Source organism: Petaurus breviceps, unplaced genomic scaffold (assembly GCF_028583685.1).
Source record: "Petaurus breviceps papuanus isolate PSGF00001 unplaced genomic scaffold, PetGlider_PUasm1.0 138, whole genome shotgun sequence".
Lineage (NCBI taxonomy): Eukaryota > Metazoa > Chordata > Mammalia > Diprotodontia > Petauridae > Petaurus > Petaurus breviceps.
In genome coordinates, this window is record NW_027185694.1 from 22,421,570 (window position 1) to 22,493,026 (window position 71,457).

Sequence of the window (71,457 nt, forward strand, 5' to 3'; positions counted from 1 at the left end):
AAATGATGCTTGTTATTATTAATTATTACATCACTGTTTGACCTTTTCTGATCCTGCTTCCCCAACTTTAAAAGAAGGAAGTAAAGCTAGACAATCACTAAGGTCCTTTCCAGCTCTGACATTTTTGATTTCAGAAGTGCAGAGCAAGGTAGAAGATGTCTGGGGAAAGAAAAAAAAGAGGATTAAAAAACAAGACTAAAAAGTATTTGAATCAATTCAACATGCATTAAGGTGCTAGTTACTTGCAAGGCACTGTGTTAGCCTCTAGGTGTTCAAGTACAAAAATGAAACAGTCCGTGTTCTTGAAAAGTTTACACTCTGTTGGTTCCATTCAGAACAAAGCTTGGCAGAACATCAGGTGAGCATTTGATATATATTCAGAACTCAGAAGGAAGATTGAGTTCAGGAGATTTTGAGCATAGGCTCCAAGGAAGAGGAAAAGACATCCAGCTATCCCATTTCAGGCAGCAGAATTACTTCAATTTGACATTAGGTTTGTCTTCCTAGAGTGCAGGCAGAAATGACCTTCCTTTATACAAGGACTAGGGTAAGAAAGAGTATCTGGTAGGCGTGGGTAAGAGGCGCAGTGGAGATCTCAAGATGTCTGATTTATGGGTAAAGTTGGACAAAGCTGAGTTTTAAACAAAATGTATTGCAATGACTTGCCCACCTGTATACATTTTGAACCTAAAGTGCTAGTCTAAACTGTAGGCTGTGCTTGAGATGGTCAAGAAGGGCATGAAGCTGTGGTCCCAAGGTCGCAGGGCACCCCTCTAGATCCTGGGGGAGTTGTGGTAGGTTACACTAGCAGTGGATTTTGTCGATCTTCTCTTCACTGATGTTCCTGAAGGTAAGGATGATCTCAGTAGAGTTCTTTAACTGTCTTTATGCATGACAGAGGTTCATACTTCATGATACTTACTGGTGGGGATAGGGATGATAGGGACAATAATACTAATCGCTGACATATGCACGGCATTTTAAGGTTTATAAAGTTTATGCATTATCTCATTTGAACTTTACCCAAAATCATATGAGTTTGGTATAGTCAGTAGGGGAAGTGGGAAGAGCCCTGTATTTGATGTTAGGAAACTTTGAATCTAGTCCCAGCATTCATCCCATGTGACCTCGGTCAAGCAAATTATTTTATCTCTCAGACCTCAATTTCTTCATTTTCAAAATAAAGGATTTGGACTACATCATTGCAAAGGTATCTTCAAACTCTAAATCCTATGATCTGTTATAACCCCCAATTTACAGATGAAGAAAAAGCAACAGAAATGTAAGTGATTTGGGTCATACAACCAGCAAGTAATCAGAGCTGGGTTTCCAGACTCAACATCCTTTTCCATACATTTTACAACTTCAGGGTGTCTCGTGGTGCTTATTGTGACTGTGGAGACAAGGAAGATCTGACTTGTTTGTGAATAAGAATTGGCCCCCTGTGGCTGTCTCTAGATGATGCCAATAAACCTGCAGGGAAAGTGAAAAAAATCTGCCAGTCATTCACAGCATGGCTCCACGCCCTCCTCAGCTGATTCTCTCCTGCTCAATTAGGAGAAATAACTGGTTGTTTGGGTGTCATAGAGATATGGCCTCTGGATTCAGAAACTTGGATTCAGGACAAGCTTGCAAGGGAAACTTAAGAAAGCCACTTGTCTCCTGTGGGCCTTTGTCTAAATAGGGCAAGGTTGGGGCCTTTTACCAAGCAAGGAAATCTATTTTCACATTCTTGATACCTGGGCCCCCTTCCAACAAGGAGGGGAGCAGGATCACATCCTGCTAAGCTGCTCACTTGGGGCCCTTTTCAAAAGGTGTCTCTATATAGATTGAAAGGGGGGGGTAGAAGGGGGAAGCTAGGCGGTACAGTTCATAGAGCACTGGCCCAGGAATCAGAAGGACCTGAGTTCAAATGCAGCTTCAGATACTTACTAGCTCTGTGACTCTGGGCAAGTCACTTAACCTCAAGTGCTAAAAAAAAAAAGTCTGGGGTAATAGAAAGTTGGCCTTAGTCAGGAAAACCTGGATTCATGTCTTGTCTCTACTACCTATATGACCATGAGTAAATCACTTAACTTTTTAGCTATCCCAGGCCACTCTCTGGGTAAATTGAAGATGGTAGCGATGCTGATCACTTTTGCAAAATTGGAGGGAATCACCACAGTGGAAATTCCCTAAAGATGTCATGGGTTAAGACCAAAAAAGAAAATGTAGGTTTAGTGGGACTGTCACATACTATTCCCTAGGTTATTAAAACAAACAAACAAAAAAAACCAACCTACTGAATCAGAACCACAAAGCCACTGGACTCTATGTCCAAAGTCTTGGGTTCAAGATCTAATACTGCCATTGACTTGCTATGTGACAGGTAGATAAGTTAATTCACCTTTCTGGGCTTCAGTTTCCTCATTCATTAAACAGAGATGGTGATAACTCTTCCGCCTACTTCCCAGGGTTAATGTGAGGATCAAATGTATAAGAGGCTTTAGAAAAAAGTACTACAAAATTGTAAGGTATTGATAACTCAAGACCTTGTGGCTTCACATATTAGCTCTTAAGGAGACCTTAGGTTTCCCTATGCCTCAGGTGCAGCAAGTGAGACTCTCTAGTCCCAACCTCAGGTACAGCAGACATCTTCTTTGGCTTCTCACTGACACATGAATTTCAAGCACATCCCAGTACCCTAAGGGTAAGAGAAAAGATATTGATTGTGTGTGTGTGTGTGTGTGTGTGTGTGTGTGTGTGTCCAAGCTCAAGGGATGTACCCTTCTGACAAGCTGTCATTTTGACTTTGAAGTTGTCTTGTTCCAAATGATTTTCTGTTGTCATGGAAACAACATCAGCATTGCCCAGTTCTCCTACTATAAATGGGGAAGCCTTACAGTCCAAGTCCACAGCCTGAGCTCAACTTAGGGATGCAATCCTTACAGCAGGTAGGGAAGATAATCCAGAAAGGAGTCAGGAATCAGGGCATAAGGATGGAGAAATGGAAAAGGGTTTGGGTTACTGGAAGGCCAAGACTGAGATAATCACCTCTCTATCCCTCTTTATTTTCAAAAGGCCTTGGGTTTAGCTTCCTATTAGCCTGGTCTGGACTCTATACAGAGAGAAATACTCTACACTGTTAGTGTCTGGAAGCTTCTAGTCAGGGTTCACTTGAAGAGAAAACCCATTAAGGCAGAAAAAAGTCCATAGAAGCAGGGGATTCTATAGAACCTTGAATGAAGTATTGAGTATTTCTTTTCCTTATGGAAAGGTAAATAGGTCAGGGAGTTTGAAGTCAGATAAGAGAGGGCTATAGAGGACAGAGAGAGAATTGATAATGAAAATCCCAGATGACATAAAAAACCCATTTCAGTGGGACTCTGCACCCAAAAGTTGATTCTTCAAATGCAGAAATGAAACAGTTCTTGCTTCTCTCCCAAACTATCCTGTTCAAAGGCATGTAGATTAGATGAATCAGGGTCCTTTCCTCTCTCCTAGCCTGACTCTAGGAATGGAGTATTCAAGAAGCTCTGTGAGGAAAATGCTCGGGATAATTCAAAGACTGGATTATAAATACTCAAAATCAGAAATCACCTTGCTCACCACTCACCCAGGAAAGTTCAAACACTGCCCAGACTACCCGGAGTTCCATGATTCATTGGGTGGAAATGAACCTGGGGTCTTGGATGATTCCAGGGCCTGGCCCGGGACACCCGTCAATCTTATTAGTATATAGGAAACTGCGGTGGGGGGACCCTAGTTCTCCCTCAGGACCCTGTGGAAGTCAGAGAGATCTCAGCCAAGGAGCTTTGGGTGGTGCTAACTTATTCCTTGCCCCATAGGAATCAGTTACAAGTTGTAATCAAGAAACATCTGTGGATGCTGCTTAGAGAATCCTGCATTCCTTCTCTACTGAAATCAGGAGGAAAGGGTCTACAGGGGTGGTAAAAGATCTAAGTAGACTACAACAGGGTTCTCTCTTAGGGACCTGAAGAGATCATCTGGTTCAGAACCCTGTTTCTGTTTCAATCCTATGAAATTAAACATGAGATAACATCAAGATGGTTGTGACTTACTTGCCCAGGGTTACAAAGTCAAGTGATGGAGCCCTAGCTCCAATCTTTTATCTGTTAGCTCAGAGCCCCGCTCGTTACACTAGGGCTTCTTCAAGAAGCTATGATCAAATGAGACTGTGCATCTGGGGACATTTCCAGTTGTCATGATCTGTATCTTGCCACTGGACCCAGATGATTTCAGAGGAGGAAGTGAGACTGGATTCATTTGCAAGTTCCTGATATCATGATCCTCTGTGAATGAAGGACAAACAACCCTGAGAATGTAGACAGACCAAGAAGGTAGTACATGTAATGTTAATTCTGAAATGGACCATAGAAACCATCAGACCCAATTCCCCCATTTTACATGGGAAAACCAGGGAGGAAACCTCAGACTTGGCCAAGTTCACTTCAGTCCCAGTTTCAGTAGCAGTCTGGGGCTCCAAGCTGTACATAACCTTGAGGGATTTTTCCTCTGTGATCTAGCTGGTCAGATCCATGAGCAGGCTTCTGTGGGCAGGAGTCAGGTCAGCCAAGCCAGGAATGGTCAGGGAGAGGGCTGTGGTTTTGAATGCTGAAGACAATGATGATGCAATGTTCTCAGGGAGTCTTGCATTACCTTCCCTGGAATCGGAGAACACTGCCAGTTCCTCCTACAGGGAACATCATTAGTTTACTGTGGGGCCAAGGGTCAGAGTCAGGAGCCTTCAGGCACCAGAGTTCAGGTCACCTGTCACCCTGCAGAGCACACAAAGCACAGGAAAACAGCCAGAGGCTGCCTGGGACACCTTTCTAGAGCAGGACCAGCTGTGCCTAAGAGTTACTAATTAGGGGCCCCTTTTCCTCTTGCCTTTAGGCAAGAGTTAATGAAGCTACCCGAAGGGAAAAAGCCCCAGACTTACAGGAAGGGATGGAAAGTACTTCTAACATCCTGACAGTCGGAAACCGTAAGAAAGCATGAAAAGAACTGTTCATCTTTCTATGATGTAGAGAGCTTTCTTAACATCCTGAGGTAGCGGTTGGAGCATTGTTATCTCCATTTTAGAAATGAGAAAACTGAGGCTGAGGCTATGTGGATGGAGCATTGTTATCTCCATTTTAGAGATGAGGAAACCGAGGCTGAGGCTATTGGAAGCCCTTTCCACCATACCACACTGCCTCTTGGATCTCTTTCCCAGCTTTGGGCCATTTCCAAATCAGATTAAGCTGCCTTTTATGTGTTAGCTGTTACTGATAAAATGTTTTAGAGGACAGGGTCAAAGACAGAGGCTGCACTGAATATAAAAACTTTGGGAACCATTTTCCTTGTACCAGCTGATTAATCCTGGGGCAGAACATGCTTTGATAGAAAAGGCACTAAGTAAATGTGAGTTGGTATTACCATGAGTTATAGTTTTCCAATTCAGCTCAAAGGCAATGACTAAGGCTAAACACCAGTCAAACAAAATCCTATGTCATTAATCTCGGTATCAGAGCTTTGAGCAGTAGCACCACCACACAGCAAACTGGGTTGGGTGATGGAAGTTACTGTTGTTTTCAGTTTGTCACTCATTTTTTATGGGATCTCTGACATCCCCTTCTCTGTAACACCCCTAGGCCTTGGCTCACCAGCCTACACATACAATGGAAACAAGGGTGAGATTCCACAGACAACTTGAAGAACTGTGAGAGTAAACTGGTCAATGCCTTCAAGCAGTCTGTTTGGTGGATCAAGGAAAGCTGTCAACATGAACTAGAACACTTTCCCCTATCAGATACAGAACCCAGAGTACACAGCACTGATCCTTAATGTAACAAGGACACAGGCTGTCTGGGAGGCAACAGTGGAAAACCATGGGATCCTAGTCCACAGAATCACACATTCCATCTAAACCTTCTCATCCTGTACACAAGGAACTGAGGCCCAGAGAGACTGTGACTTGCCAAGGTCACAAAGATAATAATTAGCAGAGCTAAGTTTCAAAACCAGGCCCTTTGGTTCAAATTCCAGGCCTCTTTCCACTGTATGTGCTTTTGTCAAACTGAAGATTCTATAGTTCTTTGAATTATAGAATTTTTACAACAAAAAAGGTTAGAAGTCATCAAATTAACCACTTTATGTAAAGGGCTTCCAAGAATGTCCACACTATCAGTCTCACATCAAGAGACTACAGGGTATGTGACAACTCCAGACAGTGGTTCTATTGCAGAAGACACTCACTAGCTTAATCCCTGGCAGAACTCTGGCATGTATGGGTGGCTAAAGGGGCACACTGGGACAGTAACCGGATCACTGGATGGGTTTGTTTATTGTTCTTCTGAATGACTGTGTCTCAGAAAAATAAAGGTATCGATTTCAAAGCATCAGCAGGAGCTCAGGAAACACTGTGATCTGGAGCTGGTCTGTCACTCCAGAGACAGGCCAGGAGCTCAGCTGGGCGGTCAGCAGGGGGTATTAAGAAAGTCTTCATATACTCTGCTTCCTAATTCCCCATGAAATATGCAGCAGTGGGTCTGTCTGTGATGGAAATGACGAGGAGGAGGAAGAAGAGGAAGGGGCCTCTTAATCAAACAGTCTGGTCTCTGGGAAGCTCCTGCCCACTAGGTTTTCCTTTGCATCACAGCTGGCTGCGAGAGTGCCTGGTCTTGAAGCTGCTGAATGAGTTCTTCCACATATACTTTGAACAGAGGGACAGGGTCCTGAAAAGGGGAAAAACAGTGGGTGAGGCTCCTGTAGAGCAGCTGACATAAGAGGATAGCTGAACCTAGTCCAAGGAGTCAGAAAAACACAAGTGGATGATGTTTCTCCCCTTCAGCCTCGGCAGCCACAATCCCACCTGCTGAAAATGTGACTGTCTGTCACCCCCACCAAAACTCATTAGCAGCTATGTTCCCCAGAAGACACTGCCCTTTGATGCCACAGTTTACCCCATGAAAACTCAAACCACGTTAGGAGGAGACTGAGCAGCAGGGCTCCTCTTTAGAGTCTGGAATCCTGTGAACGCTTTGGTAGCTTGAGATGGCTCTGGTGAGCAATGACCATGCTCCTAAGCTGGCAGCAATCTGCCCAGGTGGAGGAGCTCAACAGACTAAACAAGAGCTAGAAAACCCAGTCACTAACTGCTCCCAGATCTCTATCTGGAACTGGATTCAGCACCTCTCCTATCTGTAGGAGAGATGGAAAGCCAGTCTCCACCTGCAAACATCGCCCCCATCATCCTCCAAGGCCCTCCTCCTTCTCCATCCCCCACCCATACCTCTCCATTGTCTCATCTCCTAAGTCCCCCTCTTTTGCATTTATCATGTTCCAATTTGTGTTACATTTACTGGTAACATTTCATAGACATTTGTTAAGTACTTGTGCTATGTGCCAGGCACTGAGGATACAGAAACAATAATAAAATTCCTGACCTCAAGAAGTTTCCATTCCATGACCACAGCCAAGTAACTAGAAAACACATGCTAAGTTAATTCTAGGGGGAAGGATCAGGGCTGGCCTCCTACAGAAGGTGAAGGAGTACATTCCAGGCCTGGGGTGGGTATGGGGGCAGCTTGTACAAAGGCCCACATGCAGAGATGAATTGCTGTGGATGAAGGTGGTAAGAAGCCTGATTTGGTTGGAATAGACTGTGAATTAAGGGGAGAAACATTCAAGAAACTAAAAAACAGAGGTTGGAGACACTGTGAAGGGCTGTAAATGGCAAACAGGTAAATTTGTGCTTTATCCCAGAACAAACAAGGAGCCGCTGGAGCTTTCTGAGTGGGGAAACAACATTAACAGATGTGTTTTAGGAATATCATTTGGTGGCTCTATGGAGGACAGTTTGGAAGGGGGAAGAGGCCTGAGGCAGGGAGGCCAATTAGAAGGCTCTTGCAATAGTCCAATTAAGTGGTCCTCAGGGACCTGAACTAGGGTGGTGGGTACACAAATGGAGAGAAGGGGATGGCCTCAAGACTTTGTGAAGGCAGAATTCACAACACTTGGTAACTGACTGAATATGGGAAACGATGGGAAGGGAAGAACTGATGCTGATTTCTATGACCCAAACCTGGGTGACAGGGAAGCTAATGGTGACCAAAGGTAGGAAGATGAGAGGGTTTGAAGATGACCTGCTTTGGACCTACTGAATTTAAGATGCTTATTGAATATGCAGCTGGAAATATCAAAGACGCAATTGGTGATGCAGGCCTGGAGCTCATTTATTCCAATTAGACTGTAAGCCCTATGAGGGCAGGGATCTTGACTTTATCCCTTTAGGACCAGTTGGTAGCTGAGACAGCTTTCCTTCCATCTTTTCCTTCCATGTATCTGAACAAGTCCTCCCCTCTAACGTCTGTAAGAACAACCTGGGGCGGTGATGAGAGGACAAGACTGGGAGGGTGGAGGTCTGGATTCTAACACTTCACTGTACGATTGGACAAGTCACTGAGAAACATCTCAGCCTCAGTTTCCTCACCTATAAAATTACACTCCCTAACTCAAGAAGCTACTGCAAAGTGTTATATGAGTTGATATTATTTATCATCCTTCTTCCAAACCTAGCTTGGGTGCTGGCTCATTCAACAAATTTATTATTGAATGCCTACTTTTGCAAGCCACTATGCTAGATTATTTCCTGAAGCATTCCTTGACCCCTCCAACTGGAAGTGATCCATTCCTCTTTAAATCAGACCTCTACAATAGACCTAATCATTTTGTAATATCTACCATACTTATTTGTGCACATTCAATGCCTCTTACTCAACTATAAATTCCTTGAGGAGAGAGACCCTGTCGTTAATCTTAGTATTTCCCTCAGCACCCAGCACAAGGCAGTAAAAGGAAACCTTTAATTAAGTGCTTTGATGTCCAAATTATACATGATTCAAGGGTCTTAGGATGGGATCCTTGCTCTATACTCAGTATTTCTGTAACACTATCTAGACTGTACATGTTGTATAGTTTGACTTTTTTGCCTACTGTAAATAAACATGTTAAATTGATGTGTGAGTGGACTGAAGGGTAAGGAGGGTGGTCCCAACACAGGGAGGAACGGGAACTGTAGCACAGGGTCAGAGGGTGCAGCAAAGTCAATACCCAAGACCTGATAAAAGCTTTCTGTTGAGAAAGCAGGAAGGCTCCAGAACAGGAACTGGAACCTGGTCTGCTCCCGTTCCTTGGCCAGAATATGCATAGTTTTTCCATAGCTTCACTCCCCTCTTGCCCATCACTCCCACCCATAAGCTTGAGATGAGGATGCTTGATGCCCCACCCCCTCCCAAATCACCTCTCTTGTGTCCAATGCAAACAACTTGAAACAAAAGCTTAGACAACAGTGGATGCTGATCTTGGCCCTTCAAAGACTGTTCCTGATACTCACTTTTTCTTCCAGGAGCCTCTGTTTTTCCACTGCTTCCTCTAATGTCAGCCCAACCCATTCAGCCTCTTCTTCTGGGATCACAAAGTCCTATAGTATAAGGGGAAAAAAAGGGAAATACAGACAATTATCCTGTGAGGTAGGGTGGTAATCATAATAAAAATGATAGTTACCATTTAAACAGCACTTTAAGGTTCACAAAGTACTTTACAAACATAGTTGAAAGAGCACTGGGATAGGAGTTAGAAGAGCCGAGTTTGAATCTTGGCTCTGTCACTATCTAGCTGGATTACCTAAAGTAAGTCATTTCCTTTCTCTAAACCTCTTTTGTTTTGTTTTTGGAGGGCAGTTAGGGTTAGGTAACTTGCCCAACGTCACACAGCTAGTAAGTGTCTGAGGTCAGATTTGAACTCAGATCTTTCCTACTCCAGGGCCAGTGCTCTATTCACTGTGCCACCTAGCCACCCTTAAACCTGTTTTCTAATTTATAAAATGGAGATAAAAACAGTTATACTACCTACCTCATAGCTTATCATGAGGAAAGCATTTTACATACTATAAATCACCTGGCCCAAAGCAGGTGCTTACTTAATAAATTACATTTGTTGAACTGAATATAATTTTGATTATTCTAAATTACAGAAGAATATAATTATTAAGTTTACTGGAGCAGCCAGTTGTGCCAGAGGTTGTCAAAATAAAAGGGAACACCCATTTGAAGAAGAGTGAAGGAGGCCTCAGGCATATGGGGCTGGATGATCCTTAGATGAGTTAACTTAAATGGATGTGCAGAATTTAGCCAAAATAATCAGTTTGGCTGCTCACCTTGTATTTGTTATAAATAGCTTCTCTCTTTTCTGGATCATCTGGATGGAGCTGAGGGTCCCTCCGGGCAAGACGCAATAACATTCCTCGTTTCAAATCCATCCCAAACTTGGAGCACAGATCCTCCTTTGGAGTCTGGAGGTAAAGTTATACACATAAGTCAAGCACTAATCATGTAATTTAATTTGATTTTTCAATGTTCTTCAGGAATGCAAATGAAACGTCATCATCATAGAGCCTTTAACAGGTACCTGCTTCTGTAGTGAACAGAGCTAGGCCACATCCAGGCCTGATTCAGCCCTCCCACTCTCAATGTGGATGGTCAGGGTCTCTTACAGACAAGATGTGGGCCCACTTCACTTTTCTATGAGAGGAAAAATAAGTAAAAATACCAAAACTGAGGCCTAAAGGGATTAGACAAATAGTAGTTGCTCTAGTCTAGCATTCCTCAAACTTCTAGGTTAATCAAAGGGCTTTTTTCTTTTTTGCTTTTTGGAGGGGGGAAGGCAGAGCAATTGAGGTTAAGTGACTTGCCCAAGGTCACACAGCTAGTTAAGTAATAAGTGTCTGGGGCTGGATTTGAGCATCAGGTCCTCCTAACTCCAGGGCCGGTGCTCTAGTCCACTGAGCCACCTAGGAACCCAAATCAAGGGCTTTTCAGAACACCTACACACAGCCCCCTCTTCCATATACAAAGACACACATAAATAGTTTGCCCGAGTAAATCAGAATTATTTTGACATATTTAAATACATAATTTTTGAGAAGGATGCCGGGAGAGTAGATCACCAGCAGCTGTGGCGGTTTCCAGAATTATCAACCCATAAATGCCAAATACAATGTAAAAGGTCAGTGTGGACTTTGTGGGAACAGGGGGTCCAGGAGTGCGGTCCAGCCTCTGCCCCCAGAGGGAGAAGCAGCTGAGGTGTGGCCACCGCTGTGTGGCTGCTTCAGAGCTCCTGGCCTGCATATTGTAGGGGGACCAAGCAACCAGTCTGAGGGGTAATTGCTCTTGCTTTAACCTGCTTGGATCAGGATTGCTGTCTAGGGTGGAGGTCCTAGGGTACGTGACCAGTGAGCCAGAGCCTGTGGAAGCTTCGAAGAGGGCAGCCAACTAATAGCTCCGGCAGCTGAGAAAACCCCAGAGAGTTGGAACAAAGCTCTCCTCTCTGGAAGCAGAGCTCTACTGTGGCAAAAAGCTCAAAAGTCAAGTAATTGAGTGGCAATATGAGGAAGCAAAGGAAGCAAAGCAAGCACAGCAATCCGATTTTAGACTCTTATTTTGGGGACAAAAAGGATCAAAGCATGAAACGGGAGGAAGACAATGAAGTCAGAACTCCTGCACCAAAAGCTTCCAAGAAAAATACGAACAGGTTACAGGCCACAGAGGAGCTTCAGGAGGATTTTGAAAACAAATAAGAGCAGTGGAGGAAAAATTGGGAAGAGAAATGAGAACAAGGCAAGAAAATTATGAAAAGAGAGTCAACAGCCTGACTGAAGAAAATAACACCTTAAAAAACAGACTGACTCAAATGGCAAAAGAGGCTCAAAAAGGCAATGAGGAGAAGAATGCCTTAAAAAGCAGAATCTGCCTGTTGGAAAAAGAATCTCAAAAGCTCAATGAGGAGAATCATTCCTTCAGAATTAGATTGGAGCAAATGGAAGCTAATGACTTGATGAGAAATCAAGATGCTGTTAAACAGATCCAAACAAATGAAAGACTAGAAGGCAAGGTGAAATATCTCATGGAAAAAACCACTGACCTGGAAAACAGATCCAGGAGAGATAATTTAAAAATTATTGGACTACCTGAAAGCCACGATCAAAGGAAGAACCTAGAAATCATCCTCCGAGAAATTCTCAAGGAAAACTGCCCTGATGTTTTAGAACCAGAGGGCAAAATAGAGGTTGAAAGAATCCACCGATCACCTCCTGAAAAAGATCCCAAAAAGAAAACTCCTAGGGATATTATAGCCAGGTTCCAGAATTCCCAGATCAAGGAGAAAATATTACAAGCAGCCAGGAAGAAACAATTTGAATATTGTGGAAACACAATCAGGATAACCCAGGATCTGGCAGCTTCTACACTGAGGGATAGAAGGACTTGGAATATGATATTCCGGAGGTCAGAGGAGCTGGGATTAAAACCAAGAATCACCTACCCAGCAAAACTGAGTATCGTGTTTCAGGGGAAAATATGGTCATTCAGTGGAATAGAGGACTTACAAGCATTCTTGATGAAAAAACCAGAGTTGAATAGAAAATTTGACATTCAGATACAAGAAGCAAGGGAAGCATGAGAAGGTAAACAGGGAAAAGAAATCATAAGGAACTTATCAAAGTTGAACTATTTATATTCCTACATGGAAAAACAATAATTGTAACTTATGAAACTTTTCTCAGTATAAGAATAGTTGAAGAGAATATAAATGTATATATATATACACACACATATATATGTATACATACATATATATGTCAACATAGGAGGGTATATGGGTGTATGAATACACATGTGAGTGTGTGCATATATATGTACAGCTATACATAGAGAGAGGGCACATGACCAATTGAATAGGAAGGGATGATACTTAAAAGGTGAAATTAAGAGGTGAGAGAGGAATATAATGAGAGGAAATGGGGAGAGACAGAATGGGTAAATTATCTCATATAGAAGAGGTAAGGGAGGGGAAGAATAGGAAGGCAAAAGGGAATGGGTCAATCTTACTCTCACTGAATTTGGCTTAGGGAGGGAATCACATACACACTAAATAGGGTATCTCACCCTACAGGAGAGTAGGGAAAAAGGGGATGAGAGGAGGGATGATGGAGGGGAGGGCAGGTTGGAGGGGATGGAAGTTAGAAGCACACACTTTTTAAAGGGACAGTGTCAAAGTAGAGCACAGAGCAAGTCGGGGGTGGGATAGGATGGAGGGAAATATAGTCATTCTTTCACAATATACTGACTATGGAAATGTTTTGCGTAGCTACACATGTACAACCTATATTGAATTGCTTATCTTCCCAGTAAGGATGGGTGATGAAGGAGGAAGGGAAAGAATCAGGAATCCAAAGTTTTAAAATCAAATGTTTAAAAAAAATACATACATATATATATATATATAATATACTTATATATATATATATATATTTTTTTTTTTTTACATGCAACTGGGAAATAAGATATACAGGCATTGGGGTATAGAGATCTACCTTGCCCTACTAGAAAGTCAGAGAGGGTTTGGGGGAGGATATAAGAGGGAGCAGATTGGGGGAGGGGGTATACGGTAGGATCACTGTTTTGGGGTGGTGGGTAGGGAAAAGACGGGAAGAAAATTTGTAATTCAAAATCTTGTGGAAATGAATGATGTAAACTAAAAATAAACATAAAATTTAATTAAAAAAAATAAAAATGAAAATGTAATTTTTTGTGCTTTTTGAGTACAGATTCACATCAGTAATGGAAAATAAATTAATTTTTTGCAATTACAAATAAACACAATTTTTAATATTTAAAAAAAAATTGAGTTCCAAAATCTCTCCTTCTCTCCTCTATCCCCCTCATTAAGAAGGAAAGCAATTTGATATAAGTTATACATGTGAAATCATGCAAAATATAGGAAAATATCTTTAACTAAACATTCATTGGAGTAACTTTCATCCTAGACTAATCTATGGACCACTCAGTAAATTCTGGATCATATTCAGAAAATAAGGGAATTTGAGAGTGACCACGATGGTCATCTAGTTCAACCTGTACCTATTCAGGAACTCCTTCTACTATATCCTGGGATCTGAACATATTGCTATTTACACTCAACTTGAAGCCCTCTAGTGATAGAAAAGTCATCGCTACCCAAGGCAGTTCTAGTCCAATCTTTCCTTTTGGATTATGTGGACTGTTTGGAAGTGCTTCCTTATATCAGGCTGCAATCTGACTCTCTGCAACAATGTCTTAGTCCTGCCCTCTGATGCCAAGCAGAACAAGTTTAATTTGTGTAGGCTGCTCCCTATGAGAAAACCCTCTATCAATGAATATCAGGAACTATTCTGCAATTTATAGTCTTAGAAAGTTGCAATGGGGCACTTACAGTTTCAACAATTTGCCAATAGTCACACAGAGTCTGAACCTGAACCCAATTTGTCCTGACTCCAAGGGCAGTTCTCCACCCATCCCGCCAAGGGGGATAATAATGGAACCCATTTTCTAGACAACTGCTCAGAGGATTAAAGGCTCTTGAGACATAGAGCTCAAATTTTTCCATATGTTGTCCCCATCCCCCATCAACTCTTCTCTTTTCCAAGCTAAATACAGTTCTTTCAATTGGTCCTCATGTTGCATAGCTTCCAGTTCTCCCATCATCTAAGGTATGGTCCAGTTTTTCAACATCCTTCCTAAAAAGTGAATTGAATGCTATAATACAGGGTGGACACCGAGATTCCCAATTCCCCACAATCCTGCAAAGGATACTAAACATTAAATCTCTAGTTTAATGTCAAGCAGCTGCTGTGGCTGCCAATCTAACTTCAAACTAAGCACAGGCAGAATGAAGTTCTGTTCCTAATTTTGATCCTGCCTTTGAAACAAAAATTTGACTCTTCTTTTCCCCATTCCATGGTCCTGGGGCCTCACCTTGAGGATATAGAAATCAAATCCATAGGCTTCATCAATTAGATCCAGAGTTCTCATGGTAACCACTATTTTGAATTTCTTGTCCAGGATCTCACTGTAAAGCTCTCGTTCATATAGATGGGGCTTCCAAGTCTTTCTCACACGGCTTGAGAGCTGAAGGCAGAAAAAAAGTTTCTGAGTGAGCAAGCTGTTCCCACATAATCACTAATGCTCTTCCTGAAAGACAAGCAACATCTCCCTCCATAACCGCCAACACACACAGACTTTGTATTCCTTCCTTCCTTTCTTCAGTCGAGGTGCCCATCTGTACTCACTCGCCTCATCTCGCTCAAGGTTTGCTGTTTTCACTCTTCTCCTGTCTCCTGAAGTGTAGTTTTGTCATCCCTCCTGTTCTTTTAGTTCAACGGAAAAGCCTTAAAGGGCCACCAAGCACAAAAGCTTTTGGGTTCATCAGAGCCCAGGATATGGGATCTGTTTGAAAGAAGTTATGGATATCTAGTATATCTATTTATTATACAGACATACTATATACATGTATACATGCATATATATGTATAATATTATATCTATTTAATATATAGAAAGAAATATAGAGGGTCAGTTTAAAAAAGTTACCTTGCCAGTTATACTATATTAAACAGGGCCTGTTTTAACAGACTATGCTGTCAACCCAACCAGTTGTCACCTTTTTACTCTATATCCACTTAAAATATGGTCCTGGTCTACCTGCTTGACTCTTGCCATTTTCATCTCCATTCATATCTTGAACTCCTAGCTAGCTCGGCCTCAGAGTCAGTCTTATTTTGCCTTATCCTGGAGTTGATGTCCTTCTCTCAACACTAATGACCTTCAAAAAGTTCCATCTTACAAGAGACACATTAAACCCTGTATCATGGTTCACTGTTATTCACATTCCAAATAATTAAGCATGTACAAAGACTGGGAGACTACAGCTCATGTGATGTCTAAGGGCTAAGCTTATGCAAAAAAATGCCAAAGGACACAAGGAAGGGCAGGGGCAGTTTGGAAGTGACCAGTGGGGACATTCCTCTATATCATGTTATTATTGGCTCAGCAACAACTAAAAGCTGCTTGGCAGAACAGGGAGAAGGAAAGACAGGCTTACTCTTCTCTCTCTCCAGACCCTTCTAATATCTAAGAATTTGCCACTACCAAAGGGGGAAAGAAATGTCACTGGCTTTTCACTTTCCCACCACAGAGACAACCATGAAGCCATGGAAGGAGCACTTGCTGTAGAATCAGAAAACCAGAATCCAACTTCTCATTCCATCAATGATCCAAAATTAACAAAAGAAGTAATTTTCTTTCTCAGAATGTGTCTCCTTGTCTATAAAATGGGGACAATTGTATTTGCACCACCTACCTCCAACCTAATTAAACAAACATTTTATTAAGTCCCTAATGTGTGCAAGGCAACATATTAGGTGATGGGGATAAAAACACAGAAATGAAAAAGCTCACAGGGTCATAGTTAGGAAAATGCTTTATGGATCTCTAAATGAATATGAACTGTTATTAACAGCAATATTCTTTTTAAAAATTAAAAATTCTACTTTGAAAAATTAAGAATGTCATCAAAACAGTTACAATTTTTTATTTGTTTGCAGTTACAGCAATATTCAGTTAGCAGAACCATTATTTTCTGTTTCATTGAAGAAAACTGAAGATAACTTTGAGTTACATCTCCATAAATGACTGGAGCCACAGCATTAGGCACTTCATGGACTTGAGAAAAGCGGACCAGCTCCTTCTACTCTCTCCTGGGCTCATACTAGACCACTCTCACTAGCCATACCTCCTCCTCCCAACACACACACGTACCTTGTCATTGTTGGTGTATCTATAACCTGTGATCCAGCCCTCACCACCCCAGAGTCCCTTCTGGGATTCAGGGGGAAAGTAGAGTGGGATGGGAACATCCTGGACGAGCTCACGCTGTCCATTCTTTGGATTTATCTTGTACTTGACCCCATGAGGTTTATAATGGACTGCTGTGGGTTTCCCTTCATTCTGCAGTGACTTGAGGTAGTGTGCAGGCAGGCGAGAATAAATCCCCTGTCTCAGCTTCAGTGTATTCCAGAGTTTAACAGGGTACTTGTGCAACGGCATTAGGGGGAGAGTTACTGTGAAGGAAGAATATCCTAAATTATTTCTAGTACTATCACTCATATCACTAGTTATAACATCATGGACTTAGAGTTAGAAAGAACTTCAGACATCATCAAGTCAAAGGGCTCTCAACCTAAGATTTATAGATTCCCCAAGAGGTCTGGGGACAAAGTTCAGGGGGTCTATGGACTTGGATGTGAAAAAAATGACATCTTTATTTTCATTAACATCTAACTGAAATTTAGCATTTCTTTAAAAAAACCATTATTCTGAGAATGGATTCGTGGCACCAAAAAGGTTAAGAATCTTTGATTTAGTAGATCTCCTTTACAGCTAAAGAAAGATAATAAAGTGACTTTCCCAGAGTCACATGAATAACAAGTAGTCAGGCTAGGATGTGAACTTAGGTTCTTTCTAACTTAAAATCCAGTACTTTTTCCATGACATCAGTCTGCTTTACTATATAATTTTACCAGGTTTTTAAAAAACAACAACAAATTAGGGTTATCAATGACTAGGTAAAAAAGCAAACTGCCCAGATCTCTTGGAACCAGAAGGCAAAGGAGAATGACAAAGAATCCACCAATTACCTTCTGAAAGAATCGCCAAAAAAAAAAAAAATTCCTAGGAACATCAGAGGCAAAATCCAGAGCTTCTAGGCCAAAGAAAAATAAATAAATAAACAAAAAACAAAAAACCCAATGACTAGGTAAAGAGGGTAGTAGGAACCAGAGATCCAAGTTTGGGTAATATCTCCTACTAAAAGAATTTCAATTACTCTCTACCACCCTAAGAATACAGACTGAGCTTTTTTAGCTTGGCCTTTGAGGTCTTCCACAATTTCATGCCTATAGATCTCACAGTATAAATCTGGGTAAAACATACCCCCTCTCCAGTCCCATTTCTCAGTCTATTGCTTTTTTCCCTTGCAAAGTGAGGGGGTTAAAGCAGGTGACCTCTAAGGTCCTTTCCAGTGCTGACACTCTATAGTTTCTGGCTCTGCCATTTTATAAGCTTTCTAACTTTCCTGCATATCACTAGTTTATAATACCACTGTTGTAAACTGGACTATGCTCTGCCCCTTGAAGAGGCCTTGAGCTTTCTTTAACAGGTGACATTCTCCCTTATTTGTCAAGGGAAGGCAACCATGCAGTCCCAGATGAGTGGTCACATGACCATTCAGTTTTCTCACTAAAAGCTGGGAACTGTAACCATTGCCCCCTCCGCCTCTCACGGCGCTGTACAGGAAAGACTACAAACATTATATAAAAAATAAAAGAGCACGATATTATCGATGGGGGCGGGCGACTTTTACTTATTTATGTTTATTAAGGGATGGAGAAGCAAGATACTAGCTGGGCGAACGGAGGAGAATAACCCACTACCACCAAGGCCATGGTACCAAAGTGTCAGAGCTAGGAGAGAATCTTAGAGATCACTTCATGTTTACAGATCACAGGAAGCAGTGAAACAGCAAAAAAGATCTGAGTGTTTAGTTGGCAGAGCAAAGAATTGTCTAATTTGGGTAGTGACGGGAGGCTCACTACCTACAGACGCAGGGAGAGAGCTTTGAGTCCTGTGCTATACTCTTACCCCTCCCCCCTCGCACCTAGGAGCACCCGGTTTCTTCAATCCACAGAAGTCCTCACCTCGACTCAGAAGCGAGAAGGCAGCACCCAGGACGTCACCCCCGACCCCCAGTGACTCCCCCTGACACGCCAAACTCACAAGCACCGGCAGCTCGGAGGAAGCGGAAGTCCCCTCCCTTCTCTCTCTGTGATAGGCTGGTACATCTGTCCATCACCGTCGCGGGCCCCCCCCGCCCCTAGACCCCGCTGAGGATTGTGGGAAGTCTTACCTCAGTGGCTAGAGCTGGCGGGGCGGGGCGCGAAGAGGAGGTGGAGAGGCCCGCTTTAGAGGTGGGTGTGAGAGGCAGCTACCTGGCTCCGAGGAAGAGCGATTTCCCCTCCCCCACCCCTTCCCCTCCCCTAGAGCTCTAGGTGCAACCTCAGCTGCCTTCCGCGCCGCATCCATTCCCTCGCCGGGTTGAATGGACGGAGGCGCCACGCGCTCCCAGCAGGACTCAACAGGTCACACCCGACTCCTCCTTTTACAGGTTACAAGCCTGAGCTTGTTATAAGCCCGGCCGCCTGAGAGCAGCCTTCTAGTTCCCAAATCTAGTGACTTCTCACTTCTCAGTCCATCCTGACCTACAGTCATCACCTGAGCGCAGACCATCCCCACCCCGCTTTGGGGGTTTCAGATGCCCCTTACTCTGCTGGTTTTCCTACTTCTGCCCGCACATTTAATCTCCTTCGTGACTCTTTTACCACCACCTAATCACAGGCGGGATGTCTAACCTTGGGTGAGATCAGCAAGAGAGATCAAGCTCTGCAAGGCCCTCTCCTCTGGATATCCCGTCCGTTCCAACAGGATAACCTATAGTACTCAACGTCCAGAACAAACTCATTCAAGGCTTCTCTCTCCCCCGTTCCCTGTAGTCAATGGGCAATTTACTTCAATTTTATCAGTCGTATCTCTGCCTCATCTCTGGAATTCTTTTCTGTAGCAGAAGGCCACCACCCTAATTAAGGCTCAAATCCCTTATAGCAATAGCTTCCTAATTGGCTTCCCTTCTCTCTCCAACCCTAGCTTCCCCACAGCTGCCAAATGGATATTTCTAAAAACACAAGACTACTTTATCATTGCCCTGATCAAAAAGCTCTAGTCTCTCAACTGCCCCTAGGTTAAAATTTAAACCTTTGTTTAGCAGTTTTAACAGTATTAAAGTGAAGGACATTGATTCAGTCCAGCACCTAGTCCAGAGACTTTTTTTTTAAGCAATCGGGGTTAAGTAACTTGCTCAAGGTTACACGGCCAGGTGTTTCCGGGTGAGTGCTAAGTGTCTGAGCCCGGGATTCGTTCCCCAGGTCATCTGGACACTGGAGCCAGTGCTCTTACTCGCTGTGCTACCTGGCCGCCCCTCCAAAGACTTTCACATAATAGGGGAGCAATAAATATACATCGAATGAAGGAATGAGTATTCCTCTGTGTGCAAGTGAATTGCCCGTGATCTCAATTCCAGACAGCGCTGAACTCTATTGAGTTGAGCTCTGTTCCAGGATACAGACGAATTCTTTACAGATAAGGATGACAGTAGAGAGAGGTAGAGGGTACAGACACCAGATCCAAGATTTCATCAGTATAGGTGTACTGGCTGCTGCCTTCTAGTACCATAGTTCTCCGTAACTTAGAGAACTGCCTAGAGCACTAAGGTATAAAGTGATTTATTCCGGGTCACAGTCAGTGTCAGTAGGAGAACCTGGTTCAGCTGTTTCCTCTAGACAGAGGCTGGCTCTCTATCCATTACACAGAATTGCTTCTCTGCAGGATGACAGTGCTTAAGTAAATTGCCCACCGGGGATGCTATCTACATAGCTCCCTACTGATTCCACGTCACTGACTTGCCCTTATTTCCATGAACAGAAACGTTGGTCTTGATTCCTGGCTGAGAAGTGATTGTTTCTAGATACCATCCCAATGGCTCCATCATACACTATTCGCCTAGTTAGTCTCCTTCACCTAACCCTGAGGAATACAGCTGCTTTTCCAGAGAGGGCCCTGCAGCTTTGGGGAAGTAGGGGTGGAGGTGGGGAGGACACAAGGGCAGGGGAAAAAACGGGACAACTCCACTAGGAAATAACCAGAACCAAGATTATAGTGAAACCTCCAACACAACCCAATCTGAAGTGCTGGCTCCTTCAGTCTCAGAGGTAAGTAGGAGGGCATGAGATGCGGTAAGCCCTGTGGCTTGGCTGTGGTAGCTAGAGGCCAGGACCAGCCCTGCAGAGTCGAGAATGTGCGTGTCCTGGTTCTGCTTCTCACAGAAGGCAGGGAAAAAAGTAGAAGCAGTTCTGACTCACCTTCATTTTTCCTTCTCCCCTACTCTGTTCTCTCTCTCTGGACCTGCCCCCAAACTTGCTAAGTGCCTGAAATTCTGAGCTATGATCTACCCCTTAGCACAGTTCAACAGTTCAGGAAGCTGGAGGTCTCCATGGGATTTCTTTGAATCTCCCATCAAACCAAAAGTTTACCCTTGACCAGTAAGGAGGGCCAGAGGCTCTGGTTCCAAGCAGGTGTCATGACAGCAGATACCCAGGTCTAGATCCCCTAGGCCTCTTGAGCAGAGACACAACTTGGATTCAGGAACCAGATTTGGAGATGGGGGAAGAGAAGAATATTTCTTCCCTTGGCATAAATAGAAAAACTGTGCTCAGGACAATTTTATTCAGACAGAAATCAAATAGGAAGCATATCTCCTTTATTCTTGGAGACAGAGGAAAAGTGGGAGCTGTGGGCTGAGATGGAAGGCAGGTGGAGTCAGCCTATTATTTTTAGTCCCTGCTGCAGAAGAACAGCTGGGCCACTGGCCAGGTAACTTCATGTCACCGCATAGAGTTCCTCCTGGGTGTTCTTACAGAGCTGGTAGCGGCAGGTGAGCTTCTGTGACCAGGCCCAGGGTTCTGTGTTCTTGTCACGCGGGGGTAGAAGGAAAGCCACGCTACTTGCCATCAGCACATGCCAGATGCTGTGTGTGTAGAAGTAATTGTCATTGGTCCCCATAAAGGTGTAGATGGCAATAGCCACAAATGCCAGAGAAATTCCGGGAAGGAGGTAGAAGGCCCATCGCTTCCATGATGTGGGATAACAGTGATGTCGATGAATACATCTGTATACCTAAACCATAGAAGAAAAGACACCATCTATTAATGACCAAAGAGAGAGGGTCTCATTGCTTTGGGGGAAAGATCTGCATCCTAGTAACTAACCTGTTGTATAAGTTTGAGTTAGTGTCTTTGGGCTCATTTTTGTCAAATGAGGATTAATAATTTGTTTGGCTGCCACATTCTGAGAAACAATTGGCAAGGCAAGAAGTTTATTAAGCATTAGGCTAGCAAAGAGCTTTGTAAAGTACAATGTGGGACCATACAGATGGGGAGGGAGTGGAGGATGGGACCCCTTGCCTTAGGACTTGATCCCCATCTCTACTTCCCAGTTGTGAAATGTCACCCTACCCACTGGGGACCAAATGCCAGAGTAGATAGGTGGAGACCATGGATGCTCTTCCATCTTCAGAGAATGACAAGAAGGCAGCTGGGAGTAGTCGTTAGCAAGTCCCTGGGGGAGCCTGCGTTGGGGGGGGGGGGAATTACAGTACCATTACCTTCTATTAATATTATAGTTTACAAAGTGCTATCCATTGAACCTGTGAGGTAGGTAATACAATGGTTATTATCCCCATTTCATATAGGAACTGGAGGTTCCGATGTGGAGCAACTAGCTGTCACTGGGTATGATATGGTAGTCATATGCTAGGATATGGTAGTCAGGGATCTGAACGCACTCTAAGTCCAATGTTATTTTCACTCTAACACGCTTGTCCTCATCCTGGAGCTGAACTAAGGCGGTCACCAAGACTATGCTCCTGAAGACCCATCTTCTTTAGACAGCTACTACCTGTCTGTCTCAGTGCTTCCTCCTTAACCCAGGGCTGAGCAATGGTGAATCAGAGGAACACAGGTCAGTGGGCCTATCCTGGAAGCATGCAAGGTACATGAGCAGCTTCTGCCCAGGCTCCAGGGGCATCCTGTCCCCCTAATATCCTACATTCCTGACCCTCCTCAGATCTCAAATGAGTTGGATAATGTTCTCTCCAGCCAGTGATTCAGCTGGTCATCATGGAATGTGCATTATTGTCCAATAGGGTGCTAGCCTATGGAGGGGACACTTCAGACTTTTAAAGAGGTTTCTTAGTTTTGAAAGTCGGGAATTCTGACCAGGAAAAATTAGTCTTCCATAAAAAGTGACTCATTTAACACTTGTATACATTTAGATATAGTATCTACTTAATTTAATTGGTCATGGCAAAGACTAAAAAGCAAAGATACACTTTTGGTCAGGACTCTCTATGGAATAACCCTTGGGCTCTGACCCCTTTCTGTTCTTATGGCAAGGAGCTCCTCAGAAGGAAACTGATCTGTAAATAAATGAGTTTTCTTTGTAAACTGGGGGAAACTGATGATTAACATTTTGTGTACCAGCCTACCTGATACCTAATAGAGACTTAAAAAATGCTTGTTAAATTAGACTATAGACCTACAATGACCTGATGACTACAACAAACAAAGCCAGGGCTTGTGCTAAGAGTGCGATGCAATAGAAATAGTGAAAAGGAGCTTTGTCCACACCTGAGCAGCTCTCCTGCCTCTGTGCAGAAACCTTCAACAAGGGTAAACCTATTCCCTGGAGAGTATCTGTTTTCTCATCTGTAAAATGGGATAGTATTACTTGTACTACCTCCCGTGTAGGATTGCTGTAAGTAAAGCACTTTGTAAACCCTAAAGAGAGCAAGTGAGCTATCTATCTATCTATCCATATATGAGCTACATACAAATGATGATGGGTCTATTTTTAGTAGCCAATCTGAATTAGGAACCAGATGAGAACCCTAGTTCTAGACTCTTTTGCTTTTCAAAACTTCATAGGACTAATTTCTAATACGATCTGAATATTTGTAGATTTCACCAACATTAAACTTTGACCAGACTTAATACAGCAAATAATAATAGCTAACATTTATATACTGTCTACTATGTGCCAGATACTCTGCTAAGCAGCTTTCAATTATCTCATTTCATTCTCACAACCCTGGAAAGTAGATGTTATTATTATCCCCATTTTACAGATGAGGAAACTGAGGCAAACAGTGGTTAAATTTCTTGCCCAAGGTTACAAAGCCAGTACATAGCTAAAACTAAATTTGAACTCAGGTCCTAATGATTCCAGGTCCAGCGCTCTACTGACTACCCCTTCAAATTGATGACTTCTCTTATGGCTTGAATTTGAGGAGGATGAGGGCAAAAGTAGACAGACTCAGGGTAACAATGAAGATTTGGGGGATATTATAGGATGAGCATAGTGAGCCACCAAGCTATGCTAGATTTTGAGATCCACAGAATCAAAGAAGAAAAAATTCAGGACAAGATATCTTTAGTCAGACTAAGTAGCTCAATCTGAAGTCTCAAAAAGAATGTGGAATTCCAAGGGCCTGGGTTCCATTATATGGTCCCATCCTAGCCCTCAACTCACCCCACAAGATCCTTACCCACATGCTGATCATGATAATGAGGGCACAGAGGCAGGGGCCCATCATGTTCCAGATGCCCCTTCGGTCCAGCTGCAGGGACATTGCAATGATCAGGGTCCCCAGGACAAAGAGTACCTACAGGAAGAATGCCAACAGACCATTAGGCATTAGTTCTAGCCTATGGAGCAGTCTCTTCACTCAGTTTCTACAGTGTTTATCAGATAGATGGCCTCCCTCTCATTCTGTCTCCTCATTGCTAAAATAAGGTGGCTGGATTAAATAATCTTCAAAAGTTTTTTCCATATCCTATAATCTGTTTCAGCTCTACATAAGGAAAAACCTTTTTAACAATTAGGGCTATCCCCAAGTAGAATGATTACCTCAGAAGATAATGAGGTTCCCCACTTGTTGGGGGGGTTTTCTGTTTAGGTACAGCTTGGACTACTGAACCTCTGAGGTCCCTTTTACTTTGAAAGCCAATTATATTCTAAGGTCTAAACCAGCTTCAAAATCTTAGGATTTCCTGCCTCACTTCTTGGAGTTGAGGTCAGGGAACTTGCCCATAATATCAAAGGAAAATTAAATCTTAGAGGAATATACTAGTCACCACAGTGAGGCTGTAGAGGAGACCTGCGGGTAGGGGAAGCCAGTTCTCCTGAGATCTACCTGAGACCAAAGTTATTCTGCCATCAGATGATCATATAACACTTGACCGCAGAAAGCAAGGTGGATACATCTGTGTCCTTTTTCAAGACATGACTGAGCCCAGGATTCACCCTATCTATCCATGGGGCTTTCTGTGATTAGCCAGCCTGCTCTGCTTTCTCTAGGCACTTCTACCTTTGAAGTTTGGCCTATGTTTGGTTACCTGGTTGGTACTGTGTATGTTGGCATGCTAGGACAAAACAGGGGGTTTTGTGAGGGTTAGGCTTGACATAAGTAATTGTTTACTAAAACTTGCTGACTAGGTGTCTAATTCTTAGGTCTGGGTACCCACCCTCTTCCTGAAATGATACAGGCTCACACTGTCAGATGACTCTTGAAGCCCTTGACTCAAGAACAGCCGCCAAAGAACTTCTGGGCTTCTGTAGTAAGAGGTCAAGCTGAACTTAAGAGTGTTAGTTCTCTCTCAGGGTTCAGCAAATTCTACTAGGGACCTAGTTCACTGATATATCTCATCCAGGCCCTTCTTGTGTCCCTCCCCTCGTTAGATGAGCAAAACCAAGGCTGAGGTAGGTCCAGGTACTGGGATACTTTAGGCAAGAAGCTGGCAGTCTTCCTCTTTCTCCTATCACTGGTCCTGCTTCTTCATAAGAATTAAACCCATGTTTGATGTTCGTGATCCTAGCTGAATGATTCAGCACTACCTAAGGATCTGGGCACTTTGAGAGGTACAGAAAGGGTCATACTACTTTTGATTTTATTCTCATATTTCTTGGTGTCTCATAAAATCATTCTTTTTTTGGTCTATTCTTGTTTTTAGAGGGTTGGTTACTTTTTCATCTAAGGTATTCGTCCCAAGTCCTTCCTCCAGATTTTTTATTTCTTTTTTTATATCTTGCTTCATTTCTTGTAGGTAGTCAGGCAGTCCTTGTAGAAAATCCAATTTTTTTTTACTTTGAGTCTAAATCTGCAGTTGTTGCAGTTATTCTTTTTGCTTTTAGGGATTCTCTAGACCTACAATAATTGTTCATATTGTTGGTAACTTCTTTGGTTTATTCATCTTTCCAGCTTTAGTTCTTGAATTAGGACTTTGTACCAGGCCGGCTGTGCCTCCTGCCATACTTAGGGGTGAGGGGCAGTTGGCACAGCTTGGTCTCACCCTGGGTTCCTGCACCAACTTCTCCCTCCCAGAGTCAGGCCCCCCTGGATCTTTGAGGTTCAGAGCACTGGATGGGTCCTCAGAGTCCTCTGTGGCATCACTGGACACAGCACTAAGTGCCTCAGAGCCCCTGTGTTGAAGTTGTCATCAGTGCTATGCTAAAATGTTTGATGCTGCACCCTTTGGGTTCCAAGCTCCCCACCCTGGGGAACCTCTGCTCTTTGTTGTCTCTGGTTACTGGCTCGTTTGATAGTGTTGGTGCTGGCAGCTCTCTGCACATCTCCTATGGTCTTCTTCTATTTTGTGCAGTTCTGGGGCAGAGGAAGTCACTGTAGTTTCTCATTGGATTTCTTGATCATTATTCTGGTGCAAATTTCAGGTTTTTGCTGGAGTAGGTACTAGGAAAGGGAGCTGGCCATTCATTCCCCAACTTTCAGGTGGCCAGGTGGTCCAGGACACATTATCTCATTAGATTTTCCCAACAGTCCAGTGCGTGGGGGGAATAGAGATGAGTATACCTACGATGTATAAGGAGGTAAAGTGACTTGCCCAAAGTCATATGGCTGCTAAATGATTGGGCCAGAATTTGAATTTGGGTCTTCTGACCCCAAATCCAGAGTTCTTTTCATTATATGAAGCACAATTTGTTTCCTGTTCCCAACACTGATCCATCGTGCTAGACTGAGAAATGTAGGTGGCTTAGGCACATTCCCTGGCCCCAGGCTTTTCCAGGGCATCCTACCAGGGAAGCAAAGACAAGAAATGACTCTGGTAGTAGGAATAGTAGGAATGCCCTCTCTCCTCTGGGAGCTGGAGGCCAGCCATAGCACTGGCCCATACCCAGGGAAAACCTCAGGGCAGAAGAAGGGGAGTTTCCTCTCAGCTGGCCTTGCACACAGCTAGCTGAAAAGCAAAGTAGAGCAGCCCTTCCTCTCCTACCTCACCCAGGCTTGGTTTCTTGATCTTGTCTAAAGCCAGCTTACAAAAAACTGAACCAGGAAGCTTGGGGGCAGGGCAGGTAGGGTGTGGATTAGCAGAAAAGGAGGTTGGGGAGGAAGGTGCTCTTAAGCACATCCCAACCCCACCTAACAAGCACTATTTCCTCCAGCTGTGGAATGCCTAGAATCAGAGTTCCCTCCCTTCAGGAAATGAATTAAATGCCACCAGAGTGACTCTTCTTCCCCTTGTTCACCCAACAATAGTGACCCCAGTTTCACTGACCCTTTACGCTTGCCATTTAAATGTGTCTCATGTGAGCATGATTTTTCAAGGCAGGGTCTCCATGCTCATTTTTCCCCCAGTCCCTCACAGGGAACAGTGCAGAGTATGCTCTCTGGGTATTATCTCCTGCCCTTCCCCATTCTCCCAAACTGCCCTGAGGGATTCCCAGAAGGTCCCTGACTTCAGCAACACTTACGTATTTCACAAAAGTCTTTACTCGAGCCATGCAGAGGATGGTGACCCAGATGGACACCACAGAGCCCAGGAAGTCACAATACTGGAGCGTGTCATAGTCCATGATGCAGAACACTGCCACCCCAGGCTGGTCACAGGCATGATAGAACTGCAGGGGAGGTCAGAGGTCAGGTTCCAGCCACACAATGCCAGGTACTCTGCCCCTCTGCCCAGGAAGCCCAGACCAGGACCATTTCTAACTCACTTTTTCTCATATTTCCCATATCCAGTTAAATCCATTAATTGCTTCTGTTCTCTCTTTTGTACTCCCACTGCTGCCACCCTAACTCAGGCCCTCAGTATTTCTCACCTGGTTTACCAGTCTCCTAACTAGTCTCCCTCCCTTTCATCTTTCTCTGCTACAATAGTTTCTTATTGACTAGGGGATAAAATACAAAATCCTTAGCCCAGTACTTGAGGCTCTCCATAGTTTCCATAAACCTCAAAGAGGCAATATGGTACAATGAATTTGAAGAGATGGGACCTGGCTTCAAATCCTACCTTTGATACCAGTGTGACCCTGGGCAAGTTACTTGGCCTCCCTGGACCTCAATGTCCTCATCTGTAAAATGAGGGTGTTAAGATCCACTAGATGACCCCTGAGGTCCCTTTTAACTCTGAATCTATTACCTCTATTTCCAGTTTGATCTCATGACTCTCCTGTGCACAACTTGAAACTTCAGCCAAACCAGACTCTTTGCTGAGTTCTAAACTCCTCCTATACTTTTTGGTCCCTGTGCCATTCTCCAGGCACTATCTGTTGAAATCCTCCCTCAAGCATCACATGTGTGAAATATCTTCTAATCTCCAAGCTCCAGTGATTGTATCTCCTTCCTACGGACCTCCAGGGCACTTTCTCTTCCTGCCTCTCCTATTCAATTCTGCATGATAGAGTCTCTTGTAGATATTCAGCCACATGTAAGCTCTAAGAAGGCCAAGTTCATATTCATCCTCCATCCTCGTCAGGCTAGCCACATTCTTTGTGCACACCATATGCTTAGTAAATGCTACTGCATGAATGAATGAAATACTACTGGGAAGGTCCCTTGTTCTGAGATACCCTTCTGGTGTGAGGGGAGGGGCCTTCTCTGTTGCTCATACCTGACAAACTGCCTTTAGAAGAACTCCCAGGCAAGCCCTTTCCAAGGAGTGGGAAAGGCTAGATGGGAGGAAAGGAAAAAACCTATGATGGGCACAGTAAGAAAGAATGAGAAATGCAAGGAAGTACCGTAGAGAAAAACATGGTGTAGGCATAGACAGATGCTTCAACCACATAGTGGCGGTACACAGCAATGGTGACAGGGAGCAGGAACATGAGGTTGCTGAGCGTAAGCAGCAGGGTAGCCGCGTTCTGCTGTGCCACCGTTTGGGCCTTGGTGTCATCAGTACAGCTCCAGCCCTGCCAGCCTGAGGAATGGAAGGGAAGACTCATTCAGTAACTACTGGAATTTAGGATGGGAAGGACAAGAGATGTCCCAAAACAGGAGGGAAGCTAGTACTTCTAAGCCTAATCTATTCCTCACTAATCTATTCAACTGTAAGAACCTTGATAGTTGGGGATTTTGTACAATTTGTAAATAAATGAAATCACTTGATCAAAAAAGGGACCTGCTCCCTAGTGCTATAGAGATATCGGTTCCTTCTCTATATTAATGATAATAATAGTGATGATGATAGCTAATATTTGTATAGTGCCTTAAGGTTTGCAAAGTGCTTTAGATATACACTTTCATTTGATCCTCATGACAACCCTGTGAAGTAAGTGGTAGGTTCCAGTCCCTACCTGACTTTCAATAAATTGCTAGGCAGGCTCAGTTTTTCCTTTCTTCCCTTTAGCTCACTTTAGTCCAGAGGACAGGGTTTTTTTAAAAAGTCTTTTCTAGCAAATTAAGGAAAAAAAGCAAAATCAAACAAATTAAGGTGCATAGAACTGATAAGATACAGAGCACAGGGATGTTATACTAAGATATGTTTCCCCAGGATTTCACAATATGATCAAAAGGGCTTTAAACTAAAAAAGGAAGAGGAGGAAGAAACTGCACTCATGTATCTTCCAAGCCAGATAGATACCAGAGAGTCATAACTAAAGCATAGAAAGAATACAAAATGAGAAGTTCAGTAATCACAGGAGACAATATTCTAGAAGAAAGTCAGCAATAAAACCTGTGGGTTCAGATGTTGATACACAAATGCACAAAATACAGGTAAGAAAGAAGGTAAGCTAAAAATCCAACCTCATAAGTGTAGCACTAAGATATGACAGGATGCGATCCTCAACTGGAATATATAGATGGCTGTCAGAAAAGGAACAGAAGAGGAAATCAAGAAATCAGAGAGGGAAACCAAAGAGAGCAGCTGGATGAAGACCAGTGGAAGGAGAAAGAGAAGGAATATTTTTGTGGGAATATGCAATGATGACCCAGAGGAGTTCAGTAAAGAGATCACAAACTTGCCAGAGGCATATTATAGTTGGGAAGAGGGGATTTAATTAACTGGACGCCCAAGTCAAGCATCTGCATCAGTTCATAGAAATCTTCTTTTCATCTTTTCTTTTATATGAACTGATGCAGAGTACAATATGTAGAACCAATAAAACAAAAGACACAATGACTACAAGGTAAAGAGGAAGAACAAAAAGAGTAACTGAATGATTCATAATTAAAATGACTAAAGTTGTTCCTGGAAAAGAGTTCAGAAAATGCATCTTCCTCTCTTTTCTTACAGGAGGGAGGTATGTGTGTGTGTGTGTGGGGGGGGTAGTATTAGTCAATGTGTTGGTTAGGAAAAGAGGAAGAACACATTTGGAAATAAAGGTAATATAAAGATAAAACATATTAATAAAAATAAGGGTTTTTTTTTTTTTAGAAAGTTGAAGGGAAAATGAAGGAGAAAACTGATATTCTGAACTTAATTGTGAACAGCAAGGAAGACCTCGGGAACCTTGGAAAGGAATTTTAAGTTTTATGAAAAAAGATTAGAAATCTAAACATTGTCTTATGTATACTTTAGCATTTAGGAAAGCAAGGTGCCTAAAGACCATATGAAAATTGGTTGAAGGAACTAGGGATTATTGAGCCTGAAGAGGGAAATATTTAGCAGATATAGGATAGAGATATAAAATATATATATATATATATACATAAATATATTATATATATTTAAAAATATAGAAGGATGTCATGTGACAGGTAGTCTCATTTCATGTGACTGCAGAGGGCAGAACCAGAAACAAAGCATCAAAGTGGCAGAGGCAGATTTCAGCTTAGTTTAAGGAAATACTTCCTGATACCTACAGCTGTCCTAAAATGGAATGGATGGCCTCAGGACAAAGCAAATATCACTTCCCTGGAGGTTTTCACATGGAGACCAAATAGCCACTTGTCAGAGATACTATAGACAAGATTCCCATTCAGATATAGGTTGGACTAGATGACCTTTGAGGTCCTTCCTAATACGTTTTGTGGCAGAAGCCAGTACAGCTTCCAAACTAATCAGCCCTCATTCCTATTTAGCACTTGGGTCTGGCTTCCTCTGGAGAGGGCCTTTCCAGAACTGTCCCTTTCCAATCTCCTCTCAGCAAGTTCTGGGGCCAGGATACCTCCAGGCACCAAAGAGATCCAATTAAACATTACCCAACTGTACCAGTCTAGCTACTAACTTCCAAATCTGAATGCTAGATTGTTACATGCCCCTCTAGGGAAGCACCTACTCAAGGTCAAATGAGATTTTATAAAGTTATAAAAAATGAGGTTATTACAGAGATGGTAATATCAGCTCACAATTATAATAATTAGGGAAGGAACCTTTAATCATACTCTTAGACCAGTAGGATACTGCAGAGGTCAAGTCAGACAATCCTCCTCTGAGGACCCCTCAAAGCCATATCCCAAATCCCTCCCAAGTTATCAGTTTTCCCATCTGTAATCCAAACCCAGGGACCAATGACTAGGCAGCTGCCTTGTTCTGCCCTAGAATAGGGACCTTCCAAAATGTTTTCTTTGGAAATCCTGAATTAAGAGAATCGGTCCATGGGCTAGCCCTCCCTCCTGCATCACCAGGAAGGGAAGGAAGTCTGAGCTGGCCAAGTCCCTTTCTACTCCTTCAGTTCCAATCAGCAAGGGTGACTCAGCAGCCTTGAGGCTGGAGCTGGATGTGACGCAGGACAGCATTTTCCCAGATGCTGCTTGCTCCCTAGAGACCTCAGCCTCACTCTGAGGGAAAATGCTCTGACAGACCTGAATTCACCACTGGAGAGGGAGCATGTTCCTGTACATAGCACCTTAGGCAGTTGGTAAGATATGCTCCCAAGGCTGCAGGGTGAGAAACAGAGGAGACACAGGAAATGTGTTTCACAGTATCATTCTCCCTCAACCCCCTCCAATGAATGCCTGGGGCCAGGCCTGCAGAAGGAATATGGCAGCTCCATTATGATTATGGGTATTTTCTTGATTAACATATTTACATGGAGAGAAGGGGGTAGCATGGGCTCTAATCAATGCCCTCTGCAGCTGCCTCATGAAAGGAACACTGGAAATCACTTGAATACACCTCTCCCCTGATTTCTAAATCTAAATTTCAAGACCTTGACTTAGCTAGGCCAGGCAACCAAGTGGAATGTTATGTACAGAGAACAGCCAGAGGGCCAGTTTGACTGGAAAAGGGAATAATATGAAATATTACTTCAGGAAATGTGGGTGAGTCATATGGTGGAGGGTGTTAGATGCCAGAATGAGGATTTTTTATTTTATCCCAGAGGCAACTACCACTGAAGTCAGGGAGCAACATGGTGAAGTCTATGGTTTAGGAATATCAGTTTGGAAGCTTTATGGAGGAAGGTTTGAATAGCGGAGGCTGGAAGCAAGGAGGATCAAGTAGAAGGTTGCTGCAATGTTATTGGGGAGAGGTGATGAGTGAGGGTAGAGCCTGTGAGAAAGGAGAGAAGAGGATGGGCACAAAAGATATTATAATAGGAGGATTTGGCAACTGGAAAAACAACATACAAAATAGTTACAACAATGGATATGGAAAAAACAACAAAAACCTGAAACTGAATGCTGTGAAAGTACCATGACCAAGCCTGGCCCCAAAGAAGAGGTATGAGAATATTCTACCTTCCCTCCTTTGCAGATATGTTGGGTCATATTGTTTCACTTCCGCCCCCCTTTTTCTTCTTTAAGACATAACTCTCTGGAAGTTCAAGGAGGGAAGGATATACTGGGTAATGAAAAACAAATATATCAATAAAAATGTAAAGGAGGTGAATGACAAAAAATATCAATAAAAATTTATATTTAAAAATAGGACTTGGCAACTGATAAGATGTAGGGAGAGGGAAAGAGAACCACAGATGACTCCAAGATTATAAAGCTGAATGACTAGAAAAATGGCAGTAATCTCAACAGAAACAGCAAAGTTTGAAGGAAAGATGGAATTCTTATTCTAGGGAGGAAGAAAGGACTGAGACGGGGTGTCACGATGGGCCTCCAAGCCCCACACTTCCCCATCAGTAGAATGGACTCTTTTCCCTGGCCTGCCAAGGGTAGGGTCTGGGTCATGAGGTGGAAAACCTTAGTAGCTCCAGAAATGAGGAAGGTCCCTAAGAAAAGTATAGCAGCATGCTGAAAGGAAAAACCAAAACCAAAAGTGAATGGGGTACTGAGGAAGCAGCGAAGGCTTCACACATTCCCCTTAGCCTTGCCTTTCCTCTCTTCAGGGCAGAGCCCCGGCCATGCCTGTGGGGCTGATACACCTCTTACACTCCTGGCAATGATCTCACAGGCCACAATTCTGGTTTTCCCACTCTATTTCAGATAGTCCTGAGGATAGATGGCTGCATCCCCAAGGTTCTAGGAACCCAGGGGATTTTATGACGACTAGTCCTACGTCTCAGGGTCCTTTCTGGGGGGGAATTAGACCCATGGACCGATAAGAGTGCTCCTTTCATGAATTCCTCTCCAGGAAAGAGCCAAGTACTTACTACTCACCAGCTTTGCAGGTACAGCTGGCATAAAGGTACCCATGTCTTCGGAGCAGTCTACACTGGCCATAGGGGCCACAATCATTGAAGCAGGGGGTCAGGGACACAGAAGCCTCCACATTGGCTCGAACCTGCTGACACTCACTACAAAGGACAGAAGGACAAACAAATAAGCCTAGATCTTTAGAAGCTACCAGCTAGTCAGCAATTTGACCCAATATCCTTTCTATTCAGTGCCTTGTTCTGGGTCAGTCTGGCCTTCCACATCTTCCCCCCACCTCTATGTTCTAGCCATTGAGGCTGCCCTTCCCCACATCAGCTTCCTGGGGCACTGAAAAAGGGATGGGGAAGCTCCTTATGTATGTAATATTAAGATGGAGTGTAATTCAATAAAAAGAGCACTGGAATGGGGGTCAATTGTCCTGGGTTTGAGTCTAGGCTCTGATACTAGCTGTTTGACTTTGGATAAGACACTTAATCTTTCTGAGCCTCAGTTTCCTTATCTGTAAAATGGGGATAATAACATGTATATCACCTACCTCACAGGGTTGTTAAAAACAAAGTGCTTTGTAGACTGTAAAGGGCTAGAGAAAAGTAAACTGTTGACATCCTTTAATAGTGATATCCCTGCAGTGACTGAAAGAAGGCAAAAAATGCCAAGCAGGGACAAGCCCCCAACCAACAGAAAGGGAGAGCCTCAAAATCTGGCCCTTTGGAAATCTCAGGGAGGATCCAATTTATCCTGTTCCTGGGACTATCCATGGGACCCTTGGTCCCCTGATCACACCCCCTTGGACACTCACCTCACATTTGTTGGGCAGATGAGCTGTAAGGAGAGGTACCAATTGCCAGTTTCTGGATAGGGGACAGAAAGCATGGCCTCACGAGAAGAGTCAGACAGGTACAAAGAGTATCCTTCGAAAAAAGCTAAGGCGACAAGGGAAAGAGGTGTTGGTGTTGGTTAGTGGGGCTTCCAGTGAAACAGGACAGACTGGGGAGCCAAAGATGGAAAACTTCCTTCCCCTAATATACTGTTACCCATTTCCCCTGCTTTTCAAGCTAAATTGAGGGGACTAAAGCCGGGATGAAATAGCTCTCCCTATGCCCTCCCACAGTATAGGTGTTTCAGGGACAGGGGTCTTCCCTTAGGAGTGCCTCTTCCCCCAGAAAAAGAGGTCCCAGGGCTTCTACTTCATTCCTGTACCTGTAGTGCAGTTTTGAGAGGTATTGAGGCTGAGGACAGGCGAGGTGGCACTCAGGCAACCAACCACTGAAATGTTGCTACTGCCCAGAGTCTGCAAGGGACAGATTCCAATGGTCAGTCTTAGGCCTCTGTGTCTACCCCCAGCCTAGGCCCGGGACTCAGACCTTCCCCACCTAGCTCAGAGGTTAGAGAAATGGATATAATTCCATCCCTTGTCTCCCCTCTTCTTACCCCTGAAAGGAAAGGCGTGGGGCTAGTCTGATCACTGAAGCCCCTGCCTTCTCCCAATTTAAATTCTATCCTTCCTCTAAAGAACACTTTAAATCCTTTCTCCATGAAACTTTCCTTGACCACCCCAAAGGTATTCCTCTTTCTGAACTCCTTAAAAACTATTTTGGTAGTTTTTATATAAAACAGACTATACTCTTTTATGTGAGTATAAACAATATAAGATAGACTATAATTATGTGTGAATGATTATACCTGAATATAGTCTATCTTATACAGTTTTCTAATTATTGCATATGTGTTAGCGAAGCAGGCCTGAAACTCAGCTGTAAAGGACTAGGCAGTCTCTTGGCACAATCCATTCTGAATATCTAGCCAGATGAATCTCTCTGAAGCATAGGTTGGAGCACATCATTTCTGGGTCCAGAACCTTGAATAGTTTTCCATTTCCTGGAGGATACAGTTCGAGGCTCTAAACAAAGGGGCGCCACCTGAGGTCTCCATCCCGAGCTCATATTCCTCCCCATAATTCATTCTACTTTCCAGAAAAACTGATTTCTCTACACTTCTTTTCCAAATACACCCAGTGATTCCTTCCCAGGTCTCTTTCTCTGACTGGGTCTATTCAACCTTACTCCCAAAGGCTTTCTCAAATCTGTTGTTTCTGCTCCAGTAGCTGCTCTTCCTGGAATCCTAACCCTGCCCCACAATTCCACATCCCCTTAGTATCTCTCTGTAGAATTTTATCTACTCATTCTTCAAAGGTCTGGCTCAAATCCTTTTTCCAAGGAACTTTCTCCTGTCTTACCAATTTAGTACTCCTTTCCCTCAGGACTCAAAACATTTTGGTTCTATGACACTTCTACTTTTAACACACTCTTCCTTGTGTGGTATTTCTCTATATTTTTTCTACTCTGCTCCCCCACTTAGGTGGTGAGCTCTTGGATGACTGGACCAAGGCTTGTTCATCTCTTTTACCTCCTTCACTGCTCGCTCAGCACAAGGTCCTATGCATAACAAGCACTTTGTAAATGGCTGCTTAAATGCAGGGACAAATGCTTCCCTTGCTAGACTAGAGGTACCTTGATGGTAAGGACCACATTTTCTCCCTCTTTTCTCATCCTCCCCCCAACAGGGCTGGACACACAATAGGCATTTGGTAAATATTTAAAGAATTGGCAATTTCTAGTCTCTGCCAGAACAAGGTCTTTGGAAAATAAAAGTCTCTCATCAAAGAGAAAATAAATATATTAGAAGGTCTGGGGACTGAGGTGAACTTGTTGAGGGAGTCAGGAACTAAGCTTGGCACACCAGCAGTGGGTACATTGCCTCTGGTGACCTGTACTCTCTCTAAAAGCTTTCTCGTGTCACATTCCAGGGAAAATCTCTTCCCACCCACTGCCCTCCAATCCCAACCCTAGGTGGGCACCGTATTGAGCTTCAGGCTGACGATGAAGGTGCTGCCACTATCCATGCCTGTGTTGAGATTGATCGGGAACAGGGTGGGCAGACTGGACCACACAATGATCCCAGAACCACTCAGGGGCCAGAAGCGCACGGAAACCACATCCAGCTCCTCCCGAATAACCGGGTAGCTGAGGAGGCAGAAGCCACTCAGAGCCGAGGCATTTCGGAAATCCCCGACAGGGGAAAAGGGGCTGCTGCCCACACCCATCCTCTTGCCAAGGTGCCAAGGGCTTCGCCCCATGGACAGAGAGGCTGCTGATGCGTTGAGACTCTGGTTCAGGCTGATGTAGGAGACAACCAAGGGTCCCAGACTCCCTGGCCGGCACACTGCCCAGAGAACAAAGGGAATGAAAGTCAGCAGCTAGGAGGGAAGGAAGTTGCAGACCCAGGAAAGAAGAGGTCTTGAAGGGGAATACAATGAGGGAAGGGGAGAGACCTTCAGCAGCCATGGGAAGGAAAATAGGTCATTCAGCCCAGTAGGGCATCATTTGGGCCAAGCAGGAAAGGGGTATATCTTGGGGAAAGAAAAACTCAATGGCTTCCATGAATCTAGAAGGAGAGGATCAGGGTTACTTTCAGAGATGGGAAGAAAGGGAGCTCCAGGGGTACAGGCCAAATCATCTCAAAAAAGAATCGGGAAGAGAAAAGGCTACCTCAATAAGCAACTCTCAGGAGGGATTTGCAGGCTGCACTATGGCTAGTATGGGTGGGCAGTGCTTCAGCTTGAGATTCCATGTGATTTAGCTAATAGTGGCAGCTGAACAGGTGTAAGAGGGATTTAGGAACAACTGGGTATGACCCTAGCCAACGATTCCCAAAGGAACAGGAAGGGAAGGAATGGCGTGAATAAAGAGCTACGGGGTGACAGCATCTCCTTCCCAAGCCTCAGAAAATGACTGTAGTGTCAGGACTGTGAAGATGGTGATAAGCCAGGGGCTGGCCAACCTGTGAAGGAGGCAACAGCATCGAAGGTCACGCTGACGTTGGGTTCTGCCCTGCCCTCAGCTGTCACCTGTAGCCAAGTGTCCCAGGGGGGTGCAGGTAGGTGCAGACGGCAGGGCTCATGCTGGTCTGTACAGCTGATGACCTTCTGAAAGGACTGGGGCAGGGTGTTGGGCCCAACAATGAGGCGTACAGGGCAGACCTGGCTCCCATTAGACACACAGCTCCTCAGCTCTAGTTGGAGGTCTGAGGTGTACTTTGGGATGAAGACCCTGTAAGCCAAAGGACTGTTTGGTGATAGCCTCCCTCTCAGTTACTGGGAAAAGCCCTAAGCCAAGGCCTTCACCAGTCTCCATGGTTCCCTCCACCACCCACTCCACTTCTCTCTGCTACATCATTTACAATCTCCCCTCCCACCCCTTTTGCCATTTAGTTTCAGTCTGGGACTGAGAGTCAGGAGTCCTCAGTTCCAGTCCTAATGTATCATTTACCAGCTACAGGCTTCCCCCCTGAGGCTTCAGTTTCACCTCCCCTATTTCATGGGAACTTTGCCAGGCTTGTTTCCTATTACTCTCTTTCACATATTCTTGACTCTAGTCAAACTGACCTGCTAGCTGTTCCCCATCCAAGACATTTTATCTCCTGCCTCCCTGCCTGCAACGCCCTCCTTCCTTATCGTGGCTTCTCAAAATCTCTGATTTCTTTCAAAGAACAATTTGGGGGCCACCTCCCCCAAAAGATTCTTCCTGATCTACACCTTCCCAACACCACCTTACTTGCTACTTTGTTTGAATTTTTTCTGCTGGAAATTATTTTGTATCTAACTTTTACATACTTTGTATCTACTTATCTGTACACATCTTGTATCCTCCCAGTAGAATGTAAGCTCCCAGAGGGCAGGGACTACTGACCTTTGTATCCTCAGCATATATCCCAGTGCCTTGCACATAACAGGTATTTAATAAATGTTTTTGAATTGAATTGAATATTGTGAAGACCAAATAAGTTAATGAATTTTGGGGGGCAAAGGGGGCACAGAACTGTGACAGACAACAGATGTACCTCTAAAATTTGATAATTCAATCAGATCTAATGCCCAATCCCCTCTTGAATGCAGTGCCCTGTACTTGAGGACTCTGACCCCCAACTCACTTGAGATGCCTCAACTGGGAGCCAGAGAGGGTCTGTGAGAGGGGTGTATCAGGCTGTAGAATGGTAACTTCAGTCAGTCGTAGCACCAGCATGTCTGGTTGGAAGATGTAGGTACAGGGGGTAGCCACACCCTAGGGAAAGATGAGAGAGGGAGAGTGGATAATGTTGGATATATATTTCAGAAATGGCATGGTGGGGATCTTCATGGGGAGAATCATTATGTTACTGGGTCTGAGGTGAAGGGGAAACTCCTAAAGGAGAGAGAAGTCACTGTACTCTTTGTGTGGGATCTCCAAGAGAAAGAGAAGGCAACATCAGGGAGAAGCTGTCATGCCAGAAGGGCCTGAAAGGGTAGAGAAAGGAAAGGACCTCCCCATTCTTACCTTTACTTCTATTTTCTGAGGTGAGCGGGGCAAGTGGGCTGCAATGAACCAGTCGCCAGGTGCGGGGCTGGAGACATTGATGATGGTGTTGTTGTGTATAAGCTTTATAGAAAATGAGGGCCGGACTGTGGTGTTGTCTGGGAATTTGGTGCCCAGAGGATTAATGACTGGAGGAGCACCATAACGGAAGTGGCTGGAGGCAGAAAGAACAGGGAGGGATTAAGACCCATGCTACCTCTCCCCAGCAGGAAGGATAGATGGGAACAAATGTTTGGAATTGAGATCAGGTCTTAGGCAGCCTAGGTTTAGGCTGTATGAGGGAGAAAGCTAAAATGCAGGCTGAGGGCCCCCTCAGGAAGCTGAGTGGGGTGGGAAGTGTGCCAGTGGGGGGCAGAGTTGACTGAAAGGCAAGGGTACAGTAGGAGGGGTATGGGGTGTCATGAGGGGCAGATGTACAGCATCAGGCTGTCACATACACGGTGATCTCCACATCTGTGCACTCAGAGCCTGGGCCCTTGAATGCCTGCAGCAGCCAACGAAGCAGCATCGTATCAGAAGGCACCCGGAAGTGATAGAGCTTGGTGCTGCCATACCAGCTGTAGAAGGACAACTTCTGGGGGCTCTGGACAAAGTACTCATATGAATACATCAGGTCTGGGGGAGAAGAAGAAATGGTCATTTAGGGTGGGGCAAAGATTTCCCCTGGGGCAAGCAACAACTTGCTTCAAACAACCTATGCCCATCCTCTGCTTCAACATACTGAGCTCTCTCCCTCCCACCCCTCCATATATCCCGAGACACAGAGGATCAGGTTCTGGGCTGAGAAAGATGGATAAAGAGAAGTCCTCAATATGTACTCTGAGCACAGAAGTCATGAGTCACTGATGCTAGGTCATCAGTGGGTCAACGCTGTCTCTACCTACCAGAGTTATATTCCTGTATGTAGACCTTTATTATAAGAAAGCAATGTAGTGGAAAAGTCATTGGGTAGTCTCAAGAGTGGAACAAGCTAGACTGGAGTGCCACTCCCATCATCTATTAGTACTACAAGCTTGGTAAGTCGTGGGACCACTCTAGGCCTCAGTTTCCTTCTTTGGTAAAATGGGGATCATAATTCTTTCTCTATTCATCTTACAGGGCTGTTACGCAGGATGGTGGACTTAGGATAAAGAAAAACCTGGGTTCAAATCCTGCCTCTGATACTCACTAGTTGTAGTATCAGAGCAAAACGTTTAATCTCTTTGAGTCTCAGTTCCTTTATTTAAAAATATTGCAATATCTATTTCACAAGGTTGCTCTCAAGAACAAATGAAATGACATACAGTATTTTGAAAATATTAAAGTGCTATACAAATGTCAGTTATTATTATTGTAAAACCAGAAAGTGCTATATAAATTAAGCTGCTACTATTATTAATAGTAGTCATTTATAAGGAATGGGGGAAAGGGAATAAGCATTTCTAAAGCGCCTACTATGTGCCAGACATGTTAAGCACTTTTTGTAAATATTATCTCACATGATATTTACAACAACCCTGGGTGGTAGGTGCTATTATTATTCCTATTTTACAGTTGAGGAAACCGAGGCAGAGGAGATCCCCCCTTCACCTCAGACCCAATAACATCATGATTCTCCCCATACTCTGGGCATTCAGGATTAATTAAATTAATTAAATCAATTAAATCTTCCTGACTCTAGGCCCAGCATTTTATGCACTGTACCAGGACCTAGTTGCTCCAGTTTATACATGCCAGAAACGTACTGCTTTGCCAAACAGTTTAGATCCCTTATCCTGGCATTTAAATTGCTCTATGATCTGGTTCCTATCTATTGTTCTGGATGTATCTTTCACATACTCTACATGCCACCCAAACTGGACTATTACCCATCTCCTATTCTTGTCTTTTGTTTTCATGTTTTTTTTCTGATAACATTTGCCCAATAGAAGAACACAATTTCTGTCCAGCTATATTTGTTGAAAAATCTCCTTTCCTTCCAAGTCACATGCAGGTGTCATGTCTTCCATGAACCCTTGACTTCCCACCTCAATTGAAAATGATCTCCTTTTCAAATTTCTCCTAGCACTTTGCCTTGAACTATCCCTAGTAAATTATCCCTGTGTGCAACAAAATTTTTTTAACCACACTTATTTGGGTATATCTCATTTCCACCCCCTTCTTTCTATAATAGATTTCTGGTTCTTTGAGAAAATAGGGTCTGTGTCATAGCTATAGCCAGCACCCAACACTGTCTTTCATACGTGTTTAAGAAATGTTTGTTGAATTGTTTTACTGAATAGGGCAGAGTTATTCTCATTTTACATTGAAGAAACTGAGGCCCAGAGAGATGTAACTTTCTCAGGGTTACATACCATAAGTCAGGTCTCCTGGCTCTCAAATAGAACAATTTCTACCACATCATGCTGTTCCAGGGTCACTTTCCGCCTTTGGACTACTAGCCTGGCCTGAGTGAACTCTAGCAGGAAGTCCCAGAGGAAAAATACGTGGTAGATCCTAGGTTCTAGCTTGTCCATACCTGGAGGTATGGACAACTGTTCTCCACCAGGTTGCTGGAGTTCAGGCTAAAAAATGATGTATTGAGTGTTCTCATCATGATAATCACCATGGAGCTGATGTGAAGAGGAGAGTACAGTTAAATATCCTGCTTGTAAATACAGGTGGTATTCAGTACCAGAAAGGTTTAAGTTGCCCTCCTTCTGGGCAAAGAGACACGGAGTGAGATAAAGCCCTACCCCTAATTTGATGAGAGTCATCTTAACTTTTCCCAAGCTCCCTTAATACTGAAGCCAACCTATGGCTAGGCCATGGTGCCCCTCTGACCCCTCTTCCCCAATCAGACTGGCAGGAAGCAAAGAAAGATCATGCTTTGCATCAGCTTAGCTCAAATAGGTTTCTCTCCAGCTAGAGACTCCAATACCAAGATTAGGGGTGCCCAGGATAGAAGATTTAGAGGCTTGAGACTTCCAAATTCCTCTAGCAGAAAACCCCAGAGGAGAAAGGGATGGTGGACAGTTTTAAAGGCCTCTGATCCATCTCTACCCCAGTTTCCCTAGTCCTGATGTCATGGCAGAGGGTGTCAGGGAGATGGCTGAAGTGATTGGATCCTGGAAAAAATGTTACTGTGACCCAACTAAGGTCAGGAAGAAAATTATTTCCTTGAGTGAATGCTTTCAGCATGGACTGGCAGGAGGTAAATAGAGGGCTGGGACCAATGACTGAAAGGCGCTAACAAGGGGGAAGAGGATGTAAGGGGTAAATTTCTCATGGGACCAATTACCAGGAGACTCCCAATCCAGTGACCTTAGGGCCAAGAGAGCTGACAAAGCAGTGGTCTCAGAGATGATGCTAGGCCAAAGCATATTTGAGAAAAGCAGAAAATCATTTGTATCTTATAACTAGAGAGAAAAATACAAAGTGAAGGGCCTAGAGTCACACAACAGACAGTGACAGACCTAAGTTTAGGTCTTCTGATCTCAAGGACCAGGAGGTATCTCCTCAGCTTTGAGCCTCTGAACTGGGGATTATGATTCTGGAGAAGAGGAGACTTAGGCACATAATGACCATCTTAAAATATCTTTTGGCTCTCTTATTATTTCTTGATGCTTGTGGAGTCATTAGCTTTGTCTAAAAACATGTAAAGGGATCCCATGGGGCATTCGTTCCTTTATTCTGCTTGGCTCCACAGGGCAAACCTTGAACCAATGGCTAGATGTTCTATGGAAGCAGATATCACATCAATATTAGGAAGAACTTCACAAAACCAAAGCCTTGCTACAGAATATTTCCTTCTCACTGTCAATTTTCAAGGAAATTATTCAAGAACTTGTGGATTCTGAAGAGGAGGGGCTTTCTCCTTCAGGTAGAGAGGGGCCAAGATGACCTTTGAAGGCTCTTCCAGTTCCATGATCACAGGTGGAAGTCCTGATCTGCTAAAGTTGTGAGTGAATCACACCAGCCTCCCCCTGGGGACTTCAGCCCATGAGCTGAAGGCTCAGCCTCTTTTATTTGTTTTATTGAATCAAGGGAGGATATAGGACCCACTGACATGCCCGAGGAGCCAGAAAGGAGTACTAAGGGATATGCTTAGAAATTCAAGCACCGCAGTGACCCCCAGCATAGTGAGAACTAGGTGTCAGGATGCCTGAGTCCCCTGGGTAGCTGACTCAGCCTGAATAGCTCACATAGCCCTTGTGAGGCCCAGGGCCAACTCAGCTCCAAAGGGATTAGACTAAGCCAAAGCCTCATTCCCAAAGAACACATCAGGCTCAAATATATACCAATCCTCCAAACACTGTGATACACATGCACACCCAGTGGGGCCCTTAGACAAGGACAGGGAAATCTAGTCTTCTTCTTTGAATCCTTATGGTGGATTCACTCTTCCATGAAGGAACTGCTCCTTTGAGTTCAGGAGGTAGTGTATTTCAGACAGCTGAAATAGGATTTGGGTGATGGAGGTCCACCCAAGTTCTGTCTTACTCCCTATGTGACCTTCAGTAGGTCCATTCCCCTCTTTGGGACTCAGTTTGCTCATCTCCATGTTAGAGATAGAAATATTGGGGATAGAGCCCACTAAATAATCCTCTAAGTAACTCAGACTGAGCCTGTTCTCCTCTCCCTGAGATTGAAGGTACCCTATCTCTCAGAGCCTGGACTAGCAGCAGGGTATCTTGTCAACTTCTCAATCTAGGCCAGGCCCCTCCAATGACTATTCATTACTAATCATTTTCTTCAACATTATATTGGTCATATGTTCCCAGAACAAAGCAATCAGATGCAACCCGGGTAAAAGTCTCAGCTTGCCTCCTGCCTCAGCTCTCCTCAGCTTTCTAGCCAGAGTCGGTCCCGTCCTCTTCAGCCTCATTGCCTTCTCCACACCTCATGACCTTATTATGAGAGTTTGAATTCAAGAAATATTTCCTGACAACTGCTATGTGTATGGGTCTGTGGAGGCTCTAAGGTGAAGACAAAGGGGAATTAGAAAGGTCCCTGCCCTCAAAGAGCTCACCATTCCATTTAGGAGAGGAAACAATAGGTTCACAGATGGAGATTACGTGAATATGCTCCAATAAATCTGTGATGTGGGCACTCCTTCCAGCGATGAGCTCACTGACCCTGCCCACTCAGATTAGAACTCATCCTAAGCTGAGGCACTCTGGTTCATGCCCTTGCCACAGGGGGCCTCTTCTTGGGGACTTCCTCTCACTCTCCTGGCACTGCATCTAGGCCAACGGAGGACAGAGGCTGCCTATCATGATCCCCCATTCTAGCCAACAGTCAACTCAGCTCTTTCCCTGTCATACAAGTCTCTGACAACATCCTTTACACGGTCTTTGGCATAATAGGTTGTAGTCTGCTCACATCCATCTCATGCTTCTCTATTACCCTCTGGGTGATCCCCAGCTTCAATTCTTTGGAGATCATGTTATAGCAACCCATAATACAAACAGTGTGATAATTACATAGGAGAGATAACAGAGGAGAGCTCATTTCTGATGAGGGGAGGAGGGAAGGAATCTGGGAAGGCTTCACGGAGGGTGTAACTTTGAATTTAGCCTTAGAGGTTGGGCAGTCTGTCAATAAACAGAATGAGGACAGAATGCAGTAAAGGTGAAAGGGGCAGTGAGAACAAAGGCCACAAGGTGGAAAAGTACAGAAAATGTGTTAGGGAAGCAGTGAATAGTGCAGATTAAAAGGAGATACAGAGAAGACATGAGGGTCTGAGGTAGGCTGTGCGTTCTTAAAGGGAGGCTACAGCAATCTCCCAGGAGGCAGGGAATTCTCCCATCAAGCTTCTGTCCCAGCCACCCATAATCCCCCCCTGTACTCCACCAAAAAACAAAAAAAAGAAAGAAAAAAGAAACAAATAGAGCAAAGATTCAGATCACAGAGTTTTATGGGGATGAGAACAGCTTTTATACAATAGTCTCTGATTGGGTCACTGTTCTAAAAAAATCCTAAATGATTCCCTAAAGCCGAAGAGGGGCAGCTAGGTGGCACAGTAGATAAGAGTGTGGGGCAGGGCAGAGATGGGAAACCAGTGAAGCCATATGTGGCCTTCTAGGTGCTTGGGTGAGGCCTTTTGACTGAGTCCAAATTTTACAGAACAAGCCCTTTTATTAAGGGGATTTGTTCTGTGAAGTTTGGATCTAGTCAAAGAAGTTTAAGGGCCACATGTGGCCACAGGTTTTCTCACCCCTGGTGTAGGGCCTGGAGTCAGAAAGACTATCTTCCTAAATTCAAATCTGGCCTCAAACACTTACTGGCTATGTGACTCTGGGCAAGTCACGTAACGCTGTTTGCCTCAATTTCCTCATCTGTAAAATGAGCTGGAGAAAGAAATGGCAAACCACTCTAGGATCTTTCCCAAGAAAACCAAAAATGAGGTTATGAAGCATCTGAAATGACTGAACAACAATAAAAAACAAACTCCTAATTCTGTAACAGAAGGTCATCCATAATATGGCTCCAACCTACTTTTCCAGCCATCTCTCATACTAGTATATCTCTTTCAGTAGACTACAATTCCAGCCAAAATGGACTGGTCTCTATCCCTTTGTCTTTGTTCATATCATTCTTCATGCTTGGAATAGATTTCCTCTTATCTCCAATCCATATCCTTTCCTTCAAGGCACATTTGATCTGTGTCACATCTATGTCTAATACCCAGCACTGCTTCTCACACACGAAGGGCACTAAAATAAATGTTTATTGTGAAATGGGTTGGTCAGGGTAATGTGATAATGGATATGCCTGTACTTCAATTCAATCCAATGAGGTTATTAATATGTTATAATCCAACTCTATAGTAATGTTGTAAAATCTTGCTGTTAGGTATTGGGCTGACTAACCCAGATAAAAATGCATTGTTGAATAATCCAGGTTGATCTGAAATAACTAACCTTTTCCATCACACTTCAAGTCTCCCTCCCAGTATTAGGGGCAGGGTTTGAAGAAAAAAATTAAGGACATCAGGACAGGCCTGCCTTTATAGCTGTACCTTCAAAGGGGTCAGAGGGAAAGAGTGACAGGGTTCTCCAAGGCTGAGAGCAGCAACTCTAGACTAAACCTGGGAACCCAGCATAGCTTCTCTTGGTGAATGGCCCCTTCTACAATACCAGAAGTCACAGTAAATGGTAGGTAAACATGAAGTGGTAACATTGTCTTATCAGGATTTACTGTAGCCCCTAAACAAAATGGCCACACTTCAACAGAGTCTTGTTGTCTTAAGAAGTTAAAGCAGTAGACACAGGAGCTGTCCCAGAAACTGCATCCCTGGAAAAAGCAGCTGGCAGAGGGAAAGAGTCCCTTGAGGACACTGGCTAAGCAAACAGATAAGGCTTGATTTTCTCCAAAGCTTCCTGAAGAGACCAGACATCTATAGCAGCAGCTTCTACTTCTCTCTGAAGGGGGAAGATTTGACACTCCCATCTCATCATATACATATACATATACATATACATATACATATACATATACACATACATCACCAAGAGGCTCAGTTTGATAGGCTTTCCTTTGGAGAATACTTTCCAAGATATAAGACAGTGTTAAGGGCTTTGGACAGATAATCCAATCACATCCAGTCGATACTCCCTTGGGACCCTAGAAGGAAAGGTGTTTGACCAGCCAGCCTGGGGCCTTAACTAAAAGGGCTCAGTGACCCGGCTCAGGGTTATAATCCCATAACTTGACAGCTTCAATTAAATGCAATTAAAACTTGGCTGACCTGTCCTCCACACTAAGAAAGTTACAAGGGCAAAACATCAGTAGTCTGAGGAGCAGGATATGGTAGATTAAGGAAAGGCAGAAAGATGACAAGTTGGGCACCCAGTGGCAAAGAGAGTCCGGGAGTGTGGGTGACTGTGTGAATATGAAAATATTTGTAAGTTCATCCACTTCTATAGTTTCATGCCAAGGAACTCATTCTTCCAAACATCCTCTAGAAATCCCAGTCTGACAAGAGGGTGGTGACTCAGACTCCCCTTTCTACAACAAATTCAAGAGTTTACTATACAGAAGACACCATCTGCAGAAAGGGGAGCTTGCAGTCTAGCATGTAACAGGTGACCCAGAAATGGAGACAAGTTCAGTGACTCCTTCAAAAATCTCCTTTGTAGCAAAGAGTAAGATTTGGGCCCAGGTACTGCCACATCAAATACATAACCCCACCACTCTTCTAATTTCTCCCTCTTGTACTCTATCCAGATTTGAGTATAAGAAGCCCAGAGCTTTGGTTCATGGATTCATGGACCACTGAGTAACATTAGGCCATCACTCACAAACACCAGGGAAAGATAAGCAGGCCAGGGAAAACCCTGCCCTAGAATCACCCCCTACCCCACCTGCCTCCTCAAGTATTCCTGAGCAGAGGGGCCAGAAGTTCTGGTCTGGAAATCTTCCCAGCTTCCATTGAAAACATCAGTCTCTGACCTGTTCCTGCCCCCAGCCCATGTATTAGGCCATAGTTGGATAGAAAGAACTAAGGCCAAGGAAAATAATAATCTCTCTGTGCTTACAGCCCAATTCACAGGCACAGGTAGAATCCATGGGGGCCTGTGGTTCTCCTGAGACTGGGCTGGCCTTGCTCCAAAAGCAGTCTGGAATATGATTTGGAGGTAAGCAAGCAGAGGCCCACTGTTGGAGGTAGGAGGGGGTGGGAGAGAGAAGGTGAGACAAAGGATAAGCAATAGGCCAGCTGGAGGGGTCACTCTGGGACAGAGGCCTCCCCTCAAGAATGGGGTAGCAATAACCCAGCTACCTAGGCCTTTAGTCCTGAGGTAGGAGGGTAGAAGGGAGAAGTAGGGAAACTGGTGCTGAAGCAATTAAATCAGGAATTCAATACTCAGAGAAGAAAAACAGACCTTCATTCCAAACAGTGCAAACCTAGAAGGCACAACTCCTGGAAGGAACAGGAGCTGGGAAGAAATATTTCAGAGAAGCCAAGGGGACAGTTGAAAATAAACTACTCCAAAGCACTGATCCACCTCTGGTAGGGATATCAAAACATACTTTTTCCCCCCCTTAAACTCTCTCTTCTTTGACCTCTGCACTTCTGGGCCAACCTCTAAGCAGCCATCAACAGCCTCCTAATTGCTCTACATGCTTTCAGGATTCCCCCCCAACCCCACCCTGACACATTGCTGTCAAAGTAATTCTAAAGCACCACAAACTCGAGAGGCTTCCTATTTCTGCTAAGATGAAATACAAGCCTATGATTTAAAGCTCTCTACAATCTGGCTCCAGCCTATACCTTTCTATGCCTATTTCACATTATTCTCTTTCGCAAACTCTAGATTCCAATCAACTGTCCTACAAGTTATCTAACCTCAGCATTCCATCTCCTACCTTCACACAGCTTGGTCCTCAGGACAGGCACCTTGATGGAGAGACAGAAGGCAGCATATGCAAGGTAAGCCAAACCACCACCTTAGCCATCATCTCTTCTCAGACTGCATCCAAAAACCTTGGGAACAGCAGTGCCCCCAAACAGCAAGCCCCCACACCCCATGCTTTTTATTGAGGGGATAAGTGATGGTGGAGAGGAGGCTGAACTTCCTCATCACTACAAGCAACAGATGCTGATCAACCGCCACCAACAGGCAGAAGCACAGGAGCCCTGGGAGTGGCAGCACTCCCTTCCCTACCCCAGACCACCTGTCCTGCTTCCAGTCCAGCCCCCATAACCATCATTTGGGGAAATGTGGGGAAGGAACAAGCCATCCCAACTACCACACACAAGGAAGACAAGCCAGCCTTGATTAAGCAGCAAGGCACCCAGGGGGAAGACAGGAGGCAGCAGCATGTCAGGAAGGTGAAACTTCCAATTTTGGGGGAGACAGCCCAGGACCCGAGGTCTGAGAGAGAGCCTTGGGAATAACAGTGCTTTCCAATGCCTTCAGCCATTATCCTGGGAGGTAGTCCATGCAGAGATGCAGCCTGGCAGTTACTCCTGCAAGTGTTACAGCCACAGCTACTCAGGACCCAGAAAAGAAAGTTCTTGTTGTTAAGAGCCCTTGGCACCATCAAATGGCTTAGTATCAGAAATAGGTGTGATTTATCTGTAGAAATAAAATGAAGGAAGAGGTACTAACAGTTAGTGTTTTGCCACTGCACCTTAGTACCATGGGACCTTTCCACCTGATTAGCAGTTAAAACCTTCCATTTGTGTTGTTATCCCATTACAATACAAGTCCTTGAGAGCTGGGACTGTCTTGCTATTCTGTTTGCATTCCCAGTATGGATCACAGTGCTGAGTAAGAATTTATTAAGTGCTTGCTTCATTTGTTCACGCCTAGAACACACTTCCTACCTCCTCAGCTCAGTCTCTTAAAATCCTTAGATTTCTTTAAAGCTCAGCATAGGTAAAGCCTTGCCTAATCTCCCTAGCTGTCAGTCCTCTCTTCTTCCTCAATTTTGTGTTTACTAATCTCTGTATAAGTTGTACCAGTCACAGGAACAGTTTTTCATTTCTTCCTTGGAAGCCCCAGTGATTGTGACTCTTAAATAAATATAGAGCAGGTGCTTAATAAATCGCTGAATTGTCAAGCCAACAGACCTCCCACTCTGTCATTTTTACTTTTCTGTCCAATTTAAAAGCTAAAATAAGATTCCCCCCCTCCAAAAAAAGTTGCCACTTAATTCTGTCATGTGGTTTCCCCCATCTCTTGAAGCAATACCTTGCAAGAAAAAGATGAAACAGCTAAAGGGAAGGAAAGAAGTCTCCCAAAAGTCTCCCTGGGGCCTGAGGTCCCCACATAATTTTAGGGGATTAAAAAAGGAAAAGAGACCATTTCTTCAAGTCACTTCAGAAGTTTACAATCCAGTCCCCTCCCCAGTCCCCTTAAGTGCCCTATAATAGGGCTCTTAGATGGGAAAGAGAAAAGTCTCAAAGGTCACAGCCCCACCCTAACTCAAGACTGTTTGTACCTCCACATCCTGGCCCAAAGAAGGAAGTCAGCCCAGCACTTTAATCTCAGGAATTCTATTCCAGAATCCAGTCCTCCAGCAGTTCAATCAAGAAATCATTACCCAATTAAATTAAACATTTATTAGGCACCTACTACTTGCAAGATACTCCTAAGCTCAGCCTATTGTCTCTATCTGAAACAAAGAGTATCTTCACTCCTCTTGGCTTTACCTCAAAACCACACCAAGTCAGGGGACACTAAGGAAGCTTACCTTAAAGTCCAAAGCGCGTATCACTCAGCAAGGCCAACTTGAGAATAGATCATTATAAGGGAGGATGGAGTAGACTAAAACCAGACTCACCACAGCCAAAGGAGAGAGCTAAATGGCCATACCTACACACTACTCACAACAGCGTCTGGTCTGGGAGAGATCTGACACTTATCTGGACCTGGGCCAGAGGTCCCTCGGGTCTAGGGTTTAGCACAGTGGCTGGAACACACAGTAGGTACTTAATAAATGTTCGTTGTGTTTGTTGAATCAGGTCTCTAGGTCCTGTCTGGGAACTTTTCGGGTCCTTTGAACCTGCCAAATCCCTGGCCAGAGCCTCCATTGGAGACCAGCTTCGAAGTATCATCTCTGCCCGGTGAGCATGGGGTTTAAAGAACACTCCCTCCCCCCATACTCCTTTTCCAATTAAAATTAGGAACCTGCCCTCCCAAATAAATTCTGATGACTCCCCTCGAGGAAGAACTTTCCAAAGGAATGGACTCCCTCCATCCCAAGCTGCTTAAGGTGCCTAGAGTCCCAGTCCAGCCTCTCCCCCCTCCCTTACTTTACAGAAGAGGAAACTGAAGCCAGGGCGGGGAAGTGACTTGCCCAAGGTCACACAGTGGGTCGGTGGGAGAAGCGGCAGCCTTGGCAAGTCCAAACCTCCCCGGCCCCCCAGGCCACCAGGATGCCTCCCGCCCCGCCCGCCGCGCAGAAGGGGCAGGTGCACGGGCCCCGTGGGCACATATACTATTAGGGGTGGTCACAATGAGGGAGGCGTGCGGGCGCCCCTTCTCCAGCCCCGCCTCGGCCCCCTGCCGGGCCGCCCCTCCCCGCTGCTCCTGGGCTCCGCCGGCCGGCCCCGGGCCCGGCTTGGGGACTGCGCGACGCTCCCCCACTCACCGGGGCCGCCGCCACTCGCGTTGCCGGCGGGGACCGCGGCGGTGGCGGCGGCCGAGGGGGTGAAGCTGAGGAGAAGCAGCCACGCCAACGGCCCCGCCGCGACCCCGGCCCGGCCCATGGCTCCGCCGCGCTCGGCCCTGCTCTATCCGGCCAGCGTGTCCAGCCTCCAGCCTCCCGCGACCCGGCCGCCGCAGCCCCTGCCGCTGCCGCCGCCGCCGCAGCCGCCGCCGCCGCAGCCGCTTGTGCCCCGGGCTCCCATCGCCGCGGCCGGTCCCAGCCGACCGCCGCTGCCCCCGCCCCGGGCCACTTCCGCCTGCCAGGCCCCGCCCCCTGCCCTGCCCTGCCCGGCCCCCGCGCACCCCCGCCCCGCCGAGACCCAGGAGAAATTCACCCCCCGCAGGGACCAGCTGCTGTGGTTCCACCTGTCTGGCGCGCGCAGAGCCTGAAGCGGGAATACGTGTTGGGGCAGCCTGGGACAGCCCTTAGAGCAGCCCTGCACCGTGCAGCGCCGCGCCCCAGGCCAGCGGAGGAGCAGAGGGCATCAGCTTCCCCATCTGTAAACTGGGCCATCGACCCCCCCATTCTAGGAGTCCAGGAAGAATCACCCAGGATCTGGAGAGAACGCAGGACTGCGAGTCGGGAGCCCGACCTGTGCTTCCGATTCATTCTTCTACCTTAGACGGGTTACTTGTCATCTGTGAGCTTCAGCTCCTCGCTCTGGCAATAAAAATAAAAATCTGAGCCTCAATTTCCCCATCTACCTAACAGCTACTATTATATAACAATAACTGCAGCAACTTGAATTTGCACAGGAATTTGACTTTATGAAAAGACATGCACCTCCCTCCCTTGTCTGGAGAGATGGAGGACAATGGGAACGGAACATTTCACATTTCATATTCAGGGGCAGCTAAGTGGCACAGGGGATAGAGTTTTAGGATTTGAGTCAGAAAGACCAGAGCTCAGATCTTACCAGCTGTATGACCCTGGGCAAGACACTTCACCTCTGTTTGCCTCAGCTTCTTCATCTGTAGAATGGGGATAATAGCACCCCTCCCTCCCCCCTCAGTACTTCTGTGAGGATCAAATGAGAGAATAAGTATAAAGTTTATGTCTGGCACAGAGTAAATTTTAACTGTCATCATTAGTACTTCTATGGTAAGACTTGATTAGTTTTACTGGACTACTTTTTTCTCTTTTATTCTTTGTTAGGAGTAGAAACCTGATACATAGGGAAGGGGGAAGAACATATAAACATATAAAATGTAAATTTAAGACGAAAAAATGATGTAAAAGTGAAAACTATCTAAACTTTTTTTTAAAGAGTCTAATAGAAAGGCTAGACTGAGTTCTTAAATACACCCATCTACCTCAATACCAAGTCTGAAATATAAAATGAGGGGTAAGGTCTCTCAAAGCTTCAAAAGTTTGTGAAAATTATAGATAGGATGTTTGTGTGTCTACTATATATACGGAAAGTAGGAGAGTGGGGGGGGGTGAGAGGAAAGGGCTACCCCTGGGTCAGGCTGGGGTCCTCCTATTTCCCTTCCCCCTTACCTAAGGGCCTGAGAATGAGGTCAGGGTAGACCAGGGACTGTTGGCTTTTCTTTGTACCCTCCACACCTGGCATAACATCTGGCACATAGTAGAGAAAGTCCAGACCAGGACTTGAACAAGGAGAGGTTAGAATAGAATCACAGGATTTCACTGTTACAAGGCTCCCTGGAGTCCAACCTGGACTGAGTCCCCCAACCCTTACTTGAAGCCTCCTTAGTGAGGCTCAAGGCAGTGCCTTTACACATTTGGATAGGTCTAACTGTTAGGAATTTTTTCCTTTCATAAAGTCTCTATTTCTGTACCTTCTGCCCAGGGTCCCCAATTCTGCTTTCTGTGGCCATGAAGATCAAGTTTCTGCATGACAGCCCTTCTCCTAGTAGTTTAGGTCCAATATTGAAGTGAATGGAAGCCACTAGGTGATGCCATAGTGCACAGAGTGTGGGGCCTGGAGTCGGGAAACCTCCTCTCCCTGAGTTCAAATTTGACCTCAGACACTTATTCAATGTGTGACCCTGGGCAAGTCACTTAACCCTGTTTGCCTCCATTTCCTCATCTGTAAAATGCATTGCAAAAGGAAATGGCAAACCACTCTAAGGATCTTTGCCAAGAAAACCCAAAAAGGGGCCAAAAAGAGTTGGACAGGACTGAAAGTGATTGTACAACAAACAACAAAAATTGGAATGAAATATGACAGTCATCCATTGGGGCATTCACCAGTTAACAAAAGGAGGTTTGCTTATACCCCATAGAATAGAAAGAATTCTCTTAATATGCATCCTTTGATTGGCTCCAGTAGAAGTGCTCTTCTGGATTCTCTGTGGAAACATACCTGGAAAGCAGGGCAAGAGGTGGCAGGACAAGATGTTGCATGGCCTTGTGACATTCTCTGTCTGAAGAACCTCAATTCAATATGGATGGGCTTCTATGAACAAGAACCCTCATCAGTATGTCCTTAGTCCACCAGTGATGGAATCCTAATAAAATTGTCCCCAGCCCCAATATTCTAACTTCCTTATGGACCTCACTGAACAGCAGGCATGTTCTTATTTAGCAACACAATCTGACTTTAACCATGCCAGAGGCCCCCAGACTCAGTACAGCCACTGCCCTTAGCTAGCCACTGCCCCTAGATCCAATTCACATATTTGAATAGGTTTGCTCTTATATTCAACCACAATCACATCATCCATTTAAACAAAGACAGGACCACAATACTTTACTATCCATCTTGCCCAGACTGGACTACCACAGCTAGCCAATCAGAAAGCAACATGACCAGGATGTTTGGCCACCAAACCATAGAAGGGACCCCTCCCCCACTACCTAATCCTTTAACAAACCCCTTCTACCTTTTTAATATTCATAATTTCTGTTGTATAATCAGCATCATTACACTATAAATTTGTCTGTGTTGTTTACTAAGTTCCTGGTTCCTCTTGGAACCTAGTTTGCTTCTGAGGGACATCAATCCTCAGTAAATACCTGTACTTAGATTAGAAGTGATGTGACTCTGAATTCTTTGAGACGGTGTCACCACAACACACCATGGAACTGCAAGTTTTTGGCATCCCTGGGTTCAATAGTCATACAAATGAATTTGCCTATAAGAGGTTAACTTTACTCCAATTACAATTAAAGACTTGAGAAGACACTTTAAGTAATTAATTACTCATTACTATTAATTACTCATTTACTAAGTTGTTTAAGATATAGAAAGCATAATAATTTTAGGCTTAATAGCTCAGATCTTAAACACATTTTTTTATAGTAGCTCAGATGTTTCTTGGCTTTAGTCTATAGGATAATGATCAACATTGTATTTGTAACTTTGTTTCACAAACTTCTTTTCCCTTTGTCTAGTTATTCCCATATCATTCAGACAGAATGTCCTATTCCAGGGATTTAATTTTTCACATGACTATACAGGAAGGTTGATGACAAGCCCAAGTACATTCAGATTGAAAACAGCAAGATCTCACATGCTTACATGATGCTCATTATCTTTTACTGACCACTTGCTCTGATTATAGAAACTAACTAAAAAAAAAACATGGATATGATTATACCAAATATGACAGGATAAAACATCCTTAGCTCTGTTTGAATTTAGATAAGCATCACCGCTAACCATGCAGTATCAATTCCACCTCATAGCTAGACTCAGGAATAGTGAGGTGGAAAACATTCCTTTTCAAAGGAACACAACAGTTTGAGCAGGAAAGCTCAGGGCACATACAGAGGACATCAAATAGTCTAGTTTGGTTTGGAGCAAAAAGAATAAGATGAGACTGACTTTTCTTATATCAGGGTTTTGTTTTTGTTTTTTTTTTCCAAAGTTCTCTGATTCTAAAGTACCATTGCCAAAGAGACCAAAGACTCCTTGGTGATTGTTATAGACTCAGAAGAAGAGTATGTCATGTGAGCTGTCATCCCCATGTGTGTGTGTCCTTTAGCCCCGCCACTCAATTGGCCAAACCATTCATTGTTTTTAATTAAATTTTATTTTCACCGAGATCCAACTTCTCTCCCTTATTTCCCTCTCTGCCTTCCTCTCACACATTGAGAAGGCAAGAACAGCAAAACAAATTCCTACATTGGTGATGTCTAAAAAAAGGTCTACACTCTGAGTCCATCAGTTCTCTATCAGGAGATGGGTGTCATATTTTATCATGAATTCTCTGGAATTGTTATTGGTCATTATGTTTATTAGAGTTCTTAAGTCTTTCAAAATTATGGTGGTTTTTTTTTTTTTTACTGTATTGTTACTGCATAAATTGTTCTCCTGGTTCTGTTCACTTTACCTTGCATCAGTTCATACAAGCTTTCCTAGGTTTTTCTGAAACCATCCCCTTCATCATTTCTCATAGCACAATAATATCCCATTATATTCACATGCCATAACTTGTTCAGCCACTTCCCAATTGATGGGCAGTTTCTAGTTCTTTGACACCACAAAAAAAGAGCTGTTATAAATATTTTTGTACATATGAATCATTTTCCTCTTTCTTTGATCTCTTTGGTATTGACCTAGTAGCAGTATCAGTGGACCAAAGGATATATATACACAGTTTAATAGTTTTTTGGGACATAGTCTCAAATTGCTTCCGAGATTGGTTAGACCACTTTGTAGTTCCACCAACAGTATATATTAATGTACCTGTTTTCCCACAGCCCCTCCAGAATTTGTTATTTTTTTTTGTCAATTTTTTCAATTGGATACAATCCATTCATTTTACAGCTGAGGAATCTGAGGCCCAAAGAAATTATGTGCTACTAATAAATGATAAAATTAGAATTGTAAAACAAGTCTTTTTGCTCCAAATCCAATATTCTTTCTCCCACATCACACTAGCTAGGAATCTGGCCTTTTGCCATCTTTGGGCCCACAATGGGTTCACATTGTCACAGCACTTGTCAGTTTGCAAAGCATATTCCTCAGAACAGCTGTTTCCTTTTCCTCTCCAACCTCCTAAATCCATTTCCTTTTCCCCTCACTCTCAGCAGATGACTCAACTCCATCCTACTTTGCTGAAAAGATTGAGGCCCTCTCTATCACTCCCCCTTGATTCTCTGCTCTTTCCCCCAATTCCTCTTCCCCTTTCAATGTCTTCAACCATCTCTTCTTCCAGGCGAAGAGGAAGAGATGGGATTAGTATGGAAGTCATCACATACAAACTAACTAAATGCAGTACATTTTGGAATTATTTGCCTATTGACAATTCTATTAAACAAATATATAGATATATGTAATATGTATAAAGTTATCCCTTCCACATCGAGACTTTCCCCATTGAGGTTTTGATATTTCACAGGTCGGCATAAGAAATTAAGTAGGAATTTTGGGAGAGTTTTCCACTTGAAGGCCAGCAGACAACACAGAGTCCATGACCAAATACTTGATCCAAATTTTACAGTAAGGTACTGTAAACACCCCATAATAGAAAAAGAAAAAAATTCAGACTTCTTCTCTAGCATAAAGGGAAAGCCAAAAAAATCCTGTGATGTAGAAGGGATAACTGTATTTATTTATACTCATACACATAGAATATATGTGTATATACTCTATGTGTATATATGTATATATCTCCTGTGTGCCCCCAAACTGTGATAAAGCCCTGTAGAGTATATAAGAGAAGGGAATATTCTATTCCTTGTTTGCAAAGAATTCACAGTCTAGTTAGGGAGTAAGATGAAAGATAATTCACCGTACCAGGCAACACATACCAGGCTGCATTCAGAGATCACCTGGGGCTATGGTGAGCAGGAAAGGTTTCTTGGCAGAGGCTGGAACAGTGTTGAGCTTGAAAGTATGAAAAAGCTCTGGATGGAGGAAGAGGAAGTTTGGCGGGCTAACTGGGACCTGTGGGGAGGGTTCATATTGAATGGAGATAAAGCTGATCCTACCTAGGTTATAGAAGTCAGTGACTAAGGAGTCTGTCCTCAGAAATGATTTTATTTTTTCTTATAACCTTCTGCTTGGGCATTTCTGCTTCTCCTGCCAGTCAGAAAACTTCTTAAACAGTCCCTTCTTAGAGACTAGTGATTAGAGGGCCATGAAAAGAGGAGGGGAAATTACGGAAATGCAAACACTGGAATGAGTGAAATGCTTTTCATTCCTTTTATCATTTTCCTGTCCTTGAGGTGTGGGGTTAATCCCCCAGAGCCTGTTCTTTTTTTATACTCTCCCCCTTGCTAATGTCATGCTCTCCCAAGGTTTCAGTTGTCAGATCTGTGCAAATGACTCCCAAGTCTATTATATACACCCTCCACCTCCAACGCCATCCTTATTCACTGAGCTATAGTCCTGTATCTATTTCTAATTATTTATTTTTCTCCTGTTTTCTCTGCTGTGGAGATTATCTTTGGTCTGGAAAGGACAGAACAAAACAATAAATTAATAGAGAGCTGAAACCAAGAAAAAGTACTGATATGAATATTTCATTATATATAGGATCTTTCTTTCTATCTATGCTCTCCTTGGGGCATATGCCAAAGCAGCAAGTTGTCTGGGTCAGAGGGTGTGAACACTTTTCTCAAATAATCCGAAATGTTTTCCTGGAGTGTATTTTTCTCAGTTTCCACATCTGTAAAATGGGGATAATAATAGTACTTAGCTCCCAGGGTTGTTTGTGAGGATCAAATGAGGTAATAACTGTAAAATGTTTAGCAAAGTGCCTCTGGCACATTATAAGCACAATATAAAATATTAGCTGTTATTGCTATTGATATTATTGTTACCCTGAGCAACTAATTTAATTTTTCTCTGTCTCAGTTTCCATAACTGTAAAATGGGGATAATAATAGCACTTACCTCCCAGGATTGTTGTCAGGATCAGATAAGACAAATATTCATAAAAAGTGCATAGGACAGTGCCTGGATCATCATAGACACTATATAAATGCTAATTCCCTAGTTAGGTCACTTAACATTTATGTGCCTCAGTTTCCTCATCTGTAAAATAGGGATAATAATAGCACCCACCTCTCAGGGTTGTTATGAGGATAAAAGGAAATTATATTTGGAAAGAGCTTTGCAAACATTGAAGGACTGTATAAATACATATAAAAATATAAATAATAAATATTATTATTCGCTCTCCATACAAGTGGAGTGGTAGCTCCTTGGTCACAGTTTTGTGACTGTAGGTTTTAGTTTCTCTCCCTAAGTCAAAGCTAAAGGAAGAAGAAGCAATGTATAAGACTGTTTTGGGTGGCCTGTTTAGGTGGCTGGAGTGTTGAGAAAAGAAACCAAACCACTCAGATATAATTGTGTTGTAGGGAATGTAGAGGAGAACATGACGGTCCTCATCTCCTTCACCTACCTTACTCTAGCTTAATTTCTTTTTTTTCTGTTTTTGTTTTTGCTTTTCGGAGGGAGGAGGGTAGGGCAATTGGGGTTAAGTGACTTGCCCAAGGTCACACAGCTAGTTTTTGTGTGTATGTTTTAAGTGTCTGAGGCCGGATCTGAACCCAGGTCCTCCTGACTCCAAGGCTGGTGCTCTACCCACTGTGCCACCTAACTGCCCCTCTAATTTCTCATACATACCTCTAATTTACTCATCTAATATGTGCCTTTCCTTGTGCCCCTTTGTGACATTATGACCCAGAAGTGACCTTTCCTAGCACAGGGCTGGGCTCCTAGATTTCAGGCCCATCATTAGAGAGTTTTCTCCTTTGAATTGGGGAGATAATAACCAGCCACTCATATGTTTCATAATTATCTTCCCAAAGGCAGAATAATTACAAACCTGGGGCATTTGGTCAGCCCCATCGGACTTCAAGCCGAACCTGTTCCTGTTGCTTTGTGACCCAGGTGTCTGACTCTCCAGCTTAATAGCGACACCTAGTGCCACACCTAGTGCCACACCTAGTGCCACACCTATCACGGCCTTCCCTCCACGTCTGGGTCTCTGCTTCGAGGCCCTGCACAGGCATCAACCTCACTCTGAAGCTTTCCTGAATCTCTCCTATCATTCTTTTGGACCTCTCCTTTATGTTTATCATATCATAACATACTTTTTTGGACCAGACTTATTATTTTATTGGCATAGGGAACTTCCAGTGAGGAAACTCCACTGATAAGAGAGATAGAAAGGGGTATGGAGAGGCAATCCTTGGAAATGGTGACTTCAGGAGGGAGAGGAGAGCGAAAAGAGACAAATGCTAAAGAGAAAAGCAAACTGAGAAGAGTCCAGATTGGATGGAGTGTAGAGGTCATAATTCAGCATTAATAATGAGAGAAGAGGCTCCAAAGGTAGGGATCCATTGGCTTAAGGCTAGAAGGCACCTTAGATCCACTGAGTCACAGATCATAGGTCTAGAGCTAGAAGGAACCTCAAATATCATTTAATCCAATCTCTTCATTTTACAGTTGAAACTGAAGCCCAGGAAAGTGAAGTGACTTCCCAGGGTCACATATTAAATAGCAGAGTCAGAATTTAAATTCAGGTGCTTTCATTCTAAATCCAGCCACCCTCCCTCTGTATCACAATAGAGGGCAGGTGGAAAGAGAGGGCTGAAGTGGATGGGTCTTGGAAGAGACTAGGGCTGAGTTTGCTATGGAAGCTTTTGGAAAGAGAAGAGAGCTATGGCCAGAGTGTCCCCTTTTTTTGCTAACTAATGATCCTCCAGCAGATCCCATGCCAGGGGTAGGGGTGAATGGAAAGGAAAGTCCCTCCCTCCCCACAGTTGCTAGGGAGAGGGGGCCCAATGATCACAGGATCCTGGCTGGGGGGAGCTGGATAGTGTCAGTTTGGGGCCAGAGACAGGGATCAGGTAGGTCTAGAGCAAAGTACTAGGTAGGAAATCCTGGGGGGGAAGGTAATCATCTTAGGTCCTGCTTTATCTTCTACCTCAAACACTCTAAGCTTACCTACTTTACAGGGTTATAAAGAAAATCCTTTTTCCACCATAATATCATGCTATATAAATATGAGCTATGATGATGATTCAAGATTGCCCAGGTATGGATGCTATTTAGATGGTCTCTAAGGCAAGAGAAGGTATTATTATTATTCCCATTTACAGATGAGGAAACTGAGGCCTGGAGAGGTTAGCAAACTTGCCCTGAGTCAGAGGACAAGTAAATAGACAATTGTGGGTGAGAACCTAGGTCTCTTGAGACATAGTCCTGTGTTCTTAGATGTATAGTCAGTCAAATCAGTGTGCTGTATTGTCTATGTTCATTCATTCATTCACAGAGCAAAGGAGTCTTGCTATCCTCCTCAGAGGGCCCAGATAATAATGCTCCCCGTTTATATGCTCTCCAAAGGCTTTTCTTTCCATAATCTCCTCTGACCTACCCCAGAGAATTATTTAGGGCAGGTATGATGATGATGATTCCCATTTGACAGATGAGGAAACTAAGAAACAGAGGTTTGGTAACAGACAAGGTCACACAGTGGATCAGTAGTAAAACCAAGTTTTACCCAAATCCAACTGTCTTTATATTGTAGTAGGCTGTTTCAGGTCTTCCTTGAATCTCTTGCTGATTCCCATGGCCCCAGCAAGCTTCCTCTGAAACCTCAGTTTGTGTTGTATAGCTGTGGGGAATTGGCTGCCCTAGGTTTTAGTCCTACTCTGCCACTGGCTGCTTTAAAAGTCACATCTCCTTCCTGACGGGTGAGGGGAGCAGATTGGTGATAGCTAAGGTCTCTTACATTGCATGATACCTGAGAAACTTCTACCTACCGATTATACAGACTTCAAATCATCTCTTGTGCAATCACTTGACAAATTTCACCCTCAGGAACTCTCTTTCCCTTTCCTTTCCAGGGAGGAAGGGAGCAGGTGTTTTTACCTAGACACACACATGGTCTTAGAGGGAGCCTTCTCACCTTTTGGAGCCCAATGTCCTCTCCTCCTCTGGGAGCCCAATTCTGGTCCTGCCCTCTCCCATCATCTCCAGGCCTGGAATGGGCCCCCACCCGTCCCTCTATCCAACTTCCTGTCAACATTCCTGAGGCCTGGTAAACCTGTTGAAATATTTCCCTTCCTTCAGCACCCAGCTCACATGTTATGTCTTCCATGAAACCTTTGATCCCTTCCTCCATCCCCTCCTAGCTTTTTTTGAATCTCTCAAAGCATGTTATCTGGCCCTCTCCTTTGCCATTAATCACATTCTAACTTCCATTACATTTCTCATTCTCATTCCTCTATCAGACCGTTCTAGAGAACAGATCATTATCTTATTGAATCTGTATATCCTCTGCCCTTATAAATGGTTATTACTCATACTGAGGCTAATATAACTCACAATTTTTAAAGATTGCTTGATTGTTTACAAAGTGCCTTCCTCACCATAATCCTGTGTGGTTGATGCTATGGATAATTACAGAAGAGGAGCTATAGCTCAGAAAAGTGTAGTTCCTTGCTTAAGGTCAAAACAAGAGCCAGGATTCAAACTCAAGTCTCCTGACCTCAAGTCCAGGGCTCTTTCCATTATGATGTAGGCTTAATGTATTTGTTAAATTGAATTTCTTTGATTTCCTGACTCTTTCAAATCACAGGCCAACCCTGAGTATCTCTTCTGAGAATATAAGCCATTTTCAGTCCTTCTGGGAGAAGCCAGGCTAAGCTATGCCATTATCCTGAGGCATAGCCTGTCCTTCAGACACAGAACTCAGCTCTACATCTTATTCCAAGGAGTTTCAGACACTCCAGGTTCAAACTTCACCCCCTAGAGAGTGTATGTCTTGGCATTTGCCTCAGACTCAGGGGCTTTCCAGAAACAAACTTTACATGAAAAAAAAAAAAAGGTTCAACCACAGTTTCTTTGAAGGGTAAACCTATTTAATAAGACTGTGGAGCTTTGGGTCATTTCTCCTTTCTAGATTTCAATTTCTTCCTCAGTGGATTGGGTATGATAATACTTGCCCAACCACCTCACAAGTTTGTGAGAAAAGTGCCCTGCAAATGTGAAGCACTATTAAAAGTGGAAGCCATTTATATTTCAGAGAAATCCAGAAAGACTTAGATGAACTGATGCTGAGGGAAGTGAGCAGAGCCAGGAGAACATTGTACACAGTAACAGTAACACTGCAATGAGCAACTATGATTAATTTAGCTCTTCCCTGAAATACAATGATCCAAGACAATTCCAAAGGATTCATCACAGAAAACACTATCCACATCCAGAGAGGGAACTGATGGAGTCTGAACAAAGATGGCAGGATACTATTTTCACTTTTTAGATTGTTTTTGTGGGTTTTTTTTTCTTTTGTTCTGTTTCCTCTTTTACAACATGACTAATGTGGAAATGTTTCACAAGATTGCACGTGTATAACCTATATCAGATTACTTGCCATCTTGTGGAGGGGGAGAGAAAGGAAGGAGGAGAAAAATTTGGAACTCAAAATCTTTTTAAAAAGTGGATGTTAAAATTGTCTTTACATGTAATTAGAAAAAATAAAACACATATGAAAAAAGTAGAAATTTCTAATTAATTAATTATTAAAAATAAATACATTTCTAAACAATTAATATTGGCATTATTAGCACCCTCCCATCCATGGGCCAGGTTCCCTAGAGATGGCTTGCCAAGGTTTTAGGTTCTTTGTGGATTTCATATCCATTAAAACTAGTTCACAAGCACCCATTGATGTACTGACCTTTAATAGTTGGCTAGAGGATATAATTGGGTCAAAGTAAAGTAAGAAAAGTAGTAATAAAACAGTTCCTATTATAAGCCTGAGAAACCATCTCCCACAAATATACTTTAGTGGGGAGAATATAAACATATAGGGAATATTCATAAAGAACACACATAGGAAATATATGTGGTCAAGATTTATGTGGGGAGTAGCACATATAAAGTGAGTACACATAGCCAAGACTCATTCATGGAGAAACAATTTTATATCTGGTCCCCCAGGGCCACTGAAATCTGGTAACATCATTGTACTATCAGCCTATTCCCCAATGGTCTTTGTTGGGCATTACTGACATGGCCCTAGTAGGCACATGTTTACTGAGCTCTTTGCTTCCAGCTTCTGGCTTTGGCTTCCTTTCCTATACTGCTAACATAGCTCCATTATGCTTTCTCATGAAAAAAGTGGAATCTTCCAGGCTCTTTTTAGCTCCAAAGTCAGAGGGTTTTTCATAGCTCTTTTAGGAAAGCAGTCACTCAGCCACAGGACCAGGATTTGCATTGTGAAAAAAAAAAATGAACCTTTGTGGGTTTTTTCATCCTTATGGATGAACTACCTTGTTCCTTTCAGAGTCTTCAGTATAAATTCCCTCATCTCCAATGGGAAATTCCTAGCCCCCAGGGATGATCTTAAGCACTAAGGGCAGATCCACTCTTAGTTAAGTCCTTAGGCCAATGTCTTTACGATCAAATCTTTTATCTCATTGGATTTAACTTCTTGGTCTCTGGTCTTGAAGTCTCCATCCATGGGTGACCTAACTCTCACTTGTGCTGAGCATTCTATATACCTTCTGATTTTAATCTCTGGATGCTAGGGTAACTATTTAGTAATCATCCACATAAGGGCTATTTGCCTAATAGCTACTAAACAGCTCTAGGGTTCAGATTCCCCAGTTGCTGTTTGTCGTTTTCTGTTCTAGGTCCTTCTTGCTCTTCCTTCTAGATGAATGCTGAGTGAGTGGGAGACACTATTTCGTCACCATCACCACCACCACCGCCATCATCATCATCACCACAAATCTCAGGAAGGGGAGGATGTTGTGTAACAAATTTGTATCTCACCACTATTGCTATTCCTTCCAACAGGGCAGATTGAAACCTGACTGAAACATCTCATTCTGTGTAATTCTTGTCCATTTTCTCCCACAGAGGATTTACGCAACACAATAAACTCCTTCCTCGAGGCGTTTTTACATTATGTGGGGATCAGCAAAGCATTTGGATCATCCGGGACTCATCTGTGGTCATTCCACCTTCTTCTGCAATTATATGTTTCCTGAATATCCTGATATCCTTATACTGCTCCTTGCATGTAAATCATCTTTGGGAATCATCTGCAGCCTACTTACATTCACCTTGAATCTCTCACTGTCCTTTGAGGCTCTGGTCACTTCAGTTGAAGAGGCAGCATGATGAAGTGCAGAGGTATCAGACTCATAGCCCACAGGTTGTCTGGTTTTCGGAGTCACTATTCCCCACAACCTCCCCCCACCCCCGCCCTCATGGAACCATTTCTATTTGAGTTTAACACTGTAAATGAAGTGGATGAGGTACTAAGCTTGGAGTCAGGAACACACTGGGTTCAAATCTAACCTCAGACTCTTACTAGATGTGCGATCTCAGCCTCAGTTTCCTCATCTGTATAATGGGGACAATAACAGCACCTACTTCCCAGGGTTGACATGAGGACCAGATGAGATAATATTTGGAAAGAGTTTTGCAAACCTTAAAGAACTATGTTAAATGTTAGCTATTATTATTATGGGATTACTGAGCAAAGTTCTCTCTGCATTTATCGAGTAATCTTGTATGATTTTGGCATATGCTTTTAACAGATACACAGACTCAACATGGAAGAGGGCTATTAAGTTATATTGAGTTAAATGCCTTTTTGTAATAGACAAACAACAAATGCAGTAGAGCCTTATGTTCCCCAGATATTTTAGACAAATTGCATGGCTTTAGAGACACGATCATCTATGAACAGAAAACCATTTATTAAAGTTTGTTGATTCCCTTCCCATATCTTCAAAAAGCATTTCCTCGACATATCTCATGTTATGATATGTCCCTCAACAAAAATCTCATAAAGATTTTAAAGGGGCAGCATCCCATGGTGGACAAAGTGTTGGACTTGGAGTCAGGAAGATGAGTTCAAATTCTCTTCATATGCTTGCTGGTTTTGAGATCCTGGGCAAGTTACCTGACCTCTCTGACGTTCAGTTTCTTTACAATAAAATGAGGAGGTGGCAAATGATCTCTAAAGTCCGGGTCTAATAATAATAGCTAGCATTTATGTAGTTAATATCTAAGGTTTGAGAAACAAAGTAGGTGCTATTATTATTGCCATTTTACAGATGAGGAAACTAAATCAGGAAGCTATTTAAATGATTTGCCCAGAGTCACATTCTGAATATATCTAAGATTGTGTTTGAACTTAGGTCTTCCTGACTCCATGTCTGATGCTCTATCTACTCCACCACCTTGCTAGATGTCTCTAAATCTAATATACATACATACATTTATACTTACATATACACACACACACACAGAGAAAGAGAGAGTTAGTTGTTATTCAAACTTAGTTGTGTTTGACTCTTTGTGATCCCATTATGGGTTTTCTTGGCAGATCTATTGGAGCAGTTTGCCATTCCTTCTCCACCTCATTTTACAGATGAGAAAACTGAGGCAAACAGGATTAAGTAACTTGCCCAGGGTCATATACATAGTAAGTGTCTGAGGCTGGATTTGAACCTAGGTGTTCCTGATTCTAGGTCTGGCAGTATCTCCACCATGACACCTAGATGTGTGTGTATACATATACACATATACACTTTTGTGTATGTATATATACACAGGACATATATATATGCACAGACATACATGCACACAGAGATACACATACATACACAGGACATATATATATGCACAGACACACATGCACACAGAGACACACATACATACACATATACAATCCCAGGCATATGGATTACTAGTATTGTCCTCAATTGCCTTTTGGAGTATAATAATATTGTTTATGAGTTTTGCCATTCCTTAGCATCTCTCCCTGAGATATCTTGTAAAATGATCCCTCAGTGTTTTCAAGATTATGTAACTTCCTGCATGATTTTCTTCTATGTGTACATAATCTGATCTAGTCTCTTTTCCCAAATTAGTTTTAAAGGCCATTATGACTTCCTTGTATTATGGATCATCTGGAATTGACTGAGGTGCTAAGAGTTCAAATGTGGGTGGTCCTACAGTAACTGATAATGAAAAAAAATTATAGACATGTTGAAAAAAAGTTTTTTTCTGATTTCACTTGTTTATTTTCAGTTCCAAGTTCTCTCCCTCTCTCCATCTACTCTCTCTGCCTGATGAGAACAGGCAAGAAATATGATACTTATTATACTGTGATGTCATGCAAATCATAGTTTCTTTTCCCATTATGCTCCAAAAAAGAAAAGGAAAATAAAGAATGGAAATAAAAATATTCTTCAGTCTGCACTCTGAGACTATCAAAGGTGGATAGCATTTTAAATCATTAGTCCTTTGTAGTTGTTGTGGATCATTGTATTGATTGGATTTAACAAATCTTTCACAGTTGATTATCTTTACACTATTGTCTTACTGTGTAGATTATTCTCTTGGTCCTACTTAGTTCACTCTGCATCAGTTCATACAAATCTCAGATTTTATGAAGCCATTCATGTTATCATTTCTTATAGCACAATAGTATTCTATCACATTCATATACCATAACTTGGTCAGCCATTCCCTAATTGATTGTTGTCCCCCCAGTTTCCAACCCTTTGCCCCCACAAAATGAGTTGCTATCAATATTTTTGTACATGTGGGTCCTTTTCCTTTTTCTTTGATCTCCTTAGAGTATAGAGGTAGTAGAGGTGTTGCTGGATCAAAGGGTTTTAAAATCATTTGCGCATGGTTCCAAATTGTTCTCCAGAATGGTTGAATCAGTTCATAGTTCCATCAACAGTGCATTGGTATACTTATTTTCCCACATCCCATCCAGCATTTGTTATTTTCCTTTTCTGTCATCTTAAGCAATCCGATGGGTGTGAAGTGGTACCTCAGAATTTTTTAATTTGCATTTCTTTAATTATTAATGATTTAGAGGGAAATGTTGAAAACTTTGATGGAGTTTCCATCAATTGTTTATTGCCCTCTTGCCAGTTTCTCCTAGGAATGCTCTTGGGATAATATGACTGGGTGGGCTTTCACATCAACCATTATGAAGACTTAATTTTGCCTTCATTGCTCTCTACTGTTTTGGGAGTCAATACCTGCCCCTAGTCTCCTCCATTTTCCTTTACAAATGGATTTATATTCTAAACCTATTTTACCCTAAGCAACTATATGTCTCTGCTTGGCAAGGAGAGTGAGGTTTTTCTGGCTACTGGCCTTAGTGATTGCTTTACTTTAGTTACATTTCTGAAGGAAATGACAAGAATTAAGATCAGTATCTTTGCCCCTTTTCCATTTCTGTTTTTTTTTAAAGAGTATTGGGGCAGCTAGGTGGTACAGTGAATAGAGCCCTGGAGTCAGGAGGACCTGAGTTCAAATCCAGCCTCAAACACTTAACACAAAAAACTAGCCATGTGACCTTGGGAAGTCACTTAACCCCAATTGCCCTAACTTCCCCCTCAAAAAAAAAGGAATATTGATAGTCATCTTTGACACAACCCCCAGCCACAGAGACACATCAAGGAATCAGAAATTGCTCCATCAACCTATTAAAGGGAAACACCTTTTCTTTGGGAAGAGATCAATGTGCATGTCCATCCTCTGGGAGCTTGATCAAATATCCCAGCTCCATGGAATCACCTCTGCTACATCTGCTTGGTTAAATAGATCAGAAGTGCTCTATGTGATCATTAATTTGTTCCTCAATTATTAATTTGTTCCTCAATCAATAAATTGTTCCTCAATGTAATCACTAATTCTTATTCTGTTAATTTTGGGCTTTGGTCTAATTGATCAGTATTCTGGCTATTCACAGATAATAAATTCTGATATTACCACTATGCCAGTAACTAATCATTTCCTAGCAATGTATTTAATTTGTTGTGATATCAGTACTTGCTATGCTGCTTGCCTCTTGAGGAAAAGTCTTTATGATAAAAATGAAACTTCTGAGTAGTCCAGAGTTTCTATCCCTTCTGCCATCATTGTTGAATGAGAGGGATTTATGAATGTCTGTAGAAGCCATAGTTCATGGTATGTGACAGTAATGAGCTTTATCCCCTAACCCCACTAAGAATATTTCAGAATTGGGGAAGTGATGATAAGAACTTGTGGTTTGATCCAAATGGATGCTGATTATCAGAATTTTACTAGCTGAGCTTTCTTTTAGGTTCTTGTCCCTAGGGAAGGGTGCTTAGGAGTAGAAGGCATCATAATATTATGAAAGCTATTGAGAAATACTAGTGACGCCAGTCAGGAAAGGGGGAGGGTTCTTGCATCATTTATATCCACTACTGGAAGGGGAAGATGAGAGGAAGTGGTGGTGTAGTGGAGAGATGGAGGGCCTTGGATTCAGGAACTCTAAGTTAGAATCTAGTTTTGAAATTTATTAGCAGTGAGATTCAAGACCAATTACTTCATCTTTCTGAGATTCTTTGCTCAAGAGAATAACAGCATTTACATAACTTGTCTCAGAAATACTTCATAATTGTGAGGAAAGTCATTTGTAGAATTTAAAACATTATAGACATGGGAGTTGTGTGTGTGTGTGTGTGTGTGTGTTCAGGGCAGGGTAGAAGGAGATGTGGATTATCCAGTTAACACTACTCCTTCCTAAAGACAGTTCCATGTCTGACCTCAGCAGGGCAGTATAGCCCATGGAATTGTAACCCTCCTGGAATTCAACTTCAGGTCTGGGATTTGAGGTCTAAGGTCTCTCCACATTGAAACTAATGGTCCATCCATGAAATGGGGTTAGTGGGAGGGAGAGCCAAAATGGCAGAGAAAAGCCAGGAAGTTACCTGAGCTCTTGCCAGCTTCCCTCAGAAATAACCTTAAATCAAGCCTCTAAATGCATTCTGGAGTGACAGAACCCACAAAAAAATGGATGAAACATTTTTCCAACCCACAATAACTTAGAAGGACTCTGAGAAAGGTCAATCTTACTTGAGTAAAAGGGGAATACAGTCCAGTGCGGGCAATGTCCTGGCAAGTCAGCAGGAAGTTCTGAGCCACAGCACAGATCAGCAACCAAGACCCTGTGGTTCTGGGTTAGCAGGCCAGTGGCAGAGCAGACCAGCTGTGAGGCTTCCAACCCCAGCACAACAGGAAAACTGCTGTCCTTGGAACCCTGGGCACAATAGGAATGACTAGGCTGGGCCACCCTAGTGCAGTGGGCAAATCACCAGCCCAGGAGGTCCCAGCATAGAAAGCCAATGACCAGGCCCCTAGCCTTCAGTGCAGGAAGCTTGGGATAGTGCCCTTTATACCTCAGGAGCAGAGCTCAATTTTAAAAGTCACAAAATAGACTAAGAAATGAGCAAAAAATTAAAAAAGAATCCTGGTCATAGAAAACTACCATGGCAACAGGGAATATCAAAACACAAACTCAGAAGAGAACAACAATCTCAAAATGACTGCATTGGAAGCCTCAAAGAGGAATATGAATTGGTCTAAAGCTCAAAAGGTTCTCTTGGAAGAGCACAAAAAGGATTTTAAAAATCAAGTAAGAGAGGTAGAAAAAGTTGGGGGAAAATGAGAGTTATGCAAGAGAATCATGAAAAAAGAGTCAACGGCTTGGAAAAGGAAACACAAAAATTGACTGAAGAAAGCAACTCCTTAAAAAATAGAATTGGTTGGAGTCAAGATGGTGGAGTAGAAACAGGACTTCCACAGCACTCCAGCTCTCACCTCCTCCAATTCATGTAAAAGGTGACTCTGAAGAAACTTTGGAGCTACAGAACCCACAAAATGACACAAAGAGCTAACCTCCCACTGAGGATAGCCCAAGGGGCCAGAAGTAAGCAGCCAGGGCAGCACTCTGGGAGCTGACCCAGGCCCTGTTTGAGCCCGAGATTTTAGCCCCAGGGCACTCCATGACCAGCCCCCGGATGGAGGGACTTCAGATCACCAGCAGCTGTGGAGGTTTTCAGAATTATCAACCCATAGATGCTAAGGACACAGTGAGAGGTCAGTGCAGTGTGGACTTTGGGATCCAGTAGTTGGGAGTTCCGGTTGGCCTTTATCCCCTGGAGGGAGAAGCCGCTGAGGCCCTGCAGCCGTGTAGCCACCGCCACATGGCAGCTTCAGCTCCTGGCCTGCAGACCAAGCGACCAGTCTGAGGGGTAATCACTCTTTCTTTAACCTGCTTGGATCTGGATTGCGGTCTAGGGTGGAGATCCTGGGGTGTGCGACCAGCTTGCCAGAGTGTGTGGAAGCTTCAGAGAGGGTACCCAACTAATATCTTAGGCAGCTGAGAAAACCCCAGCATTTGGGACGAAGCTCCCCTGTCTGGTAGCAGAGTCCTACTGTGGGAAAAATCCCAAAAGCTAAGTAATTGAGCAACATGAGCAAATGAGGGAAGCAAAGTAAACAGAGCAACCCAACTTTACGCTCCTACTTTGGGGTCAAAAAAAGGATCAAAGCATGGAACAGGAGGAAGACAGTGAAGTCAGAACTCCTGCACCAAAAGCTTCCAAGAAAAATACGAGCTGGTTACAGGCCATAGAGGACCTTAAGAAGGATTTTGAAAATCAAATGAGAAGTGAAGGAAAAATTGGGAAGAGAAATGAGAATGATGCAAGAAAATTATGAAATGAGAGTCAACAACCTGACTGAAGAAAATAACACCTTAAAAAATAGATTAACTCAAATGACAAAAGAGGACCAAAAAGCCAACGAGGAGAAGAATTCCTTAAAAAGCTGAATTGCCCAGATGGAAAAGTAATTTCAAAAACTCACTGAAGACAATAGTTCCTTCAAAATTAGATTGGAGCAAATGGAAGTTAATGACTTTATGAGAAATCAAGATACTATTAAGCAGATCCAAACAAATGAAAAAATAGAAGGCAATGTGAAATATCTCATTGGAAAAACAACTGACCTGGAAAATAGATCCAGGAGAGATAATTTTAAAATTGTTGGACTACCTGAAAATCATGATCAAAAAAGAGCCTAGACACCATCTTTCAAGAAATTCTCAAGGAAAATTGCCCTGATCTAGAACCAGAGGGCAAAATAGAAATTGAAAGAATTCACCAATTGCCTCTTCAAAAAGGTCCCCAAAAGAAAACTCCTAGGAATATTATAGCCAAATTCCAGAGTTCCCAGGTCAAGAAGAAAATACTGCAAGCAGTCAGGAAGAAACAATTTGAATATTGTGGAAACACAATGAAGATAACACAAGACCTAGCAGCTTCTACATTAAGGGATCAAAGGGCTTGGAATATGATATTCTGGAGGTCAAAGGAGCTAGGATTAAAACCAAGAATCACCTACCCAGCAAGACTGAGTACAATGCTTCAGGGGAAAATATGATCATTCAATGAAATAGAGGATTTTCAAGCATTCTTTTTTTTTTTTTTGCTTTTTTTGGAGGGGGGAAGGTAGGGCAATTGGGGTTAAGTGATTTGCCCAAGGTCACAAGGCTAGTTTTTGTGTTAAGTGTCTGAGGCTGGATTTAAACTCAGGTCCTCCTGACTCCAGGGCTGGTGCTCTACTTACTGCGCCACCTAGCTGCCCCAGATTTTCAAGCATTCTTGATGAAAAAACCTGAGCTGAACAGAAAATTTGGCTTTCAAATACAAGAAACAAGAGAAGCATGAGAAGGTAAACAGGAAAAAGAAATCATAAGGAACTTATTAAAGTTGAACTATTTATATTCCCACATGGAAAAATGATAATTATAACTCATAAAACTGTTCTCAG

The 71,457-nt window shown here is 43.4% G+C and overlaps 2 protein-coding genes across 5 annotated transcripts; both read right to left on the minus strand.

Moving 5' to 3' along the window:
- Nucleotides 1-6,309: 6,309 nt before the first annotated feature.
- Nucleotides 6,310-18,763, minus strand: MRPL28 (mitochondrial ribosomal protein L28). 2 transcript variants are annotated; one of them, XM_069107847.1, is made up of 6 exons: nucleotides 18,614-18,763; nucleotides 16,677-16,978; nucleotides 14,835-14,987; nucleotides 10,202-10,336; nucleotides 9,380-9,466; nucleotides 6,310-6,719 (listed from the first exon to the last, which is right to left on the minus strand). In XM_069107847.1, exons 2-6 carry the CDS (start codon nucleotides 16,962-16,964, stop codon nucleotides 6,621-6,623), a joined length of 762 nt encoding a protein of 253 aa, XP_068963948.1. In that variant the 5' UTR covers nucleotides 16,965-16,978; nucleotides 18,614-18,763; the 3' UTR covers nucleotides 6,310-6,620. The 2 variants fall into 2 exon arrangements, with proteins under 2 accessions (XP_068963948.1, XP_068963956.1); XM_069107855.1 differs by having other exon boundaries at nucleotides 18,574-18,736.
- A 2,505-nt stretch (nucleotides 18,764-21,268) lies between these two features.
- Nucleotides 21,269-51,014, minus strand: PGAP6 (post-GPI attachment to proteins 6). Of its 3 annotated transcripts, none has more exons than XM_069107868.1 (13): nucleotides 50,844-51,014; nucleotides 39,218-39,395; nucleotides 38,742-38,934; nucleotides 38,359-38,489; nucleotides 37,210-37,478; nucleotides 36,227-36,591; nucleotides 34,570-34,660; nucleotides 34,169-34,292; nucleotides 33,373-33,509; nucleotides 28,617-28,795; nucleotides 27,351-27,497; nucleotides 24,130-24,246; nucleotides 21,269-21,701 (listed from the first exon to the last, which is right to left on the minus strand). In XM_069107868.1, exons 1-13 carry the CDS (start codon nucleotides 50,959-50,961, stop codon nucleotides 21,405-21,407), a joined length of 2,346 nt encoding a protein of 781 aa, XP_068963969.1. In that variant the 5' UTR covers nucleotides 50,962-51,014; the 3' UTR covers nucleotides 21,269-21,404. The 3 variants fall into 3 exon arrangements, with proteins under 3 accessions (XP_068963969.1, XP_068963976.1, XP_068963980.1); XM_069107875.1 differs by lacking the exon at nucleotides 50,844-51,014 and adding an exon at nucleotides 41,278-41,443; XM_069107879.1 differs by lacking the exon at nucleotides 36,227-36,591 and having other exon boundaries at nucleotides 37,277-37,478.
- Between the last annotated feature and the right edge of the window lie 20,443 nt (nucleotides 51,015-71,457).

Bases quoted from the DNA above. Each gene is read 5' to 3' on its own strand.
- MRPL28 (XM_069107847.1), bottom strand. From the start codon at position 16,964: ATGCCGTTGCACAAGTACCCTGTTAAACTCTGGAATACACTGAAGCTG. The intron at 14,988-16,676 runs GTACGTGTGTGT...TTCTGCCTTCAG, and splicing joins GATACACCAACAATGACAAG to CTCTCAAGCCGTGTGAGAAA. The intron at 9,467-10,201 runs GTGAGCAGCCAA...CTTATACTATAG, and splicing joins CTATTTATAACAAATACAAG to GACTTTGTGATCCCAGAAGA.
- PGAP6 (XM_069107868.1), bottom strand. From the start codon at position 50,961: ATGGGCCGGGCCGGGGTCGCGGCGGGGCCGTTGGCGTGGCTGCTTCTC. The intron at 38,490-38,741 runs GTAAGAATGGGG...ATCTTTCCCTAG, and splicing joins CTCAGAAAATAGAAGTAAAG to GGTGTGGCTACCCCCTGTAC. The intron at 28,796-33,372 runs GTGAGTAGTAAG...TCCATTCCTCAG, and splicing joins CAGCTGTACCTGCAAAGCTG to GCTGGCAGGGCTGGAGCTGT.